We start from the raw sequence: 64132 nt of genomic DNA on the forward strand, positions 1-64132 counted from the left end.
TTACAGAAAAGAAAATTTCTACAATTAAAGAATATGATCTAACTGCATAATTGAGCAAATTACTCATCGATCCTTAATATTACTCCTCCCGTCCCATAAAATAGTATTCTTTTCCATTTTGATTCATGACAAAATTCATCTACTTCATTTTGACAAGATTTTCTCTCTCATGAGATAGATCTTATCTTTTACGTACTTTACTACTTGCATGTTAAAATTTGTGTCGTGCGCAGTCGCTGAGGGAGTATTATGTTTCAATAATAAAGGGATTACCATATGCACTAATATAAACATCAGATGTGCATTTTAATTTTTAAGATGAGTTGTATATAATTAATATAATAATAGTACAATATTATTTAGTTTGATGCTCTGTCTATATGCATAAATAATATACTTTATTCCATTATGCGTAAACATCTCCCATGTCCATTTTGTTGATACTAGATGCTATAAAGCACCTTTACAACACCACAAAAGTTAGAAAAAATAAATACATTTCTCTCCCACCAATGCACAAACTTTATAAATAGTGGTAACTTCAATATTGCCACTTACATTTCCTAATACAATCAACCAAACCAAACCAAACCAAACCAACCTAAATAAACTAGTCTTAAAAAAAATGAATTTCTCATCCTACCCTCCCTTGTTCCGCCCACACCACAACGGCCAATCACACTCGGTCGAGCAGAACTCTTTCGAATTCGATCTGGCTCCATCCGCACGGCTTCCAGTGATCGATTTCGAGGCCCTCGACCGTGCACATCTGAGCGAGGTGTGTCGCGAGTGGGGCATGTTAAGGCTGACCAACCACGGCGTGCCCGCGGAGCTGCTGAGCCAGCTCCATGACCACGCCAGCGAGCTATTCTCGTGTGACTTCGAGTCGAAAGAGGGGATTGTTCCCACCGCCCCTATGCTCTACTTTTGGGGCAACCCTGCTCTCACCATGTCTGCAAATGCTCACCACAAAGCCCCTCCTTCTAACAACCACCACAACTGGCTTGAAGGCCTCAATGTTTCACTCAACAACATTTCTCATTCCCATTATCAAGATCCACTCCTTGAATCTTTCAGGTTGGTTCGCACGTGTTTTTGTTTTTGTCTTTGTCTTTGGTTTGCTTCTTTTCCGATTTGATGTTTTGGTCCATCCTGCACTGCAGCCCCGTCACACATCTCTCCACGTGTTATTATACTATTCGCCGATTAGTAGGTATTTTTGTTGATTAATTTCTGTGAATTCGCGATGGCATATAAAAAAAGTAAATGGTTTGTTATTTTGCTGATGTGTGAATTTGTCCACCTGTGATTATATGATTTGGCAGCTATTTGGAATCCAAACAACCAATTAGTAGCTACTCCTCTCGTCCCAGTTTAAGAGTCATATTTTGTCATTTACATCCGTCCCAATTTAAGAGTCTCATTAAAAATTTACCATATTTGGATATAAAATGTAACATCATTGTTCATGAAATTTACACTCAAATGTCATTACTTTCATAAAAATAAAACAAAACAAAATCCTAAATATACGAAAAGTCGAAATGGTCTCGCTTTCCACTACCTCACTTCAATTATTAGACACTTGGCGAGGTTTTATGAACGACAAGCGCGAATTCGGATCAAGTTATATGGACAGATAACTGAACCGATTGGATCAGTTAGCAAATGTCGTTGCCACTTGATCAAGTCGATCTCTCTTTTGCTCGTTTACACACCAAAGTAATTTATAACTCCCAATTTTGCACTACTTTAACAGTAAAGCGGCAAGTTCGGGGTCGATCCCACAGAGAAGTTGGTGTATCAAGTGTGTGAATAGTGAACCGGGGGTTGGCTGCTGCCACGCTTCGACTTGGGAGTTTTTAACTACTGATTTTGCTCTAGACAAAATTAAACTGGCTAATTTGAACAAGGTAAATTTAACTACTGGATCAAGTGCATCATAACTGGATCAAGTGCATCATAACAAAACTGAAACTAAAGCAGTAAACGCGAGGATGAAAACGAAAACAACTTCGATTAAACTAGAACAGTACAGCGTGAATTTTAAACTAAGCTAACACTCTAGAAATTACGAAAGCAAGTAAAACCGAGAAGAGCCTCGGCGGGAAACTTAAGACTACGCCGACAGATAACAAGTATTCTGCAGCGCTTCTTCAGTCGCCCTTTCTAACTAAACATTACTTTATCTAAGCTAAGCTAAGCTATTCTAGAGAACTGAACTAAGCTAGAGAACTAAGCTAAACTAGGCGGAAAGTAAAGGATCAGATCCCTTTCATGTGGTGGCACATTCTCTATTTATAGGCTCGGCACGAACTCCAGCTGGATAATGATCTTGGCAGGGAATATTCGCTCATGCTGAGAGTGAGCGACTCATTGATTGCTACGTGCTCTTCTTCTAGAACGACGACGCTTTTCAGTAACAAATTCGTGACTCAGCTCCGTCCTTGCGTCTCATATATCAGCACGTGTCCCCTTCTAGAACGTTGTCCTTGATAACAGAATACTGCGCACCATCCAGCTCATAGCCTCGCGTGTCCTTCTTCTGACATCCAGTGGTCCCCTCCTTAACTGCTTGATTACTCCCCTTGATCAACTTCCCCCGAAATCTGGTTTTTTCGCCTATTGTACTCGCTTGATCAGTTTGGTCTTGTTGCTTTGGTCAAGCAGCATTCCTGCACATTTAACACTTGCTTTGCACGATAAACCGATCAAGTAGAGTACATTTTACCCTTAAACCGATACATGAAATGAGTTTTATCAACACTCCAACAACCACTACCACACTTCAATTATTAAACACTCTAACAATTTTTGCCCTGGCTAAATTGCTCTCCTAAATTGGGACGGAGGGAGTATTATTTAAATAGCATATCAAAAAAGTAAATGTTTCTTTAAATCGTGAACAATCTAAAATAGCAAAATGGTCAGGTGTTTACTAGAGGAATACGGGAGGCATCAAACAAGGCTGGCAAAGGCCATATTCGGCGCCATGGCCGAAGACCTCGGCTTCTCGCAGCCCAAATCAATATCGTATCTATCTCCGGCCACCGGAATCATACGCGTGTATCGCTATCTGCGCTGCCCGGGCCAAAGATGGGGCATCCCTGACCACACAGACAGCTCTGTGCTGTCCATCATCCACCAGGATCAAGTGGGGGGGCTTCAAGTTTTGAAGAACAATCAGTGGCTGGATGTGGGCCCCATCCATGACACACTCATTGTCAATCTTGGGGACATGATGCAGGTGTCTTTTTAAGATTGGCTTTCCAATTTTTTTGCTTTTTTGTCTTACTCTTTTGTGTTTTAACTTTTAGGCGATGAGTGATGACAAATATGTAAGCGTGAGGCACAGGGTGAAGGTGAACAGGGCGAGGGAGAGGGTGTCGATAGGGTATTTCGTGTTCCCGGCTGAGGATGGGGTGATAGAGGCCTCCAACTACGAGCCTTTCACTTATGCAGACTTCAAAGCTAGGAATGAACTTGACCTCAAGATCCATGGTGCCAAGATTGGGCTTCCTAGATTCAGGAAGGAACAATCTATTTGACCACCATTGGTCAATTGGGGACAGGTCCTAGTACTCACACCATGGCTGTCTGTGTCTGTGTCATTGCACCTTTTACATTTTATTACATAAAGAAGGGGAAGGAGACGAAAGAGAGGAGGGAGAATTAGAAAGACTGCTGTGTGGGGTCCTCTATTGATTTACATTTTAATTTCTATTGTCATATAAGACGTTATATACTCCTACTAATATAATTTCTAGTTTGTTTCGAGATTTGGGAATAGTGGATATAAATCTATAATGAATAATCAAATTTGCATTTTTTTAATTTGTGGAATTATACTACTTCATATGCTAATTTTCTTGCATTTATAGGATAATAGTATTAAGTTTATAGGATAAATTTATGTGTTACTGTGTTAATGTATATATTTTCTTTTATTTTTGTTTTCTCATTTTAATAAAAGACTATCATTTTAATCATTTTCAAAAGACAATTTTTTTTTAAGTAATTGTGAAAAGTTGAAAGTTTATAATTTAATATTCTAATTCCAAACATAATGATATTGAGCAAAACTTTCCTAAATTTATTAATTTGAATGAATATTATAGTATCTCATATAAAAAATATATATTTTGTATTTGTAATTCAATAATGTAATTGGGTTTTCATCATTTTATAAATTTTTAAAATAAATAAAGGAGGTAAGAATAATAAAAATATTACTGTTATAGATATATATACTATTATTTTTTATTGTATAATTTTAGCACCGACTTATTCAAAGTTCTAGTTCCGTCCCCGATTGGGTTATATCATAGAATCATAGAATATTCTAAAGCAGTGGAACAATAACTCGGCTTCTCCTCTTTTAGTAGTGCAATGTAAGTTGGTATCACAAACTAATATAGTTGATTGGATTAAATGAACCTAAATTATGATTCTGACTTTTCCCAAATTGAAAGGTGTATAATTTGTTCTGAATCTTATTCGAGACTAGAGGCTGCAATTTATAGGAGTTAAGTCAAATTGCAAACACGTGATTTGCGATAAGAGTGCAATTGATGATTTTTCATTTTTTGCTAACATTTTGTTTGTTTTAAAAATCAAAGCTCTTGATGAAATCATGAAATAAGAACCCAATAGTATCTCATTTTAGATGGCGTTCAGTTAATTGGATAAAGATGGGTTTTGTGATTTAATTAGTACTTCTGAATTTTCTCTTATTTCTTTATTATTTAGTAGTTTCTCACTTAGTGAGGGACAAAGAGAGGGAGTACCATAAAATTCAAAATAGGATTAATTATATTTATAGCGATTTATTAGCAAAGTAAAAATAATTAAATTTGATGAATCTTAATGTAACGACCCGTTAAATCGTTACCTACACGAAAGAATAAACCACGTATCAAATACACTTTCGACAACAAATCGAGACGAAAAGTTGGATAAGAACCGCATCACATCAGGCACGTTTTCCAAGTGGATAAGAACCACGTCACATCAGGCACGTTTTTCAACGCCGCATTAATTACGCGTCACATCGAAACGAAAAGACGTGAATTTTTGTCTTTTATGAAAATATTTTCTATAAATACAACCTCCTTTCATTTCATTTCATTTCTTTCGCAATCGAGAATCCGAGAGAGAGAAGAGAGAGGAGGAGCCGATGGCGGCGGATCCGCGACGGCGGATTCGTGGCAGCGGCGACAGCAGTGAAGGGAGAGGGACGAATCGTGTCAACGTTTATTTCTACCGTTCGTTTTCTTGATTCAAGAAGGTATAACTAAGATTTCCTTCTCATCTCCTTCATTGAAACTTTATTCTTGAATCCTACATGCATATAGAGGGTGCAGGAATCATAGATCGCAAAGTTAATCGGTGGGAAAGTGAGTTTGCTTGAGAACTTTGATAGTTATGCTATTGTTGATTAAGTTGTGTGAAGTTTGATTTGAATCCTTGGTAAATGATCTAAGTTTATGTGCAAACATGTTAAGAGAGTCTTATCAAGCATGATTGTGTGTTATAAGCATGAGAAAATTTTATTTGGATGATTGTGGAAGAAACTCAAATTTCGAAATTTTGAGTATGAAATTTGTGGTGTTCGGACAGTGGATTCCGACGTGTATTTGACTGACCAAACGGTCGAATTTTAATACGAAAATTTTACTGAGTAAACTTCAAGGTGATTTCTGTGTCTCGTATAAATTTCAGCCCTTTTTGTCCAAAAATGAATTTTTGAAAAATGTTTGAAGTCGACTGCGCAATTCTGCCAGTAACATGTGTTCTCGGCCAGAATGTTTCGAAATCTGTTTGACCGACCAAATGACCTCCGATCGATTTGATTCTTGAACTAGATGAAAATTTGGAGTGTCTTCTGAGTCTTGTGAAAATTTCAGCCTTATTGGACATCGTATGAATTTACGGTGAATTTTTTAAATGAACTGCGCAGTGCTGCTAGAATTTTATGTTCCGATCAGAGAGTTGCATAAATGTTTTGACTGACCAAATGACACGATTTTGATGTGAAATTTTAACTGGGTGAACTTGAATGTGTCTAATGTGTTGTGACCAAAGTTTAGCATCATATGAGGAAGGATGAATTTTTGGTGAATTTTTGAAGTTTACTGTGCAATACTGTCAGAAATTATATGTTCTGACCAGAGAGTTCAATATGTGAAATGACTGACTAAATGGCGTGATTTCGATATGAAAATTTTCATGGATGAACTTGAATGTGTCCTCTGTATTGTGACCAAAATTTAGCATCTTTTGATATTGGGTGATTTTATAGTAATTTTTACAAAACGGTCGCGCAATTCTGCCGGTTTTCTGTCTTATTAAAATGACACTTATTTCCAAGTTTAAAAGTATTATATGATGCATGTATGTCCAAGGAACGTGTTTAACAATGCGATCACGTGTGATACGTTGAAATATATTATGGTTTATTTTTCCACCTTTGTGACGAACGTTGGGTTGGGTAAATGGAGAATAACGATGAGAGAGAAACAATAGGACATGCATGATAATATAAGTTTACGAAAGGCTGATTTGTGTTGTCGTTGGCAAGGGTGATTGAGTATACGTGAGCTCGAGGAATGAGGGTTGCCTTAAATGGATGTTGAATGGTTTAAGCAAACGAGGTGGGCTCTCTTTTACTAAACTCTTTTACGCTTTCAAAAGTATGATTATGGTGTAATAAGGGTGGTTTAAAAGTGTTATGTCATGCCATGGATTGTTTTGATTGAGATTATGTGCCTGATGCCTAGTTCGTATGAGTTTACTCCGTTAGGCTATATGGCTATGAATGAAACGAATTCGGGTCTGAATAGGGCCGCAAACCCTATCAGGCTGTGTACACAAGTGGGATCGTGAGCCGTCCTTGCTAGTCGGCCGGTCTCGTGGGCGAATAGTGTGGCCACACTTTCGTCGCACTATGGAAAGAGAATGTGATTGAATGATTGATGAGAAAGTGGGGAGATTGATTGTCTGGCCAGACTTTGAAATATTTTTGTGTTCTCGTGATATTTCTTAACTACACATAAAACTCGAGATCACTGATATGGATGACATAACTGTTTTTATGAAAAAAAAAATTCGGCATGAGCCCATTGAGTACATCAAGTACTCAGCCCTGCATGTGTTTTCCCTATGTGCAGGTTGAGCGGGATGTTGCGGTGGATGTTGAGTCGGCATAGGGAATATGGATGCGTTGTGTCTTCATACATAGGCGTCATCCTTGACTCTCTTTAAAACCTTATTTCCGCTGCTATATTTTTGAACTAAAATACTATTCTTTCAAGCTACTTGAGTCTTTCTTATGAACTAAAATCCTTAAATGATATTCTTAAATGTTTGTCCCTTGGTCACGATCGACTCGTTTGTAACACCCCTGGGGTGGGCGGTCGTGACAGAGTGGTATCAGAGCTTCGTTCTTTCGCTCTGGTCCGAGAGTCTTCTTTCACCTTAAGTCTAGAATGGTAAACCTTAAACTGGAAGTGTCACGAAGTCTCAACATCCAAAGCATCACGCTCAACTAAAGAAAGTGGGGTATGTTTTAAGTTGTTGAAAGAATGTGAGATCGATGTATGAAATTGATGATGATATGATGAGGATGTTTTGGCAAGTGTACGCATGTGAATGAATGTTATACGTGAAGCTAAATTTTGATGATATGATTATGTGGAATATGAGTACGATTGACATGAAAATTTAAGCACGTGTTATAAATGTGAACACGATGTTGTGATAGTATGATTATGTGAAGTATGCACATGATTGGCAAGATGATCTAAGCATGTGTGGTATGTTGATCATGATATTGTTATGATGTGATTATATGGAGCATGAGCAAGACTAGTATGATGACTAAGTATGTTTTATATGTGTGAAAGTACTACAACGTGAGCATGTCAACATAGGATGATGGAGTGTTTTACATGAAGGACGAAAGTTGATGAGTTGTTTTGAGAATGTTAAAATTTTTAGAAAATAAATGAGTAATCTAAGAATGTTGTTTCAAACATATATGTGAAGTGCATGAGTGTTTTGTTTGGAATACAAATGTGTTATGAGTTTTGAAAGATTTGCATGGTTTGATATGTAGAAAAAAAATGGAAAAAGGATTTTGTGGTTGATGTTTTGTAATATTAATGAATCGTTGTCTAGTGGAGTTTGATTGAGGAAAAAAATGTTTATGTTGTGGAAAGTTGTTAAAAAAAATTGAAAAAAAAAATTTTGAAAAAAAAAAAATTGAAAAAAAAAATTTTAAAAAAAAATTAAAAAAAAAATTTCCTTTTCGATTGGAAAATTTAGCTATGGAGTGTGATGTTATATATGTTATGAGGTGCGAAGTATGAAGCGTTACTCTATGGAGTGTTTTATACGAGTGATGAAAGTTGATGTGAAAGTATGTTTTGAGTTTTGAGTCAAAACTTTTACTCTAAAGTTGAAATTGAAATGTGAAAATTTTGAGGAAAGTGTGAGAGTCTGAAGAAAATTTTATTTCAAAAGTTTTGAATGATAATGTGAAGTGAGAAAGTGTTTTGCTTTGATATGTGAAAATGTTGTGTGTTATAGTACTTGTTGTGATATTTTGTTCTCTACGAGATGATGAAATGTGTCGTGAACTTAGAGTGCCGAAGATGTAGACCTAGTTGACCACGCGGACCGTAGTTCTAATTTGAAAACTCACCTATTGCTTTCCCGAGCAATGAAAACGAACGAGAATGAAAAGTGGGGCGAAATTTCCAAATTATCGAGATATGAGACTAGAGTATCGAGATAGAGGATGGAGACCAGTGGACCATGAAATTTTTCTATTTCTTGGAATGACGCTATGAACCTTGCATGCGAACATAGAGTGCCTAAGAAGTATGTTAGATTGAATGATATCGAAGTTAGTTGGTGACAACTGCAATATCACTTTTCCGAGTGATAGGACAAATGGAAATATGTGGTGTGAACTCGAACTTTATCGAATGATTACAAATTCAGAATTGTTTTTTTTTTTCCTGAATGACGAGAACAAGGAGAATGCGAAAAGACGTAGCATATGATAAAGAGTTTAAGAAAAGAAGAAGTGCAAACTGAAGAGATGTTCCAAACGAGAAATGTTCGAGGCAAGAAGAGATGCGAAATGATGTAATCCTACAACGGATGTAGAGATCATACCTGCGATCTAGTAGATAAATCCGATCTTCGGTCAAAAGTGGCGATGCGGCGAAAACGACCGTTATATCATGTTGAGAGCGCGAGTATAACTACAACGCTTTAAGAAAATGACGATTATCACGTGCAAGGAATATATGAAGATATGTCTTTCGAATACTGTTATTAGTTGTAACGACACGATGAATCTTAACTTGGAATCAACAGTTTCGTAGAACGATGTTACCATGTTCGGCCTCAGAAAGATGAACGTGAGAGTGTGACCCTCGTAGCTAGAATGAATGATTTTAATCAACAGTACTTACTTGGATTATAAGAAATTCTTTTTGGAATCTTTCAATTAACGGTGAGCCTTTGTCTAATTACGACCTTGTTTGACTCACAATTCGCAATTATTGCACGTTATTTCTTTTCCTATATCGAGTCATGACTCACTTTCAGTTCTTGAAAATTTGTGGTTGCCTTCGTCATTTTTGGACATCTTGATTAGTAGTCTTCTTTGATTCATCTTTTGTAAGGACAATATTTTGACTTTATGAACTTCCGCCTTTGAGCTTCATTTCTAAAGTTGTTTGCAGTTATGACTTTCAGTACGATCCCATTCCCAAACATGTTTCTTCAAAGGATGGAATATTCTTCTTGGAACTTTTGTACACCTTTTTATTTCGTAACTATGCATGCGGCAAGTTCTTCCTTGCAGAAGTGAAATTTTTTTTAGCTCAGTTTCACTACACATATTGTTTCATGCTCAATGATTTTCTTTCTGCAACACCAAGTTAAGGCTATTGTGTCTCTTTTTCCTTAACGTGGTTGATCTAGCCGATCTTCCTAAAAAAAAAGTTCACTTCACGTTGGTTGCAACCCTGTGAATCCATTAATGTGACATCATTATTCAATAACATGATGTCGTCGAACCATGATCAGTGCTACCTCATGACATTTGTCTATGCTTCTAAATCCTCCCACGATTGACCATCTCGTGTCATGACATGTGTGAACCATCATTCATTGATTTTGCAAATTTGATTTGACAATTGAAATATCTTATTTGGCAGCCTACTATGTAATTTGAGACCTGATTCAGTTTCATCCTGTTTTCAAGGCCTATCTCATATTCTTTCGAGCTCTCGTCAGAAGTAAAGTTTCAACCTTTATGAGTTTATTTGAAACCTTAATTTCCAGAATGAACATGATCAAGATCAATGAAACTTAGACCCTGCCTTATTTTTTCAAACCAATTTCTGCAAGTTGGTGATGAGATCTAAAAGAGTCGAACTAGAAGTGTTGTTCTTGTTTTCTTGATTAATTCTACAACCTTTCTGATTAAGACACCTTCAGCAGTGTTGCTACAATTTTGAATTCAGTTCATATCCAAGTAAGACTGCATGATCAATTTTCGAGTTCTTGATACTAGACTTGGAGAAAAGGGAGGGGTTGAGCTTTTCGAATGCACACGGGGGAATAAGTTTCTATACTCAGACATGCGTAAAAGTGATGCACCAGCTAGAGGCAAATTTCTTTTCAAACCCCTGGCGACGAGCCGACTATTTTTGTAAGGGATTTCTTTAAATCGACAAACCTCTATAATCTCCGCATTGCAAGCAACCATGATGATAAGGAAAAGGCGTCCGGCGTATCTTGTGTACTTGAACGGAAAGGAAAGGAAGGAATTAAGAGTGGAAGAAGTGGCAGTAGTACTAGATTTTTTTTCTCGATGTGTTTTACAGAAGCTTTGTCTGAACCGCCAACCGACAGACAATTAGAGTTCACTATTGATTTGGAACCAGGGCCTGCGCCAGTATCGAAGGCGCCATACCGAATGGCCCCTAAAGAGTTGGCAGAGTTGAATATTCAGTTGCAAGAATTGTTAGACTTGGGTTTTATCCGACCTAGTGTGACACCGTGGGGAGCGCCGATGTTGTTCGTAAAGAAAAAGGATGAAACAGTGAGAATGTGCATCGATTACCGTGAGCTCGACAAGATGACCTGAAGAATAAGTACCCACTGCCGAGGATTGATGATTTGTTTGACCAACTTCGAGGAGCGTGCATATTTTCAAAAAAAATGGACTTGAGGTCGGGATATCATCAACTAAAGGTCCGACGAGAGGATGTACTTAAGACTGCTTTTCGCACTCGTTATGGCCATTATGAATTCGTAGTGATGCCATTTAGGCTGACCAACGCCCCGGCCGTCTTCATGGACTTGATGAACCGAGTTTTCCATGAGTATCTTTACAAGTTCGTGTTAGTGTTCATCGATGATGTTTTAGTATACTCAAAGAACGAGGAGGAACATGGAAGGCATCTGCAAACTGTGTTGGAAACGTTACGAAGGGAGAAGCTTTATGCCAAGTTTAGTAAGTGTAAATTTTAGTTGACTCGAGTGAACTTTCTTGGTCATATCGTGACGGCAAATGAGATTCAAGTAGACCCCGCAAAGGCTGAGACTGTGCAAAATTGGAAATCGCAGAAAACGCCGAGTGAAATCCGCAGTTTTTTTTGGGATTGGCGGGATACTACCGATGCTTCATCGAGGGATTCTCTAAAATCGCGAGACCAATGACTCAATTGTTGAAGAAATGAATCAAAGCGGTTTGGACACCGGAATGCGAGGCGAGTTTCCAACGGTTGAAAGAAAAGTTGACAACATCACCTGTTCTAGCGGTGCCGGCAGCCGACAAGGACTTCGCCGTCTCTACTGATACATCAAAAGTAGCACTTGGATGCGTGTTAATGCAAGATGGGAAGGTGATAGCATATGCTTCCCGACAGTTGAGACCGAATGAGCTGAATTTTCCGACTCATGATTTGGAACTAGCAGCAGTAGTGCACACACTGAAAATTTGGAGACACCATCTCTATGGAGTCTGATGTGAGATTTCTACGGATCATAAGAGTCTCAAGTACTCGAGCAGAAGGAGCTAAACATGCGACAATGACGTTGGTTAGAAGTCGTGAAAGACTATGACTGTGGTATTCACTATCATCCGGGCAAGGCGAACGCAGTAGCCGATGCTTTGAGTAGGAAGAACCAACCACAATTAGCTTATTTCCTAACGCAAGAGGAAGCGTTGATTCGCGAATTCGATAGAATGAGATTGGAAATAGTAAAAGAGCCCGAGACAGTAGGAGGAAGAATAACGACGCTAGTGATCGAGCCAGACTTGATAACCAAGCTCATAGAAGCCCAACGACGTGATGAGAAGTTGGAAGAATTACGTGTAAAGGTGAGAGCCGAGAAGCTCGATCATTATCGTGAGGAGGCGGATAATGTTTTGACGTACGATGGACGATTGTGTGTGCCGAGCGATGAGACGCTAAAAGATGAGATTATAAGTGAAGCGCACGACACGCCTTATACTGCTCACCCCGGAAGTACGAAGATGTATCGAGATTTGAAGCAACGTTTTTGGTGGAATGGGATGAAAGGAGACGTAGCGTCACATGTGGAATGATGTCTAGCGTGCCAACAAGTGAATGCCTTACACCAGCGGCCATATGGGAAGTTGCAACCACTCGAAATTCCCGAATGGAAGTGGGAGCATATAGCCATGGACTTCGTGATGAGTTTGCCAAAGTCACATAAGGGGCAACACTGCGATTTTGGTGATTATCGATCGACTGACTAAAAGCGCGCACTTCTTACCGATTAAAGATTTCCTATGGATCGGACAAATTAGCTAAGATCTACGTGAGTGAGATTGTACGTGTGCATGGAGTGCCAAAGACTTTTGTGTCCGACCGCGATACGAAGTTCACGTCAAAGTTTTGGATGAGTTTGCAACGAGATTTGGGCACGCAATTGAACTTCAGAACTGCTTATCACCCGCAATCGGATGGACAGTCAGAGAGGACGATTCAAAAACTTAAAGACATGCTACGAGCCAATGTCTTAGATTGAGGGGAAAGTTGGGAAACTGTTCTGCCGTTGGTTGAATTCGCCTACGACAATAACTACCAAGCGACGATCGATATGGCTCCGTATGAAGCTTTATATGGCAGGAAGTGTCAATCCCCACTATATTGGGATGAAGTTGGCGAGAGGAGGATGTTAAGACCCAACGCTATAAAGGAAATGACCGAAATTGTGGATCAAATCCGCGCAAGGATCAAGGAAGCTCAAGATAGGCAAAAGTCGTATGTTGACGTGCGTCGAACGGAAATCAAATTCGACGTTGGTAATAAAGTGTTCTTGAAAGTATCCCCGACGAAAGAAGTTGTGAAGTTTGGAATGAAGGGCAAGTTGAAATCGCGCTTTGTAGGACCATACGAGTTTATCGATGAAGTAGGTCCTGTAGAGTATCGTTTGACGTTACCTCCCAGTTTTGGGAATGTGCACAACGTGTTCCATGTGTCGCAGTTGCGCAAGTACGTGTTTGACCCCAAGCATGTGATTCGTCAAGAAAAAGTGATCCTAAACCCCGACATGAGCTACGAGGAAAGGCCAGAGGCAATTCTAGATCGGAAGATACAAGAGTTGCGAAACAAGTCGATAGCATTCGTGAAAGTGTTGGAAACACCATGGTTCCAAAGAAGCCACGTGGGAGTTAGAAGATGGAATTAAAGAAAAGTACCCCGAGTTGTTTATGTAAGACGATCAAATTTCGGGATGAAATTTCTGTTAAGGTGGGTAGAATGTAACGACCCGTTAAATCGTTACCTACACGAAAGAATAAACCACGTATCAAATACACTTTCGACAACAAATCGAGACGAAAAGTTGGATAAGAACCGCGTCACATCAGGCACGTTTTCCAAGTGGATAAGAACCACGTCACATCAGGCACGTTTTTCAACACCGCATTAATTACGCGTCACATCGAAACGAAAAGACGTGAATTTTTGTCTTTTATGAAAATATTTTCTATAAATACAACCTCCTTTCATTTCATTTCATTTCATTTCATTTCTTTCGCAATCGAGAATCCGAGAGAGAGAAGAGAGAGGAGGAGCCGATGGCGGCGGATCCGCGACGGCGGATTCGTGGCAGCGGCGACAGCAGTGAAGGGAGAGGGACGAATCGTGTCAACGTTTGTTTCTACCGTTCGTTTTCTTGATTCAAGAAGGTATAACTAAGATTTCCTTCTCATCTCCTTCATTGAAACTTTATTCTTGAATCCTACATGCATATAGAGGGTGTAGGAATCATAGATCGCAAAGTTAATCGGTGGGAAAGTGAGTTTGCTTGAGAACTTTGATAGTTATGCTATTGTTGATTAAGTTGTGTGAAGTTTGATTTGAATCCTTGGTAAATGATCTAAGTTTATGTGCAAACATGTTAAGAGAGTCTTATCAAGCATGATTGTGTGTTATAAGCATGAGAAAATTTTATTTGGATGATTGTGGAAGAAACTCAAATTTCGAAATTTTGAGTATGAAATTTGTGGTGTTCGGACAGTGGATTCCGACGTGTATTTGACTGACCAAACGGTCGAATTTTAATACGAAAATTTTACTGAGTAAATTTCAAGGTGATTTCTGTGTCTCGTATAAATTTCAGCCCTTTTTGTCCAAAAATGAATTTTTGAAAAATGTTTGAAGTCGACTGCGCAATTCTGCCAGTAACATGTGTTCTCGGCCAGAATGTTTCGAAATCTGTTTGACCGACCAAATGAACTCCGATCGATTTGATTCTTGAACTAGATGAAAATTTGGAGTGTCTTCTGAGTCTTGTGAAAATTTCAGCCTTATTGGACATCGTATGAATTTACGGTGAATTTTTTAAATGAACTGCGCAGTGCTGCTAGAATTTTATGTTCCGATCAGAGAGTTGCATAAATGTTTTGACTGACCAAATGACACGATTTTGATGTGAAATTTTAACTGGGTGAACTTGAATGTGTCTAATGTGTTGTGACCAAAGTTTAGCATCATATGAGGAAGGATGAATTTTTGGTGAATTTTTGAAGTTTACTGTGCAATACTGTCAGAAATTATATGTTCTGACCAGAGAGTTCAATATGTGAAATGACTGACTAAATGGCGTGATTTCGATATGAAAATTTTCATGGATGAACTTGAATGTGTCCTCTGTATTGTGACCAAAATTTAGCATCTTTTAATATTGGGTGATTTTATAGTAATTTTTACAAAACGGTCGCGCAATTCTGCCGGTTTTCTGTCTTATTAAAATGACACTTATTTCCAAGTTTAAAAGTATTATATGATGCATGTATGTCCAAGGAACGTGTTTAACAATGCGATCACGTGTGATACGTTGAAATATATTATGGTTTATTTTTCCACCTTTGTGACGAACGTTGGGTTGGGTAAATGGAGAATAACGATGAGAGAGAAACAATAGGACATGCATGATAATATAAGTTTACGAAAGGCTGATTTGTGTTGTCGTTGGCAAGGGTGATTGAGTATACGTGAGCTCGAGGAATGAGGGTTGCCTTAAATGGATGTTGAATGGTTTAAGCAAACGAGGTGGGCTCTCTTTTACTAAACTCTTTTACGCTTTCAAAAGTATGATTATGGTGTAATAAGGGTGGTTTAAAAGTGTTATGTCATGCCATGGATTGTTTTGATTGAGATTATGTGCCTGATGCCTAGTTCGTATGAGTTTACTCCGTTAGGCTATATGGCTATGAATGAAACGAATTCGGGTCTGAATAGGGCCGCAAACCCTATCAGGCTGTGTACACAAGTGGGATCGTGAGCCGTCCTTGCTAGTCGGCCGGTCTCGTGGGCGAATAGTGTGGCCACACTTTCGTCGCACTATGGAAAGAGAATGTGATTGAATGATTGATGAGAAAGTGGGGAGATTGATTGTCTGGCCAGACTTTGAAATATTTTTGTGTTCTCGTGATATTTCTTAACTACACATAAAACTCGAGATCACTGATATGGATGACATAACTGTTTTTATGAAAAAAAAATTTCGGCATGAGCCCATTGAGTACATCAAGTACTCAGCCCTGCATGTGTTTTCCCTATGTGCAGGTTGAGCGGGATGTTGCGGTGGATGTTGAGTCGGCATAGGGAATATGGATGCGTTGTGTCTTCATACATAGGCGTCATCCTTGACTCTCTTTAAAACCTTATTTCCGCTGCTATATTTTTGAACTAAAATACTATTCTTTCAAGCTACTTGAGTCTTTCTTATGAACTAAAATCCTTAAATGATATTCTTAAATGTTTGTCCCTTGGTCACGATCGACTCGTTTGTAACACCCCTGGGGTGGGCGGTCGTGACACTTAATTTGTGCTTTTTTGATATATTATAAATTATGAATCAAGTCAAATGTGAAAATTAATTAATTATTAGATAAATAGTACTCCCTCCGTCCCCTAATAGGAGCCGCTCTTTGACCGGGCACGAGTTTTAAGAAATGTAGAGAAAAGTTGGTTAAAAAGTTAGTGGAATGTGGGACCCACATTTTTATATTGGTTTTATAATAAAATGTGAGTGGAGTGAGTTAGTGGAATGTGGGGCCTACTACCATTTATGGTAAAAATGAAGAGTGACTCTTAATGGGGGACGACCCAAAATGGAAATTAGCGACTCTTATTCGGGGACGGAGGGAGTATAAAATTAGTTATTAATAAATACTTATTTCAGCAAATCAAATACAGTATTTTTCTTCTTTGTTTTTTTATAAAATTATACATGAAGACAAAAAAGTGACTTTTCCAATTCATGAAGAAATTAGAAACACAACCCATACCCCTATTTTATGAGCCTACGCCCATGACATCGGATGCTTATATGATTTTGGGAGTATTTAAAAATGTGAGGATCAGATTATATGTATGGATACGACTCTGCTGCATCTCTAACAAAATGGACCATTATGAAATTTGTTTCTCCAATTGAATCCAAATTCCTCAAAATCAAACTATGCACCTTCCAATTTATTGTCTGAATATAACAAAACAGCGATTACGATGGCCTTTTGCATCTTCAAATTTATAACTCTATTTCTGAAGCTAAGTTTCATTTCACCACAATATATACATGTAAAGTAAACATACAAATACAATTTTGGCTGCAACTTAATTTTATCATTAATCATTTTTTTTACTATTCCCTAATTTTATATAAAATTGAAATAATTAATTATGAAATAAAAAATTACATTAATAAAATATATAGAAAATAACATGATTTGAATATCATAAATCACATAATTTAAACTCCTAATACTATTACTTAGTTAAATAAACTTTAGTGGTTGCGAGTCCAAATTTTTCTGATTAGATTTTTGCTGCCGATGCATTGACATTAATAAACATAAAAAATAAAAAAAATAAAATAAAATAAACATATAAATAAATACTATAAAATAGGATGCAAACTTGCTGACGCCTAGCTTTCAATGACCACCCAAACTTTTGCGGGTAGGTATTACTCATTTAATCGGAAAAACCACAAATAACAAAACAGTTATTATCTATCTAATTATGCATTCCCTCCACAATAGGTAAAAGTAAAAATATCTGAAACCTAACAAGCACTCAGTTATTGATATTGCTAATTTCAATAAGTAAAACTCTAGTATTTATACTTAATTAATTGGAAGTAGATGAGATTATGCGCATCAAAGTCTCCTACATATTTATTGACTAGGGTAGGTGAACTGTATGTCCATAGACCATAGATCAATTTTCAACATAATCAAATTTATAAGTATTATAAATATATAATTAAATATAAGTTTGGGTCCAAACTCATAACTAGAATTTTTGTGATGGAGTTGGAGGATTGAGATGTGATAGAAAATATCTATATCGGGAGCACCAGTATCCATACATCTTTAGAGTCATAACATATTTTCAACCATGTGCTGTCACGTGGCATGTATGATGCAAAATAATCATGCAATAATGCAAATAAATATTAATGAACACTATAATGAATTTACGCAGATTGCATTCAGACTATTTTATTTTGTATTATAGACAGTTCATGTTGTATTATAGACATTGACTTAAATAATGCAACAAAAACAGTCTATAATGCAATTTATCTATATATATTTTGCATTATAGACAACATATGTTTATAATGCAAAAAAATAACTATCTATAATGCAAAATTGAGAGTGTATAATGCAATCTATTTATAATGTTTATAATGCAAAAATAACTATCTGGAAAGCAAAATTGAAAGTGTATAGAGCAATTTGTGAAAATCAATCTACAAAGTTTACTAACGTTTTTTTGCATTATAATGCTATTATTTTGCATCATATGTGTCACGTATCAGTACCAAGTTAGATGCATGTTATAACTTCAAGTTTAGTTATTTTTGAAGTGTTCCCCTATCCTATATAGATAGGATAGTGACTAAAATTAAATTAAAATACATATTAAATATTAAATTTAAATTATAAGATTTTGTAATGTAATGGTGAGTAACTTTTCAAATAATATGAGATATTTTTATAAAATAAGATTGAAAATTCACAAATAAATATATAGATAATAGTATTTGATTAGTTTTGATAAGTCCTATTATAGTAATAATTTGTGATGTATATATTCAATGATGCAATGATTTAATGTTGTATTGATGAATATTTTTGAATATTTTCAATTCTATATATCTTTCTAGATTGAAATTATGTTTTCACATCTCATAAGTGGCGAAGCTATATGAGGCCGGGGGGCCATGGTCCCCCCTCCAAATTTCAGTGCTTACTATATTATACATACTGTTGGAAAAGAAGACCACATTAATATGCCGCCCACATTCATTATGGAGAGTTCCTAAGCAGTGTAGAATTCCTAAGTATTGTAGAGTTCCAATCTCTTTTATTGATGTACTAGAACTTTCTCATTCACCCTATAAATACTAGGGTAATGAACCGTTGGAGAAAAACAACAAAAAATAAACATTGGAATATTTCTCTATACACTTTATCCTTTCAAATGTCTATCCAATCTTTTTCTACCTCTCTCGATTACCATCTTTAAGATGGTATCAGAGCAGGAAACTAAAAAACAACCTCCAATGGAGGTCAGCCAAATACACACTCTCAAATTATTGATCGAGACAATCGCAAATCTAATTGATTTGTACAAATCCAACACAAACCAAAGCCAAAATTCATACCCGTTGAAGAATCTCGGCGTAGGGTCCAAGCGCACAGCAGCCACATCGACTCAGGCAAACAACCGAAGTAGAAACATATCCCTGCCTCCTAACGGAAACCATATCGAATCTGCCCACAAGGACAAACTTCCTAAACCGAAGAAGACGTACGCCAATGCCCTTGTTGACGGCGGAAGCAGCAACACCGGTCGACAATTGCATCCGTCAAATTCAGAAGCGGCGGCGGCGGCTGAAGGAGCGACGGCTGCTGAAGGAGCTGCGTCGGCAGCGGAGGCTGCTGAAGGAGCTGCGGCGGCGGCGGCTGAAGGAGCGACGGCTGCTGAAGGAGCTGCGGCGGTGGCGGAGGCTGCTGAAGGAGCTGCATCGGTGGGGGAGGCTGCTGAAGGAGCAGCATCAGCGGCGGAAGCTTTGCAGCGGAGAAGAAGAAAGAAACAGGGGATGTGCCGGATTTTGGCAGGCGGTGAGGACCGAACAACCGCCTCAGGAGAAGATTCTGAAATTGGAAAAGGGGAAATGGCTGAGAAGGAGGGGCCGAAAATAGGGTGTTCTAAAGTCTCCACCACCATTTTGCAATTAAGCCCCTCAAATTTGAGAAAATCCCAAAATAAACCCCACCATAAAAATCCCTACCAAAATCCCCCCAAGTCAATTCTGATATTAACAAATCCCCCCCAGTTGACCAAACAATTGCAGAAAAAACCCCCTTTTGTCCGAATTTTTGAAAATACACCCCGACATTTTGAATTTCAGCCTTCCATTATGTGTACAAACAAATTCCAAGCTTTAGCATACTCATCTTCCTCAAACATAGGACCTAAAGACTATCATTGGATTTTTGACTGTGGGGCAACCGATACCATGTCCTTTGATGCATCGGACTTCCTCGATATTTCTCAATCCACAAAAACATTTGTCCAAACGGCCAGTGGGGAATTAGCTCATGTTGAAGGGGCGGGAACTATAGCTATATCACCAACCCTTCGCCTCTCAAATTGTCTTTATGTTCCCTCTTTGTCCCACAAATTGTTGTCAGTGAGTCACGTCACGAAAGAACTTAATTGCAAACTCCTAATGCAGCCTCGTTTTTGCATGTTGCAGGATATCAAGACGGGAACGATAGGTGGGCGTGGCACTGAGCGACATGGTCTGTACTACGTAGATGAGATTGCCCAACACAGTAATGCGCTGCTAACTCATGGACTGAATGAAAGACAGATATGGCTCTTACACCGTCGGTTAGGGCACCCATCTATAGGTTATCTCCGTCTACTCTTTCCTAAATTAGTTTCTTCTTCACTTGTTTTGAATTGTGAAACGTGTGTTTTGGCTAAAAGTCATAGACATTCCTTCAAGTTGAACAAAACTAGAGAAAAATCTTCGTTTGCTTTAGTTCACTCTGATGTTTGGGGCCCTGCTCCGGTTATCGGGGGTCAAGGATTTCGGTATTTTTTGCTATTTGTTGATGATTTTTCTCGTATGACTTGGATTTATTTTTTAAAATCAAAATCAGAAGTCTTTGAAAAATTCACCGAGTTCTATAGCCTTGTCCAAACCCAGTACAACACCAAAATCCAAGTCCTTAGATCTGATAATGGGAGAGAATATGTGAACTCTAGAATGAAAACCTTCTTCACCGAAAAAGGTCTCCTTCACCAAACGACATGTGCATACACACCTGAACAAAACGGGGTGGCTGAGCGAAAAAAACCGGTATATCCTTGAGATCACCCGTGCACTTCTAATAGAATCCCACATCCCTAAATCTTTCTGGCCTGAAGCCATAGCCACATCTGTTTACCTTCTAAATCGTCTTCCCACAGGAATCCTAAACTTCAAAACCCCTTTAGAAATATTCTCTTCTAAACACTCAATTCCCTCTTCTCTCAGTCTTGAACCCAAAGTTTTTGGTTGCACTGTCTTTGCTCACATACCCAAACATGATCGCGATAAATTCTCACCATGTGCAGTCAAATGTGTTTTCTTGGGGTACGGGAAAGGTCAGAAAGGGTATAGATGTTATGACCCGTCAACAGATCGCATGTATGTCACTATGAACTGTAACTTTGTTGAAAGTGAATATTTCTATAGCCAATCTAGTGGTCAGAGGGAGAGTGAGACGGGTAATGCGAATAGTGATGCACTTAATTGGCTACCTCTATGGGGAGAAACCATTCAGGGGGAGAGAAATCTGAGGGAAACCGACCAAAATCTAAGGGAAACCATTCAGGGGGAGAGAAATTTGAGGGAAACCGACCAAAATCCTATCACAAGTGTGAGTCAAACAGCGCCAATTCCCCAGGAACAGAACATGTCGCCTCAGGACACTGCCGAGCTATCTGACCAGTCTTTGACTCCTGAGGTAAAAACTTTTGATTCCAATATTCCTATCCTACCCGAAACTGCTGACAGTGACAGGGAAAATATAAGTGATACAGAAGAGCCACCTACAGAACAAGAGACTGGGCATGGCAAATTACCCCACAGGAGTACGAGGGGTGTTCCTCCTCGACGATATTCTCCAAACTGGAAAGGACGGAAATCAAGGTACTCAGTTGCAAACTTCACACAGGGACACCTTACTGAAATGGCTAGAGCATTCGAAGCTGCTCTTTATGAAGAAGAAGAGATTCCGCAATCATTCGAGATGGCAATAAAACACAAGCACTGGAGGGAAGCCATGAAGAAGGAGATTGATGCCCTGAGAAAAAATGAAACATGGGAGAAGTGTACTCTACCTCCGGGAAAGAAACCAGTAGCGTGTCGTTGGATCTTCACCATAAAACGACGAGCAGATGGTTCAATCGAGAGATATAAGGCAAGATTGGTTGCTAAGGGATACACTCAAGTGTATGGAGTTGACTATGAGGAAACTTTCTCCCCGGTGGCCAAACTAAATACAGTAAGAACCCTTCTGTCTGTAGCTGCGTGTAAAGAGTGGCCATTATACCAGTTGGATGTTACAAATGCCTTTCTTCATGGTGAACTTGAGAAAAACAAGGAAGTCTATATGGAGGTCCCACCAGGCCTAGACGAAGAATTTGGAAAAGGGCAAGTATGCAGATTGAGGAAGACCCTCTATGGGTTAAAGCAATCACCAAGAGTATGGTTTGGAAGATTCTGTCAGACAATGTTCAAACATGGCTTCAAACAGAGCCATTCAGATCACACACTATTTCTGAAAGAAAGGAATGGAAAAATGACATGCTTGATTATTTATGTTGATGACATGATCATAACAGGAGATGATGTTGAAGAAATCCAAAATCTGAAGAAGAATCTTTTCAAAGAATTTGAAATGAAGGACTTAGGAGCTTTGAAGTACTTCCTAGGGATTGAAGTGTTGAGATCCAAGCACGGAATCTTTTTAAGGCAGAAGAAGTATATACTTGATATGCTCGCCGAGACGGGCATGCTTGACTGCAAGCCGGCTGAAACTCCAATGATACCCAACCATGGGTTGAAAATTGTGGATGGAGCTAAACCTACTGATCGTGAAAGATACCAACGACTAGTAGGAAAGCTTATCTACCTTTCTCATACGAGGCCCGACATCGCATATGCCGTTGGAGTGGTTAGTCAATTCATGCATCAGCCTCAAGAAGATCACATGGATGCTGTCATGAGAATTGTAAGATATTTAAAAGGAACCTCCAGTTATGGGATATTCCTAGAGAAAAGAGAAGATTTGGAAATTGATGGGTACACCGATGCAGATTGGGCAAGCAATCCAGTTGATAGAAAATCAACTGGAGGATATTTTACCTTTGTTGGGGGTAATTTAGTCACTTGGAGGAGCAAGAAGCAGAAAGTGGTTGCCTTGTCAAGTGCGGAAGCTGAATTCCGAGGGATCAGAAGCGGTCTTATGGAGATACTCTGGCTTCGAAGATTATTAACAGAAATTGGATTTCCACCGACAAGGAGAAGTCGGCTTTTCTGTGACAATAAAGCTGCAATTAGCATTTCAGAAAATCCGGTACAGCATGATAGGACCAAACATGTTGAAGTCGATCGTCACTTTATCAAAGAAAAACTTGAAAGCGGGATTATCGAGTTCCCATTTGTCCGATCCGAGGAACAACTGGCAGACATTCTCACCAAGGCGTTGAGTCCTACAAAATTCAAAGAATTCCTTGGCAAGTTGAGTATCGGAGATACCGTTACTCAACTTGAGGGGGAGTGTTGGAAAAGAAGACCACATTAATATGCCGCCCACATTCATTATGGAGAGTTCCTAAGCAGTGTAGAATTCCTAAGTATTGTAGAGTTCCAATCTCTTTTATTGATGTACTAGAACTTTCTCATTCACCCTATAAATACTAGGGTAATGAACCTTTGGAGAAAAACAACAAAAAATAAACATTGGAATATTTCTCTATACACTTTATCCTTTCAAATGTCTATCCAATCTTTTTCTACCTCTCTCGATTACCATCTTTAAGACATACATATATGCACAAGATTATTGCGAATATCTAGCGCGGGGTTGATGACCTAATCTTATAGTTATTTTTTCTAGTTTCACAACGTTCAGTTTTTCTATATTTTATGTCTGTTTTAGCTTCATAAAGTTCCTTTATTTTAATTTTATCGTTAGTTTTGTTACATAAAATTCTAAGAGATCCATAAATGTATCTTATAAATATTATATTAGTAAATTCAATTTTAAAGTTATGTCAAACATGTGGGGTGGTAAATCGTGCGTGTTGTGTCATTATCGTGTCGACACGATAACAACAAACATGAACACGACCCGTTAAGAAAACTTCAAACACGAACACGACCCGCTACCCTCAGACACGAACACGACACGAACCACTTCGGGTCAACACGACACGATAACAACACATATATGACACGACACAATAACGATACTATAATAACAATTATAATATATTAATATTATTTCTAATATTAAATTTTAAATTTTAATTTTAAAATTAAAAAAAATTTAAATAAATAAAAATAATAATAATATTATAATATATTAATATTATTTATTAACGTGTAACACGAACACGACACGATAAGGACACGAACCCAATAAGCTTTGACATATACCCATTAATTTCGTGCGGTTTCGTGTCGTGTTATCGCGTCATGCCAAAAATTGTCAGCCCTACATGTTATCCATCTTTCTCGCAGTCCCCACTTAGGTGGTATCAGTTTTTTTGGAGCTGATCACCTATTTCCTTTCCTAAAACATTTCCTAAAACACACTCACAAAGATGTGTGATGGACCCCACCCTATTTGAAATGTTTTAGGAAATGTTTTAGGAAAGGGCATAGGTGATCCGCTCCGGAGTTTTTGGCGACGACGAAACAAAAAATATCTCACAACTAGGCATGCACAAACCGAACCGGACCGCCGGTTAACCGCCGGTTCATATATCGGAACCGGCGCGGCGGTTCTGAACCGCTGGACGGTTCGGCGGTTCACATGGTCCGGTTCAGGTTCAACAAAATATGAAACCAGAACCGCCGGTTCAACAGTTGAACCGGCGGTTCAATTAAAATTTAAAAAATATATTTTTTATTTATAAAATTTGATTTTATATTTAAAAATTAATTTTTATAAATAAATGAATACAAGAAATTCATAATAGCCCATATATATTTGATGGGCTTATGAATACTATGAAACCATTCTTGGTTATTTTCTCTTTTATAAAGTCATCCTTGAATGTTTTATTTTTCACTTTCATTGTGGGACAAACTACAATGAAGTATTTTCTTTTATAACTACATGTTTAGATCATTCATTCATCTTTTTCTAATGAGGGATACAAAAATTTCTTTTGTCTTCTACTTTTCTTCATCTTTTGTATAATATACATAAACAAAATTATTATTTGAATATATTCTTGATAGATAAAAATAAATAAATAAATATTGAGAAATATGATTTGTATATAGAAAAATAATTATTTGTATAATAGTTATCGTTAAATTAATACAATTTGTATAATAATTATTTTTTTAATGTGTATAATAGTAGTATATATTAGTTAACATATACGTAAATTTATAAACATAAGCAAATCGATAATGATAAAGAACTAATGAATTATAGTTCAGGTAATAATATTTGTTGTTAAATTATAATAATAGAAGATAGAGTACTAATATAGACAAATAATGATGAGAGATCTATCATATAGTTATAAATAAGGACTTTTATTGAAAGAAAGAGTACAACATCCAAGAATATGTAACTATAAAATAGAATAATCCAATACACTCTCTTTCAAATCAAATGCACAAATCCAACATTAAGTATTGGCATTTTAAAAATCAAAAGGTCTAACTTTAAGTATTGCTTATTGATTTTTATATGTAAATTGTAGTAATTGTTATAACTTAAAAGCTGTAACTTTTAGTCTTGTTCATATTTATTATCAATAAAATTGCAATTTTCACCTTATTATTTGAATTTTATTTGTGCACATTTTATAGATAATAAAGACTAAAAAGACATAAAAATAAATAAATTGCTCATACTTTAAAGTTAAACCTTTTGATTTTTAAAATGTCAACACTTAATGTTGGACTTGAGCCTTTAAATTGAAAGAGAGTGTATTGGGTTATTCTCTTTTATAGTTACACATTCTTGGATGTGTTACTCTTTTTTTCAATGTGGAATAAAAGTCATTATTTATAACTACATGATAGATCTCTCATCATTCTTTGTCTGTATTAGTACTCTATATTCTATTATTATAATTTAACAACAAATATTATTACATGGATTGTTATTCATTAGTTCTTTATCATTATCGATTTGCTTATGTGTATAAATTTATGTATATGTTAACTAATAAATATTATTATACACATTAAGAGAATAACTATTATACAAATAATTATTTTTCTATCTACAAATCATGTTTCTCAGTAATTGTATATTTTTTTCTATCAATAATATATTCAAATAATAAGTGTATTAATATATACTACATCCGTCCCATAAAAGATGTCTCACTTTCCTTTTTAGTTTGTCTCATTAAAGATGTCACATTTCTATTTTTTACAAAAAGTTCTCTCTCACAATAATATAAATATTATATTTTCTCTTTCCACCTAACACACAAAACAAAACTTCCTAAAATCGTGTGTCATTCCACAAGTGTGACATTTTTTGTGGGATGGAAGAGGGAGTATTATACAAAAAAAAAAAAATAGAAGACAAAAAAAAGTTTTGTATCCCGCATTGGAAAAAGATGAATGGATGATCTAAACATGTAGTTATAAAAGAAAACACTTTAAGATATTTTTGTCCCACATTGAAAGGGAAACAGAGAAACATAAAATATTCAATGATATCCCTATAAATGAGTAAAAACCCAAGAATGGTTTCATAGAATTTATAAGCCCAAAAAAAAAATTAAGTGAACTGCTGAACGGCCCGGAACCACCGGTTTTGGCCCAAAAACAGGAGGTTCGGAACCGCCGCCTGAACCGACGGTTTCGGGCCGTGAACCGGAACCGCCAACTACCAATCTGGGCCGGTTCAGATTCAATGGTTTCATGAACCGTGAACCGCCGGAACCGACGGTTTTTGAACTTGTGCACACCTACTCACAACCATAAAAGTAAGTTGGCCCCCCAAATTTAAAACTCTAGCTTCGCCGCTACATCTCATATACCACATTAAAGATATCTATAAAGATTCTAACGAAATCCTCATTTGCATAGTATCACATAAAAAATTTGCATGAAGTGGGTATCTTTGTACGCTATTAGTATATTAAAATAAATTGAATGTTATAACTTTGAAGTGTTTCATCAAATTTTGCAATGTTGCAAATGATAACCTCTATTGATTGTTAGTGTGATAATGTACATTTAACATTACGATAAAGTAATTTGATATCTTTTATATATATATGGGATGTATTTTAAAATGACTAAGACAAAAAAATGAACAGTTTTAAAGAAAATATATTTAATCCCAATAATCATCCCTTATTTTTGGATTTCGTACATATATACATATTTATGAAAATCGTAATTGATAGGGCTTGTTTCAAGCATGGTTTATTGGTAGTTATTTCACTAATCGGGGTTCTAAGGATGGGAAAAAGTGGTTGTTTGAGTGTGCAGGAACCAAAAATTGCTGAAGCGGCCAAGTATAGAAGCGACTTGCTCAACTCGAGAAAGAAGCGAAAACTGGCCAGAATTAGAGGCAAACTAATCAAGTTGAGATAAGCTGAGCAAGCAAACCTAGAGGAGTTAACCAAATGAAGACATGGGATGATGAGTCAGAAAAGAGAGAAAAAAAAGGTGCTCTTTTTAGCAAGGGGCATTAACGCCAAATCAGGACAATTCTTACCCTAGGGATTGGTGCCCATGCCGTCCTATAAATAAGAGAGGAATTGAAGCAAAGAGCATCACGGATCACTACTCACTAAACACTCTCGTAGACACTGAGCTGTAGATAGTATGAAGCTAGGAAGCTAGGAGCTGCTGGAGTCAAAGTTCTACCACCCAATCCCTCTCTTCTTCCTCATCTAGGAAGAAGAGAGCTGAATCATCGAAGAATCATCCTCTATTCGTGTTTTTCTTAGACCCCGAGGGGCCAAACAATTTGCTACTCTATTTTTAGTTTTACTTTTCCGGATTACTGTTAAATCTTAGTTAGTTGTTTGATGTTTCCTTCATAGTTAACTCTTGTCATTTCCTGTTTTGTTCTTCGATCTTGGATCTGAGTTGGAGTTCTGAGGTTTAAGTTGAGATTTGTGAAGATCGCTTATGAAATGAAGTATTCGTTTGAAGTTGGTGTGAATCTGATGTTTTCTGAGTTGATGGTTGTTATTTCTGCGTTTGATTTCGCTTGATTTCTAATTATTAGTCTAGATTTGTTTGTTAACGTTTGGATTTTATTTATTCTCTTTATATACGTCGGATCTGAGTTTTGAGATATTGGTTGCATGGAGTTTGAGTCGTTTCATGTTGATCTGCTCTCTGCATGTTCGAATTGCATGGATCTGTCTTGAATTTGTTTTCTAGTCTGCTTTAGATGAATGCTCTGTTTAGATCTGCCATGGATGTTTCGCTGCTCTGCTTTTGTTAATCGTAGAAGAAGGTCGTAGGTAGTTAGACAAGCGTCTATGTCAACTTTTCATCGTATCAGCTTTTTGGTAGTTGAAGGGGTACAAGAAGGTGCTGACTGTTATGATTCTTTTGATGGTGAATTCCTAGGTTCAGAAGATTCACTAGAGCACAGGGTCTAGGAGATCATGAACTTTCAGAATACAGTCGTTGTCACAGCAATCCCCCGCTTTAAAATCTCAACCCTCTACACTATTGGCTAGTATAGGGAAGTCGGGATCGAATCCACGAGGACGGAAGGGTTAGAATGCATTGAGGGGACTTTTGGATGGTTCGGCTGCTGCCACGCAACATGAGGGCTGAGTTTTAACTACGTCGATATCTCCCATCGCCATAACTTTGCGGATCGTGAGCGACTAACTTAAGGTTTCCCATAACGATTTCTATGTTCGAGCATGTTCGAGAGATTCCTATTGTCCCACCCACTAGTGAAGACACTACCATCTTATGTTCAGATTTGCTAACAGGCAAGCTCAAAGTATACATACACAAATCAGATACGAATGAATGTGATGCGCCCTTATCAAACAACACAACGACAGGAGTGTCGAAAATTTCGCCCATACTTGTCAGGTTTCCTTTTTCACGATCACCTCGCTCCATCTTCGGTTGTTTTTGTTCCAACGCGTACGCTCTAGCTTGAGTCGGAAGTCTTGGGCGGTGGGGTTGTTGTTGCCGTGACTGCTGGTCGCGATTTCCTCTCGATTCACCCCGCGGTGCCCTTGGTTGCTGACGGGATCCTTGATCGTTCTGCCTCGATCCTGATCCTTCCTTCTTGCTCGGACACTCCCTAAAGAAGTGACCATTCCCTCCGCAATTGTAACATTGGTAACGTTTTGATGTCGACATTCTCCGAAGTGATACTTAGAGCACACGTTGCACTGTGGTGCCCTGGATCAGTAGTCTCCTCTCTGACTAGAAGTATGTTGTCCTCCTCCGTGTTGAGATCGATGCTGACTCAACTGGTACCGTTTTCCGTCGTATGGAGTCCGAGAATCATCCCACTTCCTTTTCTCCCGGGAGTGGTGTGTCATTTTTGAGCATGTCTGACTATAGAAACTTATTCCTTGTGTATATCCGAGTCGACTACTGCATTTCCCTACCGTCTAGTATCAAGGATTCGAAATTTGACCCAACAGTCTTACTTGGATATGAACAGATTTCAAATTGTTGCAACATTGCTAAGGATGTCTTTAGTCGGGAAGGCTCCAAAATTAATCAAGGAAACAAGAACAACAATGCAATGATTGAATTTCATTGGACTTAACCCGTCCATTCTGAGAATTAAATGGTTTAGAGGTATCAAATAAAACCCATAGAGCTTTGAGAATTTACTTCTGATGAGAGCTCAGAAGAACATGAGATAGGTCATGGAAACAGGATGAAACTGCAAAAATTCTCAAATTCCATAGCCGAATGCTAGATCACAATTTACAAAATTCCGGGCAGCAATGAAGGATATCGTTCAAACATATCAAGGCCTAAAATAATTAGTCGCGGCAGGATTTAAAAACATGGACAAATGTCATGAAGTAGTACAAATGATGGTTCAACAACATCAGGTTATTAGAAAAGATGAAATCGCGGGTTTGTTAAAGACAACTCAGAGTGAATGGAACTTTTCAGAAATTTAACACGATCAACCCGTTAAGGAAGAAGAGAACAGGATAGCCTTAACTTGGTGTTGCAGAAAGAAAAATCATTGAGTATGAAACAATATATGTAGTGAAACCGAGCTAGAAAGAATTTCACTTCTGCAAAAAAGAACTTGTCACATACATGGTTACAAAATAAAGAGGTGAACCAGTAGTTCCAACGATAATATTCCATTCTTTGAAGAAAACATGTCTGGAGGTGTGATCATACTGAAGGTCATAACTGCAAACAACCTTAGGAATGTTCAATGACGAAAGTTCATAAGGTCAAAATATTGTCCTTATGAATGATGAATCAAAGGAGACTACTCAATCAAGCTATCCAACGTTACAAAGGCAAACACAAACTTTCGAGACAAGTGAGTCATGACTCGATATAGGGAAGGAAAAAAATAATGGACATTACTTGCAAATTGGGAGTCAACCAAGGTGTTTAAATAGACAAGGGCTCACGTTTATTCAAAACGTCCTGAAAGGAACTTAGAATCCAAGTAAGTACTGTTGAAAGTAAAACGTTCATTCTAGCTACGAGGGTTGCACTCCCTCGCACATTTTCGCGAGCCTGAACATGGTAACATCGTTCTATGAAATCGTGGATTCCAAGTTAAGATTTAGCGTATCGTCGAAATTAATAACTATTTTTGATGGTCGCATCTTCAAAGTCTTCTTGCCATGCCACGTACTTTTCGAAATGCATTGCCATTGCACACGTGGTTTTAAAGTGTCGTAAACGTCGTCGTACTTGTGTCGCATCGCCACTTTGGCATGGTATGCAAGACTGCATAGTTTTATTAGATCTTAGGTATGATCTCGCCATTGTGAGGATACACCAAAGCTCGAAATATATACTTTCGTTGGTTTTATCACTCAGGAAAGTGATATTGCAGTTGTCAACTTACAACTAAGTTCTAGCACGTTCAGCCTGGCCTACCTCGTAGGCACTCTATAATTTCAAGTATAGCTTGAAGTCTCGTACTTCAACGTATAGTTGATCATTACCTCACTCAAGCTTCATATGGCTCCTACGTCCGCAACGAAGTTCAAAAGTTCCACATTTCACTTTGATAGTGGTTCTCCACAATACCTCATACTTCATCGGTCATAAATTTTCACCACATAAACGTCATCCATATATTGCACAATCAACACATTTATTCGTATAAATCATTTGGTGTTCCATAGCATAACAAACATCGTACATTAATATATGTGAATAGCAACACTCAGTCAATCAATCATCCATGGAATCGCATTTCATAAATCATGCAGTTCATGCTTATCTGTATCACAATCACAACTCGCAACTATACGCGTATCATGCTTTGCATTTCACAGTTTCATAGTCATGAGATTTTAACCGCTAGGCATAAAATTTTGTCGTTCCTGAAAGCAACATGTATTTTCTTCAAGTAAATTTTGCAGTTTCGTGGACGTAATAGCAAATCTCAACATCAATCAATACAAGTTCACAATCATACTTCAATATCTAGCACATTCAACGCCATCATGCCTCACTGTTAAACAAAAGCAATTGTATAATCTCATAGTGTCTCCCGGTTCATATCTTCATAACATTTTCCAAAAGCCATAGTATTTACTTATCTCTCACAGGTGTTGTTTCATAGTATAATCAAGTAATCACACTCATACTTCACGTTTCACAAATCATGAAATTTTCAATCATTTAGAATTTCATCTATCCAAACTCATAGAAGTCCAATCACATATTCGCCGATTTTCCTTATCGGGGTGTGCACAACAGTATTCATCATTTTTGGCATAGTCGTATTAAGCAATTTCATCTCCATGTATTTTCATCATCCCACACTTCCAAACAACATTTTCAAAGACGTAATATTATCTTCGATTCCTATCGAAATAATTTCATTTTCCACCAGAGGAATATCCCCATCACACTTTCAAACATTTCACATGTTCAGATCAAACTTATCGAAACGCTTGTTACATCATTCTTCGTGGTTAGGCGGAGACGAGTCGTGGTGTTGAGCCTTAGACGGTTATCAATTAGTAATTTACACATGAATAAACTTTGGCTCAACAAGGCTCTTGGGTCCAGAGCGGAAAGAACTGAGGCTCTGATACCAAACTGTCACTACCGCCCTTCTAGGGTATAATAAATGCGGCGATCGCGACTTAACAGGACTTAAATGCAATCAAGAAAAGGGCTAGGGTTTTATAAAAAGGGGTTTGACCAAGGAAATAAATGAACAATAAATCAAGAGAAAAGGGTGACACTTTGACAGATAGACCAAAAGGAGAAAACAATTATTATCATTGGTATTCAAAATAATACGGGTTCAACGTACTCCAAAACTTATCATGTCTTTAGATTCTAAAACGGAACTCAAAATAGTGTCAAGATTAAACAATAAGTAAAACATTTTTCAGCGGAAGCATCCAAGAGAAGAGTGAAGTTATGTATGAAGACACAACGACACTCACAGATCAAAGATAAACAATTCATTCTTCAATTAACTTGCTCAACACCACCATACTCTCGTCGCCCCCCAACCTGCACATAGGAAAACACATGCATGGCTGAGTACTATAAAAATACTCAGTGAGCTCAACACCATCAGTCATTTTCCCTTTAGACGTTAACCATATCTGCCAATACATAACTTGGAATGTGGCCACAAACCAAGTCACTAGACCGGCAAGCCCGTACACTAGCACACAGTCTACCATAGGTGTACACTAATCCAAGTAGGGTTTGCGGCCCTACGAGGACCCGAATTCGATTTAGATAATAGTGGCAAAAACCACATCAGATAGGCATGTTAAAATCAAAATACCGCATGATAAATATAGTTGCATTCCCATCGATAAGATATTTAGGACATGATCCTTATTTAAAAGAAAGCCCAACTCGACGGCTTAGATCTCAAGTACTTTCTTCCCCTTGCTATCATGCTGAGAGCGCGAGTTATCACCTTTAAAATTTATGTGTATCATAAATCAGTCTCAATTATCGACTTAAAATCATGCATGTCCCCAACGTTTCCATTTTCCCATCAATTCATTTTATCAACATAAGGAAACACACCATAGCATACATCAACGTACAACACATCACTACATCATAGAATGGGTTCCTTAACACATATGCATCATGTATATCATTCAAAGCTTAACAACATAGATTATCTTTGCATGACTTAAATCTGGCAGAAAAGCGCAGTCGTTTTGTAAAACTCATTAAATATCCATCCGACCTCCGTTGGGGCTGAAATTTTACCACAATACAGTAGATATATCAAAGATCATCCAGTTAAAATTTCACATCAAAATCACATGTTTAGGTCGGTCAAATCAAAAATGAAACTCACTGGTCGAGAATACAAATTCAAACAGAACTGCGCAGTCGACTTCAAAAATTCATTAAAATTTCATCTTTCGACCAAAAAGGCTGATTTTCACACAGAACATAGAAGACACCTTGAAGTTTACTCAGTTAAAATATCGCAGTAAAATAAGATCGTTTGGTCAGTCAACCACACGTTAGAATCTACTGTCTGAATACCACAGTTGTCATGCTTCCAAATTTCGAATTAGGGTTTATCAAATATTCATTCCAACGTATATATTCATACTTCCAACACATAATCACGCTTCAAAAAGATCTCACCATCATGTTCTCATATATTCACATATCATTCTCCACAAATCATCCACAGGTTCATTCTTAGACAACCTAAATGCATATACATATCCCTTTTTTAATGCAACCATCAATCCCACCCGATTAAATATTAGATCTACGATCTCTACACTTATTATATGCATGATGGAATCAAAATCGAGGTTTCAATGGAGAGGATGAGGAAAAGAAGTTTAATTATACCTCTCTTGATTGAAACGATCAGTAGAACAACGTATAATCTTGATTCTTCAACAATTCTTGGCAAAGAATGAAGAGATCTTGAGGGAAAAAGAAAAAAACAAGTGGAAGAGGAGTGGAGAGGAGAAGAGTGGCGTGTAGTTGGCTAGGGTTAGGATTTTCTTTCCTCTTTTATTTATAGAGTTAGAATATAATCCCCAATTAATTACATGAAGATTTGGGGAAGATTTGGTGGGGAAGAATCGACGTGATTTTTGGGGAGGAATAAGGGGGATTTCGAAATTATAGGCTATTTAATTAGCCTATGATTTAATTTGGTATTTCAAGGAGTAGAATAGAATAATACGGAGTAGAATAAAAATAATAAATCCTCCCAATAAATAGTGAGTAGGCGATTTTTATATATATTCTCCTACAAGGAATTAAATTCAAATCCTAATTTAAATAGGATATGACAAGATTTCCTTAGATATGGTAATATTTGCTAGGATGTTTATATTTATTCATGGAATGGAATAAATAAGGGATCAAAATATATAATGAATAATTTCCTCCTCCCATAAATAGGAGAATTTCAAAATCTCCATGGTGTAAGGCATAAGTGTCGTTTTTCTCATGGAGAGAATAAGAAATAATCGGACTTTGGATTTAATTTGGATAAATATCCCAAGCAATTAATTAAATCCAAGGAAAAATAGGATTTCTTCTCCAATAATAACAGAGGTCGAAAATACCAAATGAATACTAATGCTCCTATTTAATCTCACTCATCCCTTAAGAAATAATTCGCCACAATATATTTCACCCCGCATAGATTATTCACACAGCCACGTCACAATTTCAACCATTTTCACCTCCACCACATATTCTCAACACTTTGACCTTTCAATGGCCACGTCATATGTTCCACATCTTTGACTATTCAACAGCCACGTCATATGCTCAACGGATTTGACTAATCAAATCAAATCTAAATTCCAAAACGCAATTAGGTCACATAGAAAACATGCAATTAATTCACTCATCATTTAATTCACATATTTCACGGCATTAAAAGCATTAAATGCAAAAATTTTATGCTTCGCAAATTAGGGTTCCGAAAGTGGGGCGTTACATGATCAGTGGCCCATGACTTAGATGGATCAAGTGAACCGTCAAGACATTTGGAACTGTGTAAATATGTATGTACATATCTTTTTAAATCCCCTTTGAAAATTTTTTCAAAAATATTTTCGGGAGTGTAGAAATGATTGGATCAGGTCGTTGAAAAAAAAGATAAAATCTAAAGAGCTCCGTTTGATGGAACACACTTGATTCAGTTAAATCGAAACTCCTACATTTTAATTTTTGTAAGAGTGAAATTGAGGGTAACCGCCACACGTCAGTGAATGAAAAAACTGGGGGAATGAGTTTTTGGAGGGAAATAATTGAGAAGTCACTAATCGAGTAGTGTCTATTTAAACCGTCCACGTACTCCACCCCAACAACTACCCCCAAATTCTAATCGCCATTCTCTCTCTGCAGGTTCCGGTGAAACTCAAACCCTAGCGCCGAAATCAACCACAATCCGCCGAGAGAAATGGAAGGAAAGTCACCAAAAGCTTCACGAAGTACTCCCGCCACTAAGGCCATCGGTAGTTCGAGACCTCTGCAGCGGGAAGTTGGAAGGTCAGGAGCGATTCCGACCATTACCACACCCCCCGCCTCTGAGAGCAACCACCCTTCCACCCTCACATTGACCAGAGAACGACTTGTGGAGATGATTCAGTCGTTAAACACGAACTTGGATCCCGCCGTGTTTTAGGCCCAACTCGAAGCGACCCCAACACCTCCTGCTGCCACACAGCAGAACTCGCAAACCCTTCAACTGGAAACCGGTGATGCAAATGTGGAGAAGGAGCATAGTGATGGGACCGATGTAATTGAAGACGAAGACAACGTAGTGGACGAGATGAGAGGACCACTAGAAGGTGGGGAAGAGGTGGAGCAACCGTTGTCGACATTGTCCATCATGACTTTAATGTTTGATACTATTCTCTTGCGTTCCTTATTAAATAATTGACACTGTTTAATTTCGCACAAATATTAAGAAATTAATATATAATGGAAAATAAGTGAAAAAGTTAATAGAACGTGGATCCTATTTTTAGATATTAATTTTATAATAAGATGAGTAAAATGAGTTAGTGGAATACGAGAATTCTGACTAAAAGTAGTAAAAAAAAATTAAAGTGTAAATTAATTAGGACCGACAAAAACAAAGTTAGCATCAAATAAGGGGGATGGAGGAAGTATTATTATTCGACTCAAACAGATTTAGTATAAGAAATTTATATATTGCATTAGCATGAATTTGATCTGACAAGATTTAGTATAAGAAATTTATATATTGTATTAGCATGAATTTGATCTGACAAAAATACAGTTTGATGGCACACGAATTTATAAATATTGTGCCGTCAACTTCCTATATAGTATTGTTTCATCATCAGTTGCCCAACATCCAATATCATGACATAACAAATATACAAAGATATCTATGGAGTATTTAGGAAACGCGTTATAATAAGATCATTAGTTCAGTCAGTCAATGATGTATCGTATTTTATTTTACTTTATTCTAAAGCAGAATGTTTAATTAAACATTAATAATAGATCGAAACAGCGCGGCGCCGAATTGCCTACCAATCCTTGCTTTTCTTCTCACGTTCGGGTGCCATTTTGTCTTAATTTCGTCTGAATCTTCTTCCTTGCATCATCTTTCTCAATATGTAACTAAACAAACAGAAATTACTAGAATCCATTGGGGCTCCAACTTTTATAGAAGTATTAATAGTTTCAATCGGTAAAGGGGAGAAAATAAGTAAAATTACATAGAAATAGAATGTACAATGTAATGAAATTTGTTTATATCAGAGGAAATATGAGAAAAGGAAATTGCAATCTTTTTCCAAAACACATTTATTCACCCTTTATTTTTTTTATCAATAAATGTGGGAGAATTCTACACACTTACATTTTGACAACTCTACTGAGGGAGAATTCTAAATTTTCTTTTGTCTCATGAAATCGAATTATTCTTCTACTCTCTTATCCGTAGCCGAAATTTTATCCCCTTCCTAGCCAATTCCTATATCACTCCGCTCTCGTGTGCACGAAATATTATCTAAGTTTGATTCGGCATAGATTTTAAGAAATATTAAAAAAAATAAGTTAAGAAATTAGTGAAATATAGAGTTCACTTTATTATATTAATTTTATAATAGAATAGGAGTGAAATGAGTTGGTGGAACATGAAACCTATTTAATAATTATCATAAAAGTGAAATATGACTCTTATTAAATAATAAAAAATAATAAAAAATTATGATAAAATAAAATATAACTCTTATTGCAAGACCAAATAGCAAAATATAATGTACGAGACAAAGGAAGTATTTTGGATTGAGTTGGGCGTAGAATGGCACGTTGAAGACTTCTTCTCCTCACCATTTTATCATCTGAAAAAAATAAAAGGGTGAAAGGTTAATAGGGGCAAAGTGGCGGGAGAAGATCTGAAAAAAAGGTGATGGAATGAATGCGACGTGTAAAGCAGTTAAAGACACAAATTTTCCGTAGAAGTCCCTCATCAATCTATTATTTACGTTTCAAACTAAAAAAGTAAAACGCGAAAATAGGTCTGTTTTGGTGAGTGAAGACCGCCACAGTCATCCCATAATAGCCCACCACTTGCCTTCTTCTGCACTACCCTCCTTTTACCATTACTTCTCATCTCCTCCTCCATTAATTTATTTTCTTCTTCACAAAATTATATCATCATGCAAAATTACAACCACCATTATTGTAATAACATATAAATCCTATTAACTGACACAAAAATAGGGAAGATTGAGCTCAATTGAGATCTCTAGACTCTATATCTGTGTTCATATTTTACCCCCCTTGTATCTCTGAAAGTGTGAGTTCCAAAGAAAACACTCTGATCAACATCATCTCTAAATTTTCGATAATGGATATGGATTCTTCTTCCCATCCCAACTGGCTCGTCTTCTCGCTTTCCAACAACACTCTTTTCCAACACCCCTTCAACTCCAATCCTAGTAATCCTCTCCCTCTCTCTATCTCCTCTTTTTCCTCACCTCCCTAATCCTTTTCTTTTTCAATTAAATAGTAACACATTCATACAATTATTACCGTTTGTCAGCATATGCATACACCACTATATCATCCAATTTTGTGTAATTTCACCTTTCATTTTTTCCGTGGTTTTTAGGTAGCAGCAGTGCTAGTGCAGTCGTTGGTAATGGAAGCGCCGGCGGCCCCAAGCTGGAGGATTTCTTGGGTGGCTCCGCCGCCGGAGCTGCGGTGGCTCAGTTCGACGGCATGCCGGAGATGGAGATGTACGATGACTCTGAGCTCAAGACAATAGCTTCTAGCTTCTTGCGAGGATTTTCCGATGAACAAACCGATAATAGCCCCCGGAAACAGATTGCGGCTGCTCCGCCGGCCAAGAAAGCCGTCGAATCTTTCGGCCAGCGCACCTCAATCTTTAGAGGAGTCACCAGGTACTCTCTCTTTCTCATTAAAAATGAAACATTTCCTAAAAATAGAAATAATACTGCATAAAATCTCGTTCCGGAAACTAACTAAATGTTTGTATTTATTGGGACAAAAACAGTATTTAATACACTATCTTTATCACAATAAAAATATTTCATTTTACCATTTTGGATCTTCTTCCAAAATTTGTTAGCTTTCACTTTTAGTAAGTTTTCGGGATAATTACACGTATATAAAATGTTTTACTAATATTTCAAATTTTTACAAAAAGTTTTAAGTTAATATAGCATACACAAAGTTTAATTAGTAGTTCAAGTTATGTTAAATTATTGTAACACCGTTACATTTTTCTTCTCAATTTCATAACAAAAAAGTTTAATTAGTATTTCATGTTATGTAATTTTCTTTTTTTATGGGATGGAATGAGCATATGATAAAAGGTTGAATTTGAATTATGTTTTGTGTGAATGTAATTTAGACATAGATGGACTGGAAGGTATGAAGCTCACTTATGGGATAATAGTTGCAGAAGAGAAGGGCAAAGTCGGAAAGGAAGGCAAGGTTTGTATATATATCTACTTTTTCAGTTATTAGGTTTTTTTAAAAAAAATTTGATGAATGGATCAATAATCAATATTTCTATTTTGGTTAATTTTTCTGCAATGTATATTCGACTGATATTGTTTCTCTTTATGGAATGTGGACGTGTTGAATGATTGTTCAAATGGACGAATTTATTGCAAATATGCCAGTTTATTTGGGTAAGTACTGAAACCACATTTCTGTCTCACTTTTTATCCACTTTGGTGTAACGAAATATTTTGTTTTCTTTATATTCATATATTCATGTGAAATCTTTCAAGATTGGTTTTGATAAAATGATGTTTAATTAATCTGTTAATCATTTTGTGAAAAAGGTGGATATGATAAAGAAGAGAAAGCAGCTCGTGCTTATGATCTCGCCGCCCTCAAATACTGGGGTCCGACCACCACGACTAATTTTCCGGTCACCGTTACTATACTTCACTTGCTATTTTTATGCAAACAATTATTTGATCTTAAAGTTTAATTTTTAAAATTGTGGTTTATTTTTTTTATTTAACTATAGGTATCCGATTATGAGAGGGAAATGGAGGAAATGAAGCACATGACAAGGCAGGAATTCGTTGCTTCACTTAGAAGGTCTTGATTTTTTATATTTCCTTGGAAATCAAACATTTCAATTATTTTTGGTTCAATTTTAAAGTTTTTGTTTCTCTCATTGCAGAAGAAGTAGTGGGTTTTCTCGAGGGGCCTCCATTTATAGAGGAGTAACAAGGTGTGTTGCCCCTATTTTCTTTGGGCATATCAAGTTCTAATCAATTTTGCAACATTAAAAATTGCAGATTATATTATAATGTTGATATTTTTCTGGGTTATTCCTTAATAGGTAAAATATGAACTATATTAAAATTTTATCAAACTTAGATGATTTTGTTTTTATATTTTGCCTCTTTTTTCTTTTCACAAATTAAGAATTTATTTTTGTATATTTTTGTGAAGAACGAACCTACGGTTGTGATGATCGAAATGCAAAATTAATGAAATGACAACATGCAAGGAAGAACACAGGCGAATTACGTGGTTCGGCGTAAGCCTACATCCACGGGCAGAATCTGGTGTGTTTCTTTATTGATCACTCGAGAAATTACAAACATAAGAGCACTCAAAACTCTCAAGAATTTACAAGATGGAAAACCCTCAACTCGCCCGAAAACTTCTTGCTTCGAGAGCTAAAAACGCACAGCTGAAAGATAACACTTCCTCTCTTGAATTCTCTCTCTATCACTTTTGATTTCTGTTGTTGTTGTTCCGGAATGAATCGCAACTCCCTTAAGAAGTATCGATCAAGAAAACCGCCGAACAGCTTCCTTTGCCGAACAGCTTCCAATTGCCGAACAGCTTCCAATTGCTGAACAGCTTCCTTTTGCCGAACAGCTTCCAATTGCCGAACAGCTTCCAATTGCTGAGCAGCTTCCTTTTGCCGACCAGCTTCCAATTGCTGAACAGCTTCCTTTTGCCGAACACGGTTATAACCGTTTCCAACGGCTAGTTCCTGTTTTGGTTCCCAACGGCTATTTCCTGACTTGATTCTTCCACCAGCTCAATCCGATCTTGATGAGCTCAAACACTAACAAATCCTCCACCTTTGAGCAATCTAAGATCCATCACCACCAGTTCCACCTTCCTTCCCATACTTACAAATTTCGGACCACCCCAACCAAATCCAAGCAATGTCGGAACTTGGATCTTGGTAGGGCTTTAGTAAGTGCATCAGCCGCATTGTGCTCGGTGCTGACCTTCTCAATCTTCACCGCACCCTTCTCAACCTCATCTCGAATGAAATGCAGCCTCACGTCTATATGTTTGCTGCGTTCATGATATGTCTGATGTTTCGAGAGACAAATCGCGCTATTGCTGTCGCACTTGATCACAACATTCTCTTGCTTCACCCCAAAATCACCAACTATACCCCTAAGCCAGAAGCTTTCCTTTACTGCCTCAGCAAGAGCTATATACTCTGCCTCCGTCGTCGATAGAGCCACCACGGATTGGAGATTAGACTTCCAGCTCACCGCGGAGCCGAACAAGGTAAATATGTACCCAGATTGTGAGCGCCTATTATCAAGGTTAGCTGCATAATCTGAATCGCAAAACCCAATAATGCTATCCTTATCTCCTTCATTCTCTGATTTGAACATTATTCCCAGATCACTACTTCCTTTGAGATACTTGAGAATCCCTTTCAAAGCCAACCAGTGCTCTCTTCCCGGACAGGACATGTATCTGCTCACCACGCTTACCGCATGATAAATATCAGGCCTTGTGCATATCATCATATACATCACACTCCCAACTATGTTGGAATAAGGTATCTGGCTCATCTCTCTTTCTTCTTGCTGATTTCTGGGACATTGTGATTTGGACAGCTTAGTCTGTTGTGATAGTGGCACTGAGGTTGTTCTACTCTTGTCAATCTGATATTTGCGCAGTACTTTCTGAATGTAGCCTTCTTGGGACAACCACAACACCCTCTTATCTGCATTTCTGAATATATCCATTCCCAAAATCTTGCTAGCACTCCCCAGATCCTTGATTTCAAATCCCTTTTTCAATAAGGTTTTCACCCTATCTAGCTCCTGTCTATCTGGTCCAGCAAGCAAGATGTCGTCTACATATAATAGCAAATACACAGCAGGTCCCTCAGACTTTGATTTGAAGTAGACACAACTATCATATCTGGAATTTATAAATCCCATACTCTGCATATGTTCATCAAACTTGATATGCCATTGTCTACTTGCTTGCTTCAAACCGTATAGACTTTTCTTTAGTAGACAAACCTTATCTTCACTCCCATGTATCACAAATCCCTCTGGCTGATTCATGTATATAGTTTCCTCAAGCTCTCCATGAAGAAAGGCTGTCTTCACATCAAGTTGGTCCAAAAACCAACTTCTTTGAGCAACTATAGCTAGCAAAATTCTGATTGAGGCATGCTTTACCACTGGAGAAAATACTTCATTATAGTCTATTCCCTCCTCTTGTGTGAACCCCCGAGCTACAAGCCTAGCCTTGAACCTAATCTTGTTCCCAACCTCCAACTTTTTCTTGTATATCCACTTACAACTCACTGGTTTTTGTGTGGAAGGTCTCTTCACAAGCACCCATGTCTTGTTCTTGATCAGGGACTGTATTTCATCTATCATAGCCTCCATCCACTGCTTGCTCTCCTTAGAACTCATAGCTTCCTTGAAGCTTGAAGGCTCTGCATACTCTATGTTTTCTGCAACACATAGTGCATATAGCAAGTATTCTTCTTCACTGTATCTTGTAGATGGTTTAGGGATTCTTCTGACCCTATCTCTGGCTAGAACATAGTCACCCAAATCCTGCTGCTCTTCTTCAGGGTTCAAGACATCAGCATCTGCTTCTTCTTGTTCACTATGATTTCCCATCTGCTGTTCAGGCTCAGCAATTCTATCTGCTCCAGAAACCTCCACCTGAACTGATTCCTCAGCCTCCTCAGGTTCTGGAACACCCATCTCCACCATCCTCTCAGGCTCTGGTTCTTTCTCAGAATGAGATGGCCTCTGGCTCTCTTGAGCCTTTTCTAGAAATGGCATCCTACTTTCTTCAAATTGCACATCTCTAGAGATAATAACTTTCTGATTTCCTGGCTCTATGCACCACAGTCTGTAGCCCTTCACTCCCTTTTGGTATCCAATCATCACACATCTCAAGGCCCTTGGCTCCAACTTACTTTGCTTGATGTGTGCATAAGCCATACAACCAAAAATCTTCATATTCGAATAATCCATGGCCTTTCCATACCATCTCTGATCAGGAGTGTCAAAAGCTATAGCTGAAGAAGGACTTCTATTGATGAGAACTGCTGCCATACTCACAGCCTCACCCCAGAATCTCTTAGCCATTCCAGAGCCAAAGAGCATACATCTAACTCGCTCTAGGATGGTTCTATTCATGCGCTCAGCAACTCCATTCTGTTGGGGATTAGATGGAGATGTCCTATGCCTCTTCATACCTTTCTGCTTGCAGAAAGAATCAAACTCCCCACTCAGAAATTCCAGCCCATTATCAGTTCTTAAACACTTCAAAGAACACCCTTTCTCCACCTCCACTTCCCTACACCACTCCTTGAATTTCATGAATGTCTCTGATTTTTCCTTCAAGATAAACACCCATAATTTTCTAGAAAAATCATCAATAATGGATAGAAAGTATCTACCTCCACCCAATGAAGCTGGTGTAGCTGGGCCCCACAAGTCACTGTGGGCATAGTCTAGTGGTGACTTTGAGCTGTGAATTCCTCTTCCATAGGGCAGTTTCTTACTCTTTCCGAGCACACATTGCTCACACAAACCCAACTGCTCATTGGGATTTTCCAGCTTAATCAACTCCTTCTTGGCCAATTCTTTAATTCCAGTTTCTCCCAAGTGTCCGAGTCTGAGATGCCACATTCTTAAGTCTAATACCTGCACCAGATTCATAGATCCAGTAACCACACTTGCCTTTAGATAGTATAGGCTTCTCTTTCTCTCAGCCATCATAACAACATCACCATTCTTGACGATGTTCATAATCCCATCAGATAATATGCAATTATATCCTGCTGCATCCAACACTCCAATAGAGATCAAATTCCTCTTAATCTCTGGAATAAACCTCACACCAGTGAGTAACCTGATGGAGCCATTATGAAGTCTAAGCCTGATGGACCCAATTCCTCTGATTCTGCATATCTGGTCATTTCCTAACAAAACTGATCCAGCTGCATTCTTGATTTCCTCAAAATGACTTCTAGTTGGACACATGTGGAAGCTACATCCAGAATCCATGATCCATGGAAGTTCTTCCATGTCCTCAGTCACACACAGAGCCTCCGGGACCACCAACTCTTCTGCAATATCAGCATTGTTCTTGCCATTCTCTTCCTCGGCCTGCTTCTTCTTCCAAACCCAACAATTCTTCTTTATGTGGCCTGGTTTCTTGCAGTGATGGCATGATCTGGTCTCTTTCCAGTCAGCTGTCTTGTTTTTCCATGGCTTCTTCTGTGACTTTCTTTTCACATTCTTCTTGTGATCAGCAACACTCAGACTCTCAGACACCATTTCAGTGGACTTTGGATTAGATTTCTGGATTTCCTTGAGCTTTAGAGCAGAGTACACCTCTTCATATCCAATCTTGGACTCTCTACCAAGAAGTATAGCATCCTTGAAATGCTCATAACTTGGTGGCAAGGAATTCAACAACATCAGAGCCTTGTCCTCATCTTTAATCTCTTCATCAATGTTCTCAAGATCATCGATGCATTTCCCAAATTCTTCGAGCTGTTCCAACACACCTTTTCCATCAGCAATCTTGAAAGTGAGAAGTTTCTGCTTCAGGTGCAGCCGATTTGCCAAGGATTTGGCCATGTATAATGACTCCAACTTGGACCAAACTCCAGCCGCTGTCTCCTCCTTTGAAACTTCTCTGAGGACTCTGTCATTGAGGTTGAGTATCAAGGTACTATATGCCTTGTACTCTCTGTCTTGAGCCTTTGCCTTCTCCTTTTCATCAGGCTCGGGCTTCTTCTCCTCATTACTGCCTCCACCATTTAGGGTTTCCCATAAACCCTGTTGCATCAAGATTGCTTTCATCTTCAGCCTCCATAGGCCAAAATCATTTCGGCCTGTGAACTTTTCAACATCAAACCTTGCTGCAGCCATTATTCAAACAGGTTGAGCGCCTTCTTGAGGAAACAAAGAAAGAACTCCCAAAACTTTATGCCTTCTCGATCAATTCAGTGGACGAATTTCCCACAGACGGCGCCACGTTGTGAAGAACGAACCTACGGTTGTGATGATCGAAATGCAAAATTAATGAAATGACAACATGCAAGGAAGAACACAGGCGAATTACGTGGTTCGGCGTAAGCCTACATCCACGGGCAGAATCTGGTGTGTTTCTTTATTGATCACTCGAGAAATTACAAACATAAGAGCACTCAAAACTCTCAAGAATTTACAAGATGGAAAACCCTCAACTCGCCCGAAAACTTCTTGCTTCGAGAGCTAAAAACGCACAGCTGAAAGATAACACTTCCTCTCTTGAATTCTCTCTCTATCACTTTTGATTTCTGTTGTTGTTGTTCCGGAATGAATCGCAACTCCCTTAAGAAGTATCGATCAAGAAAACCGCCGAACAGCTTCCATTGCCGAACAGCTTCCTTTTGCCGAACAGCTTCCAATTGCCGAACAGCTTCCAATTGCTGAACAGCTTCCTTTTGCCGACCAGCTTCCAATTGCTGAACAGCTTCCTTTTGCCGAACACGGTTATAACCGTTTCCAACGGCTAGTTCCTGTTTTGGTTCCCAACGGCTATTTCCTGACTTGATTCTTCCACCAGCTCAATCCGATCTTGATGAGCTCAAACACTAACAATTTTCATCTTTTTTCTCTATGGAAAAATAATGTTTCAGGCATCACCAGCACGGTCGGTGGCAAGCAAGGATAGGAAGAGTCGCCGGAAACAAAGATCTCTATCTTGGCACTTTCAGTGAGTTTTCATTGTATTCGTTTTCCATTTTTTTATGATTTTCGGAAACATTTTTTGAGTTAAATAAATAAGAAAGTGATAAACGACAAATTTGGACGTCACTGTTTAATGCTTACTATGTTTCTATTGGTCCGCTGCGGCGGTGGCTGTCCTAAAACTAAAAAATATCTTCCAAAAACAAAGAACATAAATAAAAAGCCAATAAATCTGCTACGTCGCGTTTCACATCTGGTCCAGAAAACGGTGTCAGGAATAAATAAAACAATTATTTCGTCTATTATTGTTTGCATATACTCTCTTCGTGCACCAAAATGTTATTCACTTTTGCTAGTTCGGTTCGGTTCGGTTCATAAAATGTTGTTCAATTTTTTTTAGTAAGTGGATTTTATTTTATATTAATTTATTACACTCATATTCTATTATAAAATTAATATATAAAAATGGGATTCAGCTTCCACTGATTTTCTAAATCTTGTTTTCGCATTTTTTAAAACTCGTGATTGAATTAACTAAAAACTAAATGTAGGCACTCAAGAAGAAGCAGCGGAGGCATATGACATCGCTGCGATCAAATTCCGTGGCCTAAACGCCGTGACCAACTTCGACATGAGCCGTTACGACATCAGGAGCATCGCCAGCAGTAATCTACCGATTGGCGGGGCTAACACCAAGCCCAAAACGACGACAGAATCAACACCCGACCACAAACCCTCACAAGGCAAAAGCAAAGAAGAGCTCTCATTTCCAACGTCCACCATAAATTTCGCGCTTCCCGTGAAGCACGATCACTCGGCCAGCTTGTGGGCCGCATTAGGGTACCAAAATTCAGCCGATTTGAGAAACCCTAATCACGGCATTTTTCAAGACTCGAGCAGCAGCGGTACAGCCCAGTTTGGCGTGGACTTTCAACCCAACGATAACGAGGGTTTGTACAAGTACCAACAGCATGGTAGTGTCGTCGACGTCGCGTTGCAGAATCGTACGAGTCATGAAGCGGTGGTTATGAGCAACGGTGGAAACTGGATTCTGCCGGCGAAGAGTAATCTGCCATCGTTTCAGACACCTATATTTGGGGTGGAGTAAAAGGACAAAAAAAGGGGATGGTGATGTTAGATGGAAACAAAGGGAGGTGGGTTGGTCAAAAAAGGAGCCTTTGCTTTTTTGCATGGGATTGAAAATGCAATGGGATTCACAATCATTTCACTCATACTATTACCCCAATTTTAGTGGACATGTTTGTGGAAGAATTTGAATCATTATGTAGAATGGATAAATAATCATGTGCTAGTTGATGAGTTCACAAAAAAAGTAGAATTAGTATGTATTTTATTGGTAAGGTTTATATGAATGACATTAGAAAGCTTCAAATTTTAGTTCCAATTGTCGCCAATAAAATAAATCTCAATAAATTAAATTGCGACCAAAGCTTGTCTGAACAATTTGACTGCCTATATTACTTAAAAACAATTAGATACAGCGCAGAATAGTTCTTTGAATGGAGAAAATTAACAAATGTTCACAAAGTATAGCTAAATTTTGAGAAAAAGTAAGAGCATAAATGTTATTTTATGTGAAATCTATTTAAATTTATGGTATGTATGGTAAATTTGGAAATGAATATCAAATTTGAAATAGTTTGATTTGTATGGTTGAATTAATACTAGAGGGGAAATTTGATGTGTCGGTGTAGATTTGATCATTCATATCATGTATATAAAATTTAGCCATAAGTATGTTGTTATAAATTCGGCCAATTGATATTGGGCTTACCAAATTGGGTCCCACCCAGGTTTGGTATGTTTGTATAAATTCAGTCAATTCTTCTTACGCATACAAACCAATAGTCACATAAAAAATCATAAGACGAGCATCATTCAATGGATTTTTACCAAAGATAGGAATACTCAATTTTAGTGGGTCAAACAACAAATCCTTGTGGACCATAAGAAGAATGGGAGTTCGGCTATTTAGCGCCCACTCAAAGTTGGTCCAAGTAGCTACCAACAATAGAATTAAAATTCTAGTCAATGCAATCTCTTTTCTATATCAAAGTCTTGATCCATGTTTAACATGGTATCAGAGCACTGTTGATCCCGTGGATTGATCACAAGCTCGATAACTTCTGCAAATACTCTTATAAATACCAAAATCATGAGTACAATCTAAATACCTCAAATTCTTAATCACGATTCGCTTCTTGAATGTATATCAAAATTGATTGGTCAATACAAAGAATCAACCTACCAACAGTGCAATGAAAAACAGGTCGCTGATATTGCTGGGAGAGAACTGATGTGAATCAAATTGTAGTCCTTTATTGCATTATTTTAGCACACCTTTTTAGGTGAAAAAATAAACTCATTTTAGTGCACCATACCAAAATCTAGTATATGGTACTTTGTGATTACAAATTTTGGTACTCCCTCCGTCCCAAAAAATTTGAGTTGTATTCATTTTTAGTCTGTCCCAATAAAGTTGAGTCATTTTCTTTTTTAACAAAAGACAAAACATCTAATCACTCTTACTTTATTCCATAATTTATTTTACTCTCTCTTATCTTTCCTACTTTTTTCATCTCTCCTATTTATTTAATATAAATTCTTAATATCCGTGTCTAAGAGTTTTGTCTCAACTTTCTTAGGACAGGGGAGTACAAAATACCGAAATACATTATATTGTACCATTTCATTTATTTATATATCAAAAAAATAGTGCTCCTATATGCATACTGAAATACTGTTATATCTTACCCTTCCATTTAGATTATTATTCGGTATGTACTACCATATATCCAAAAAGTGCGGTATATACGATATGTTCAGTATACCGCAGTACTATACAAGTGTATATGAAAATTTATATTGTTACAGGTACCAAATCATATTGTACCGAAAATTTGGTATATTTTTATATTTTCTCAGTCTCATGTTACTCACACTTTTCTATTTTGGCTCGTCTAAAACTACTTACACTATTTTTATTTTAAGCAAGAATCGGGATATTAATTAATACTCCATCCGTCCCATAGATATAGGTCATATTTCCTTTTTCATCTGTCTCATACAAATAGTCCATATCTATTTATGGCAACATTTTTCTCCTTTTTTACTTTATCATTTATGGTCCCACTATTCACTACACAATTTCACCTATTTTCCCCCCTCTCTTACTTTACCAATTATGCATTAAAACCCGTACTGATCCAATATGGCCTATTTCTATGGGACGGGAGGAGTATATTAGAGTTAATTAAGTGTTCCCTTATTAAATGATTTCTCATTACACTTAAAATACTAATTTAATTACACTAAACAATCAATCCCAAATTTACGACTTAAAATTAAAAAGTGCGAGTAACATGGGATGGAATGAGTATTTTTTTCGATACGATAAGTGCGGTATACCCATATTTCCACCTACCTACGGATGGAAAAATACTGAAATTTGTTAATTAATTGCGGTATTAAATATACCCATAATTTGTTAAAATAAACAATGTTAATTAATTCAATTATTTTCATTTTAAATATAAATGAGATAATATATAATTTTTCATAAGGACAAAAAATGTCATTTTTCATTTATATCTCTATCTTAAATATAAATGAGATAATATATAACACCCTACTAAAATTATCAAAATTTTAATTTTATATACTAAGAAATACTTAAAAACAGTAGTAATTGAAAATTTTATTTTATTTTTATTTGTTGGATCTGTTCTAATTAAAATATGACTATATATCTTACTATAATCTTGTGTAACAAACCGATACATGAAGTGTAGCTAGATTATGTGTGACTATTCAACCAGTCTAAAGAAATAAATGAATGGAGACTTTACAACTTGATCAAAAATAGACCATTCGTGAAAATGGGTTATTAGCACTGATAACTGAAGGACATTGTTTAGAAAAAAATTATGAAAATAAAAAGTGAGATGCAGTGCCATAGGTGTCATAGTCCTTTAATAATATGTACAACTAATGCCAATGATTTCTGGACTCCTGTCAAAACTATGAAGCCTATTCCACCAATAACCAGCCCAAACACACAGAAAAAAAAAAGGATTGCATATTTCATTTTGTTGCTTGAAAATGTTGTAATACAATGAATTCTGATGGGGCAGTAAAAATTGAGTAATTTGCTATGGGGAAATTTTATACATTGACTTATAAAATATTAATGGTTTGAATGGATTAAATTTTTTTAATACTCCATGACTAATGTTCAAAACAATATTTTAAAAATCAGACCAATGAAGGAACCGACTAAGATATCGGTTCACGGAATACTCCATGACTAAGTACATTTTTTAGTAGAAAAATTTTCAAATATAACAATTAATGTTAAATAATGTGAAAATAACGAAATACTTATAATACATACTGTATAAAATTAAAGGGTTATAGGTAGCATTATTCATAAATTATTAAATGTATGGTACTAGTAATACATAAGGTTTGATGAATGATTAATATAATAATATGTATATTATACGCACATTATTAAAATTAATTAATTTAATTATAGTATGATATAATTTTAAGTGCAAATTATTAGATATCATGGATATAAAAAATCAAATGTTATAGTTATAATGTATTTAAAGAACATCCTATGACACAAAATGTATTTTTGTGGAGTGGTAATACACTTCATAAGTGTGTTATATATTCAGGGTTCGAGAACTTTCTAAGTGCGAGATTTTATATTTTCCCTTAAATTATCCAAATATTGAGAGAATCAGTTCAACTGGTTTTATAGTGCGAATCGGGCCACCGAATTGTATGTAGTGTTGTTTTGTGAGTTAATGAAGAGAAAATAAAGTAAGAGGGATGAGAAAGTAGAGATGGTATTGTTTCCATTTTAGGAAATGTTTCAATTTTAATGGGACAAAGGGAGTACTTCACAAGTATTGTAACATACATTTTAAAAATTTTACTTTTTAATATAGTCATTTAGACTAAAAATATAGAGAGATATAATAGGTGAGAAAATAGTTGAGATAAGTTGTGTTGGAAGAAGTTTTTTTTCCACAGTGATGTATTAGCAAATATTATAGGTAGGGATGTCAATTTAGCCCAAAACCCGCGGATCAACACGAATAACTTGGTAAAATCATAGGGTTAGGCCTAAAAATCGGAACCCAAATGTAGAATAGGGCTACATGGGCTAGCCCGTTCGGTCAACGGGTTATGTGGGCTTGCCCGGGTGGGTTGCGGGTTAGCCCATGGGTTGAGAATTTAAAATAAAAATATAGTTAGAATTTTAGGTTATATATCTATATTAAGTATATATGGTAATATCGATATTAAACGCAAAATTAATATGAAGTATATATATGATAATTATGTCTTCTCTATCAAATTAAAAGTTAGGGTTAGATGGAATATGGTTGATATGAAGTATTCCCTCCGTCCCATAGAAATATGTCATATTTCATTTTTCGTCCGTCCCATAGAAGTAGCTCATATCCATTTACGGTAACCTTTTTTCTTCTTCTCTTTTACTTTATTATTTATGGTCCCACCACCCACTACACAAATTCAATTATTTTTTCTCCTTCTCTCTTACTTTACCAATTACACATTAAAACTCGTGTCAATCCTAAAGGGCCTATTTCTATGGGACGGCAGGAGTACTATTTTTTTGACATACTACTATCTATACTATTCAACTCCATTGAAATCCATGATTTTCATTTAATTCTAGTCATATTCAAGTGTGCTACTAATTAAGCGATATGTTTATATATTGTGTTTCAATTTTCAAATGTTATAATTTTCTTTCTCTTGATCACTTTGGTAATACTCCCTCCGTCTGCCATTAGGAGTCACATTCCTTAGCGGTACGAGTTTTAAGAAATGTTAAGAAAAATAGGTGGAAAAGAGTTAGTGGAATAGGGTTCCCACTTGTATATATTAGTTTTAAATGAAATGTGAGTGGAATGAGTTAGTGGAAGGAGATACCCTATTACCATTTATGGTAAAAGTGAACCGAGACTCCTATTCGCGGAGGGACTAAAATGGAAAAACGGGACTCTTATTCACGGACGGAGGGAGTACTTTACTATTTGCGACAATCTGTTTTTTTATAAGTTAGAATATTGGCCTGTGGGTTAGCTCGAAACCCGAAGATTTAGGGTTAAGGTCGAAAATTTATAACCCGAAAAATTTACAACCCGAATAACTCGCACCCATATAGCCCGAAAGCCCGAGTGGATTGGTCTTAACCCGGGTGGGTTAACCCAATTGACATCCCTAGTTATAGGTTAATTGGGTCAAAAGAGGATGAATGTTAATTTTTGACAACTTTGTTAAAATCTGGCAAAAATTGGACCAAATTGATAAGGTAAGAATATGAAAGTACCAAACTTAACTTTTTTAACTAAAATTGTAGTATAATTGACATGTTTAGGGACAAAAATGGAATTTAATTTTGAAAGAAATATACCCCCAAAGGCCAAAACACTCCTTCAACAAACATCCAGTGCAGCTATAGTAAATTGGCCTCTCCACGCCGTCGGGCAATTCTTCCACTCTCAGTGCATACAATCGATGTTCCCTAGCATTCCAGGAAAGCCGTGCGTCGTCTCGTGCATCTTCATCATGGCCTGGCAATCCTCAGCAGTCGGCTTTCGCAAATATGTGTTGCTATAAGCCTCCAAACTCCCCTACAAAAATTCTTCAGGCACTCGCGACCAGTTGTCTCCCCGATGTGAAGGTACTTGTTGCATCGTCTGCGGTATCGTCCGCGTGACCCGCAGTGGGGAGGACGATACCGCGGACGATGCGTGTTCCGACGCCATGCATCGTCCGCATGGCTACAGTGGCGGATAGCCCGCCCGATGCATCGGGCGGACTATCGTCCGCCCCACTGTGGATGCTCTTAGAGACCCGAAGTGATGCCATATTTTTATTCCCCACTTTGTCCATCAATAAACGTCTCATTTTATCATTTTCATCCGTCCATCAATAAATATCTTATTTATTTTTTTCACTAATATTGATAATGGTTCCTACATTCATCAATTTTATCTCGCTCGCATTTCATTATAAAATTAATACTAGCACTATATAAAAGTATAACAATTGTTCACTAACTTTTTCAACTCACTTTCTACTACATTTCTTAAAATTCATGTCAGGAATAGTAACTTGGTTAATGAGATTGGGGTATAAATGGTACTCAATTATTAAAACCCAAAACACTTTTATCTCTTACTTGATTCACTTTTTTACTTTACTCCTTTTACTTAACACAAAAATTAAAACTAAATTAATTCTCATACCGCTCAAGAAATAAGTCATCTCCTTTAGGACGGAACTAAATTAATTCTCATAGTGCTGAAGAATACAAGAAGATGCAACATTGGATAGCTGGGCGGGGGGAGAAAGGTAAAAAAGGGCTTCTATATTCAGCCGCTCTTTTTTCGTCTACTAAAACCACACACCATCTCATAGTACATTATTCGTTTTTACTCTAATATACTTTTCCTGATCTCTTCTTCAACTGCCCATCCCTCCTCTTTCCTCCCTCCCACCTCTCCCTTCCCCTCTCTCCCTCTCTCTATTTTATTTAGATTATAAAATTGCTAATCAGTTTGTGAATATAGCACATGTTTGTGTGTGTTTAGGCTCTAAAATACAAAAAGGGAAGTTTTTAATTTTTTGGGTTATGATTGTGTTATCTGTGGAGATGAAAGCTTTGTTTTTCAGGTAAAGGAATAATGTGGGCATACTCTATTACAACCAAACACTAGCTATGGACGGTAAAGATTCTTGCTTTTCCCTTTTCTCTTTACGATCGCTTTGTTTTTATTTTCTTCTCAACTTTGCTATGGAAAAAGATTAAATCTTTTCTATTTCAATGATATTTTGGGATCGATGGGATGTTGGGTTCGTATTCGATCTGTTTGATGCTGCGATTTCTTGAATTGATCTTCATTTTTTTGTGGGGTGGGGGGGGGGGGGGGGTCGATGAAATTGAATGCACGCATACTCACACACTCACGCACAGACTCCATTGCTGCTACTTTTCCTATTCTGTTTCCCTTTTTACGATTCTGTAAAATATGTCTGTTTATGTGCTTTCCAAATTATGAAGAAAAAGAGGCGATGGTGGATTCTGAAAATGATGCGGTTGTGTTTACTTTTTCTTGTATTTTGATTTCTATTTATTGTCTTAATTTTCAAAGATGGTTGTGTGGTCATTTAGCTACTGTGCTATGACAAGTTCCATGGTGATTTTAGTGCTAATAACATTGAACATTTGCAGTGGTTATCTAGTTTTTGAAATAGAACTTTGCAAAATAGATGGCAATCTGTTTCTTTGATGCTTCGATTGATCTGATTATTATGTGTTGTTCTTGGGGTGTTCCGCGTTCGTCTTCTATATGCTTTTTTCAATGCCTTTTAGGCCTCGATCCTGTGTTATGCGTTTGAAGTTTCCATTTTTTGTATGAGTTACTCGTACTTATTGTGTAGTTTAACTATGCTATCTATATGTGCATGATCTCACCGGTTTATTTTCATTAATTGAATTTGTCGTGATCGTGAGAGGTTGAAGATACTAAAATTGAATTTTGTCCTTTGCTTCAACATGGTTTCTTTTCTGCTCTACTGAGTACTCCTATCTCTTCTTATTTGTGTAATACTTATACCCGGTTCAGCTTATTGTGATTAGTATACAATCTTGATGACCTTGTTTTGAACTCAGAGTTGGTGTTTGATCCATCAAAATGCAGTAAGTTGAGTATGGAACAGAAGAGGGAACTTGTGTATGAAGTGTCTGAGTGGTCAGATGGTGCCACAGAAGTGCTGCACACCTGGAGTCGCCAGGAGATATTGCAGGTCCTCTGTGCCGAGCTGGGGAAGGAAAGGAAGTACACCGGCTTAACCAAGTCGAAAATAATAGAAAATCTTCTAAAGATTGTGTATGATAAGAAAGCTATGGAACGCGGGGCTGCAAGCGTTTCAGAATCACATCCTACCTCAGAAAACGGTGAGAGGACTCCAAAAAGGCTAAGGAAATCGGATCACCCAAACCGTCTGCCTATCAAAGCAGGTTCCCTTGTTACTAGCGTGCCAGATGCCGAGAAAGGTAATACAGTGTATTGCAAAAACTCAGCTTGCAAGGCTAAAATGAATCGTGAGGATGTATTCTGCAAAAGGTGCTCGTGCTGCATTTGTCGACAATATGATGATAATAAGGACCCTAGCCTATGGTTGAATTGCAGTTCGGACCCTCCCTTTCCTGGTATGTCATGTGGCATGTCGTGCCACCTCGAGTGTGCCTTACGTAATGAAAATTCCAGCATATCAAAAGACGGGCAGGATAAAGGGCTCGATGGGAGTTTCTCTTGTGTGTCTTGTGGAAAAGTGAATGATTTACTAAGGTACTGCCTATTTTGCTCATCGATTTAATTTCATACACTTCATATCTGAAAGTGATAAACTAAGCCTACGTTATGCGAAATACCGACTTATTCATGATGTTCTCTTGAGGTGCTTAATTTATTATGGATATTCATGGTAATTAGCTCGAATTTTCTGTTGAATTATACAGCTCGTGGAGGAAGCAACTGGTTGTCGCAAGGGACACCAGGCGGGTCGATATACTATGCTATAGGCTATCGTTATGCCAAAAGATTCTTTCCGGTACCAAGCTTTACCATAATCTTTGTGCATACATAGATGAGGCAGTGTCTAAGCTTGAAGAGGACGTTGGCCCTCTCACGGGTTTACCTGTAAAGAAGGCTAGAGGTATTGTTAACAGGCTCTCTTCCGGCCTTGAAATTCAGAAACTTTGTGCCTCAGCTGTGGAGTCTCTCGATATAATGCTTTCCGAAAGAGCATCTGTTACACCTTCTAGTACGCTCTCTCTCTATGCTCGTTTTAAATTACTCTAACTGACATTTATGTTGGCCTTATTAAGGTGATCTGAATCGCCTAGATTGCGTTGCACTTGCTGGGAACATGTTGCAGTTTCAAGAAACACGCTCGTCGTCTGTTGCGTTGATACTGAATTCTGATGATTCCAGCATGGGAAACGTAGTTGGTTATATGCTGTGGCATCGGAAAGCAGAAGATAAGGACTATCCATCGGAGCCTACCTGCAGGCTGTTCGCACCTGATACACAGCTGTTGCTTTCCAATCTAATTCCGGCTACAGAGTATTTCCTCAAGGTTGCTGTGCTCGAGAAAGAAAGAGAAATCGGGTCCCTTGAGTTTCAATTCAGAACAGAGAGCTCCGAAGATGAGATGCAGAATTTGAATGCCAAGAGTTTAGAAGAAGAAAGAAGTCAAAGTCCGGCCACCAACTGCAGCAGTCTCTCAAATCCTTCGTCAGTTGAGGACGAGAACAACGCAGTCTTGCCCTGCAGTAATGAGGATAGCAACCGAAGAGATAATTATCTTCGTTTTACCAGGAATGCTGATAAGCTTGCTGCTTCGAAATTGTTTGGTAAGGATAACGACAATGATTTCTTGGATCCGTGCCAGGAGGGCAATGGAGATGTTATTTCGTTGTTGGATGAAGAACATAATGCGGTGAATTTCAGAAATAAGGTGAAGGAGTCCTCAACCAGTCAGATGGTTGAGGAAACGAGCACTGACAACCGTACAGGCTTGGAGTGTGTCCCCTACGTCGACAGCTTAGAAGCCCGCTTGCAGGTGGACAGCATGAAGGACGGAGGTGGAAGGAAGAAGAGGTGCAAAATCAACGGGAAGGGTATCGACGTTGTGTCCAAGAGAGACGAGGAGCCTCAAGCAGGCAGCTCATCGAAGAAGAGGAGCGGAGAGAGGCACGATGAGGAATGCCCTGGCATCGGGGACAAGGATTTTGAGTACTATGTGAAGGTGGTGCGGTGGTTGGAATGCGATGGTCACATCGACACTACGTTTAGGCAGAAATTCTTGACGTGGTACAGCTTGAGGGCCAGTCCTCAAGAGGTGCGGGTCGTGAAGGTATTCATCGATACGTTCATTGAAGAGCCGGCGTCGCTTGCAGGGCAGCTTGTCGACACCTTCACGGACGTTATATCAAACAAGCGATGCTCGACGGTGCGTTCAGGGTTTTGTTTGAAGCTCTGGCACTAAGAGGTTGGAGGTTTATTATTATGGGATTGAATTGAATTCATGCAGATCTTCAAGAGATTTGCCTGCTATATTCTTAGAATTTGAAATGTGATTGATTTTTGATTGATCAATCTCCATTGAAATAGCTTATTAATCATTTATGAAGAAAATATGTTGACAGTTGGGATTTGGTACATTTTAGTAGCGCAGTTAAGCATTGCAATGGACAAATAGGCATTTGTTATGTTTACATTTGGGTGGTAATTGGAGTGGGGAGCGTCTGCTACGGTTGCGGTCGTCACGGATTCTTTTCCGATCACCATCTCTGTCCCTGTCCCGATCGCGGCGATCACTCATGGCGGACGGCTGAGATTCAGGATTTATGAAAGGTTTTGGGTTTTACAGTTGGAGTATTATTTAACTATCTTATCTCTTACTTTACTAATTGTGTATTAAACTCATGTCATTCCCACCAATTAGCCTATTTGTATTCTATGGGAAATTAATGGAACCGAGGGAGTACATATTTTTTACACTATTTTTTTTTTCATTCATTATTTAAGAAATAGTATTCAAAATCCAGCGTTACGTTATTTTCTCTACATATTATATTTAATTTATTTATTATATACTATAATCAAATTATTTTTTCAATTTAACTAGAATATCAGATTTTATTAAAATTAAAATATTCACATAAAAATCAAATTTAATTGTTATTTTAATTTAATATATAAATTAAATTCAGATTAAATCACATACTCCTTGTGTCCCATTATAAATATGCGAATAGGACTCCCGTTTTTCCAGGTAAAAACCCGAGATGTTCCACGTAGTTGGACCCTATCGGGTGAGGTAAGCTCGACAAACCACTCGTTCGGGTGAAAAGTGGTTGGCAATCCAGAGGACTAGACTTGACCGGGTGAAATAAGCGGCACAAAACCATCTAACCGTGTGAATCACGAGCAGGGGTCAGTACCCAGCCGCGTAGAGTTGTGTTGTTTTGGCAACCGGCCGCCAGGTAAAAATTTGCGCAAGATGGCCAAGACATGTAACTTTAACCCTTATGGCTACTCGGGAATCGCATGAGGAAATAAAAACAAAATAAAACATGTTCATCTAACAAAAACTATAAAAATATAAAGGAAATAATATTGTTTAATCTCCCTTAAATTCTTTGCTCATTGGTCTACTTCTCCCAAAGTCGAAATATGAAATACACCTTTCGTCCCACTCTTAAGGAGCATTTCTTATTCGATACAAGATTTTATATAGTGTTATTTTGTGAGTCAAGTGAAGAGAAAATAAAGTAATAGAGACAAAAATAGAAAGAGTGATACTCCCTCCGTCCGCGAATAGGAGTCTCGTTTTTCTATTTTAGTCCGTCCGTGAATAGGAGTCCCGGTTCACTTTTACCATAAATGGTATTCGGGTCTCACATTCCACTAACTCATTTCACTCACATTTCATTTTAAAACCAATAGATACAAGTGGGGCCCATATTTCACTAATTATTTTCCCCCACTTTTCTTGATATTTTTAAAAATCTGTGCCGCCAAGAAATGAGACTCCTAATGGTGGACGGAAGGAATATTTTTATTTTAAGAAATGTGACATCCAAAAAGGAAAATATGTCACCTATAGTGGAATAAAAGGAGTATATACCTAATTTATGTGTGTCAAAACTACGTAAAAATTGGACCAAATGTGTATACATAGTGATGACGAAGCTGAATGCAATTAGGGCTACATTACATTAAAAATCGGAACTTTCCACCTCCAAGAACAAGTCGTGTGTCTTCTGGCCTTCAAGCGGGTCGTGCCACACTTTTGGCCAAGGCCCTTCTTTCCTGCATCGACACATGGACCGTGTTTGTTCATGCGCTCCAGCACGGGTCTTGTGACCTTCTCGACATGTCTATTGTCCATGCATCGGTGCACAACTCATGAGGGAAGATTTCGGCCACGACTACTGATACAGCCTAGGCCGCACGGGTCGTGGATTTAAATTATATTTTCACGATAAATACATCAAATAAAATATTCATTTCGTCCACAAAAAATAGACAAGTTTTACCATTTTGGGTCATCCACCAAAATTAGACTAAGTCTAGTATTGGAAAGTTATAAACCAATACAAACTCTACACATCATTTGAAATGTGGACTCCACAATCAACTAACACTACTATCATTTATAACTTTGTCTATTTTTCTCTCCCTCTCTCTTTCTTTATCAATTATGCATTAAAACTCCTATCATTAACAACTTTGTTTATTTTTTCCCTCCCTCTCTTTCTTTACAAATTATGCATTAGGTCACCCGCAACGCGTCACGCGGGTGGCTCGTAACCCGTCACGCCGGGACGAGACGGCGGCGAGACGCGTTGCAGCGTCCCGTCCCGCCGAGACGAGTGGCGAGCCGTCTCGCCACGCGCCCGCGCGACGTGGTGCGCTCCGGCGCCATGCGTGACGCCCACTCGCCGGCCCGCGAGTGGGCATCGTCACGCAAACGCAATAAATCATTTTTTTTAAATTCAAATTTAAAAAAATCGAAATATTACCGTTTTTTAAATTTCAAATTTAAAAAAAATCGAGTGACGCCCACTCGCCGGCCCGCGAGTGTGCATCGTCACGCCCACTCGCCGGCCCGCGTAATATTACCGTTTTTTCTACCGTTTTTTTCTTTATATATATATATATATATATATATATAGGGGAGCATTATTCTCCTTTTCAATTCTAACATCCTTTGTTCTTCTCATTGCTAGGCGTTAGATCAACTGCATCAACGGTCTAGATTGACAATTTAAATATGACTCCGTGTTGCATTATGGAACCTGTGTGTCTGCATTATAAGGCTAAAATAGTCATTTTACATAAATAAAACTGCCAGAATTTGGAAAGGGCGAAATTGTTGGGATTTGAAACGTCCGAATCTTCATTCTCGCTCATTAAACGTTGTACACCCAATCTACACTCTCTAAACCCTATCTCCGTTCGCAGCGCTCAATTCTTTGAAGTAATCGACAGCAATTGTCCAATATTTCAGCACACATCCTCCGCCGTTGCTAACACCGAAACGCTACCGGCGACATGGTACGTGACTGTACTTCAAATATTGTGTAGGCACGAAAACTATAAATTGTAACAGCGACAATTCTCGCGGAACAATAAATTCACACCGATTTTTGTTGTTTTGTGTATAAAAGCATGCATTTTGATGGCCGACTGGGTTTTATTGTGTGTTCTGATATTTCTCTGTATTCGACGGGGTTTTATGTATTCTGGTTCTCAGAGCATTGTTTGATTTGGTTATTTACAGACAGATATAATATGCCTAAGCGAGGACGTCCACGCTCACAACCATCCCAAGTTGCAGGTAAATTTGCGGCGCTGCTGGTGGAATTCAATATCATATCTGTCGATTTTGTGGAAGGATAATTGCATGTTTGATTAATGCATTATGTATATATGTAAGTGACATTATGTGCAGTATATGATGGGGTAATGTAGGGTGCTGTGATTTTAACTTACTAGACTCAGCAAAATTATGTTTATGCATTATTTATGTTGTACTATGCATTATGTGAAATAATATTTGCATTATGCTGGCTACATTATGCATTAATACGGGTACTGACTCCGAGTGTTAAGCAACTCTGTCAAAGTTTAAATATGGTTATTGTTTGGTGTGGAAAGTGCATTATGAATCTGTAATTATGCATTTGTTGGAGTGTATGGGCTCCGCATGAGTTGTATTCTTGATATTGTATACTAGTCTTTGTGTGTAATACATGTGCATTTTTTGGGTGTAGACAATGCATTATGTATATATGTAAATGTCATTATGTGCAATAAATGATGCATTATGTAGGGTGTTGTTTTTTGTTAAACACTACACTCAGACACAATTATTTTTATGCATTATTTATTTTGGACTATGCAGTATGTAACATGATATGTGCATTATGTTGGCTATATTATGCAACTCCGTCAAAGTTTAAATGTGGTTATTGTTTGGTGTGGGAAGTGCATTATGAATATGTAATTATGCATATGTTGGAGTGCATGGTTGAGCCTGAGTTGCATTCTTGATATTGTATACTAGTCTTTAGGAGTAATACATGTGCATTTTTTTGTTTGAGACAATGCAATATGTTCTATTTTTTCTGAATAAACTCAGGCAATATTGTATACTTGCATTATTTATTTTGGACTGTGCATTATGTAACATGATTTATGCATTATTCTGTCTATATTAGGCATTAATACTGGAATTGTCTGTGATGGTTAAGCAACTCAGTCAAGATTCATATGGTTATTATCTGGTGTGGAAGTGCAATATAAATCTGTAATTATGCATTTGTTGTAGTTTTTGGTTCAGACTGAGTTGTATTCTTGATATTGGTTACTAGTCTTTGTGTGTAATACATGTGCATTTTTGGGTTTAGACAATGCATTATGTCCTATGTTTTTACTAAATAAAATCAGGCAAAATTGTAAATGTGGATTGTTTATTTTGGATTGTGCATTATGAACCATGATTTTTGCATTATGTTGTCTATATTAGGCATTAATACGGGTATTGTCTATGATGTTTAAGCAACTCAGTCAAGATTCAATATAGTTATTATTTGGTGTGGGAAGTGCATTATGAATCTGTAAGTATGCATATGTTGGATTTTATGGTTCATTATGAGTTGTATTCTTGATATTTGTTACTAGTATTTGGGTGTAATACATGTGCATTTTTTTAAGACAATGCATTATGTCCTATGAAATTTACATTATGTGAAGTGTATTATGCATTATCAAACGGTATTATAAGTATCTGTCATACAATTGTGCAGCCGGTTTAGGTAAATATTAGGAGTATAGTAAGCATATCATAGGTATTGATTGTATTTGTTAATGGCCTCAGATTAGAAACTAAGTTTCAACTTGTTGATTAAATTGACAAATACTTTATGTGATGGTAATAAGTGCATTACTTACTTTGTCCAATGCATTATGGGTAGAGTTTTATGCATTATTTGTTCTGACTGAAGCATTATTTATTGTGATAATTTTCTGATGTGTTGTGTTGTTTGGTCCATATCAGAGAAACAGCTTAGAGACGATATAGACGACAGCGGACGACAGTATACCAGTTGCGTTGGATAAAAAATTCAGAGCCATGTTGGTTGATGTAGGCCCGAGTACTTCTAGAAGTGAGGGTGAGCCGAAGCAACCTACTAGTCGAAAATGTGAACGACTCTATTGTCGGCGAACTGCTTAGGTATTGGAGGGAGAGACCTGCCAAGTTCAACTTTGAACTGTGGGTCGAGAATTATGGTCTGTAGCGAGTGATGGTTTCGACTATAGGTTGATGGAGGTTAATGAATTCCTTGATTGCTTGGTTGACTTTTCGCTTTGAAACTAAAAGTTTTCACAACTCTTTAGTAGATTGTTGATATTGGACAATATTTTTGGGAATATGAATTATGAATGGAGTACATTCCAATATTCAGCCATATACTTTGTGTCTTACGTTTATGATGTTGTGCATTTATTTAAAAAGATGTTGACATTATTATGCTATAATGCTTATCATATTCCACATAATGTAAATGACACATTAAATAATGCAATGTGTAAACCAAATAATGCACTTATTCAGAAACGTGTTATGTGCATTACGTTTATTTACTGCAGCTTGTGTATTTGAACAACGTTTGTTAGACTTAGAACATACTACACCCTAGCCCCTAGGCTTGTTAAACCCTTAGGGAAAACAAGAAACGTGCGCCAAACATCGAAACACGGCACGACTTAAATTAAACGGGGCAGGATAAATGTTCATTACATATCACAAAAAATGCATTACACAAACTAAAGTACGCAGTATACTATACAAAAATGTACATTGTGTATATCTATTTTAAAAAATACCTACGCGCTATGCATCTGCAACCCGAGATGAATTGCTGCAGCTCGTGTATTTGACAACGTTTTTTAGACTTAGAACATACTACACCCTAGCCCCTGGGCTTGACGTGCGCCAAACATCGAAACACGACACAACATAAATTAAACGGGTCAGGATAAATGTTCATTACATAACACAAATAATGCTTTACAGAAACTAAAACTACGCATTATATTACACAATATGTACATTATGTATATCTGTTTTTAAAAATGCCTACGCACCATGCATGTGCAACCCCAGACGAATTACTGCAGCTCGTGTATTTGGACAACGTTTGTTAGACTTAGAACATACTACACCCTAGCCACTAGGCTTGTTAAACCCTTCGGGACAACAAGAAACGTGAACCAAACATCGAAACCCGGCACAACTTAAATTAAACGGGTCAGGATAAATGTTCATTACATATCACAAATAATGCATTACATAAACTAAACTGCGCATTATACTATATAATATGTACATTATGTATATCAGTAAAAAAAACCTACGCGCTATGAATGTGCAACCCAGATGAATTACTACAGCTCGTGTATTTGGACAACATTATTTAGACTTAGCACATACTACACCCTTACCCCTAGGCTTGTTAAACCCTTATGGAAAACAAGAACCGTGCGCCAAACATCGAAACACGGCATAAATTAAACGGGTCAAGAGTAATGTTCATTACATATCACATATAATGCATTACAGAAACTAAACTACGCATTATACTATACAATATGCAGATTATGTATATCAGTTAAAAAACTCCAACGCAATTAAACTCCAACGCGATTGACGATCTCCACTAAGTCGTTCATAATTACTCCTCGTCGATTGGCCACTACAATCCGGCTAATGCGCCGAATCTGGTCGCTCGAGGACTCCGATTTCATATTCCTAAACAATGAATGAACTAGATTCAGAATAAAGAATACTTCTTCACATTCTAATTCTCACTAAGTTCGAAACAAAGCATCACCAAACTAGTATTAAATCACCACAGCAAACTCAAAAGCAGTATAATAAGCTACGATTAAGCAATAAACTCGGTAAGTGAATGCTGAATATATCAGCACTGACAATAACTAGTAATTGCAAATCTAAAACTGCTCTGATTTGAAAAGTAGAACCTGATTAGGTTTTTGGAGTTAATGCGGGAAGATTTGATGGCAGCACCAATCAAACTACTTCCAGTTATATATATTCCCCTAAATCCGCAGTTAAGCAAAATCAGACGAAAAATTCACAAGCAAGAGACGCAGAGGGGTATATCACAATGTGCGAGAAATACCAGGCGGCGCCGAGAACCGAAACGCCGATGGATATGGCGATTCCGATTGCAGAGAATGTGTACGGAGAGATCTGAAGCAAAGCTCGCACCCATGAACTTGATGAAGTCACCATCTCTCCTTCCGAGAACTGGAAAAATCAGTTATGTGTTTAATAAAAATCAATCATGGGAATATCTTCATAAGCGTAAATTAAGAATTTTCCATAACCAACCAACATATTGCTTTCCAAATTAGCCCTTTTCGGGTTTTTAAACATTAAATTTAATG

General features: G+C 37.5%; 4 protein-coding genes across 8 annotated transcripts; all 4 read left to right on the forward strand.

The window, feature by feature from the left end:
* The first annotated feature begins 625 nt into the window (after nt 1-625).
* LOC121800964 (gibberellin 2-beta-dioxygenase 6-like) lies at nt 626-3548 on the forward strand. The gene is made up of 3 exons (XM_042200450.1): nt 626-1077; nt 2932-3247; nt 3318-3548. The coding sequence occupies exons 1-3, from the start codon at nt 626-628 to the stop codon at nt 3546-3548; spliced, it is 999 nt and encodes a 332-aa protein (XP_042056384.1).
* A 15465-nt stretch (nt 3549-19013) lies between these two features.
* LOC121799047 (trithorax group protein osa-like) lies at nt 19014-20420 on the forward strand. The gene is made up of 2 exons (XM_042198367.1): nt 19014-19705; nt 20344-20420. Exons 1-2 carry the CDS (start codon nt 19108-19110, stop codon nt 20379-20381), a joined length of 636 nt encoding a protein of 211 aa, XP_042054301.1. The 5' UTR covers nt 19014-19107; the 3' UTR covers nt 20382-20420.
* A 17141-nt stretch (nt 20421-37561) lies between these two features.
* LOC121800403 (AP2-like ethylene-responsive transcription factor AIL5) lies at nt 37562-46913 on the forward strand. 2 transcript variants are annotated; one of them, XM_042199976.1, is made up of 9 exons: nt 37562-37970; nt 38144-38435; nt 38909-38991; nt 39183-39191; nt 39348-39436; nt 39539-39612; nt 39698-39748; nt 45455-45531; nt 46058-46913. In XM_042199976.1, the coding sequence occupies exons 1-9, from the start codon at nt 37880-37882 to the stop codon at nt 46612-46614; spliced, it is 1323 nt and encodes a 440-aa protein (XP_042055910.1). In that variant the 5' UTR covers nt 37562-37879; the 3' UTR covers nt 46615-46913. The 2 variants fall into 2 exon arrangements, with proteins under 2 accessions (XP_042055910.1, XP_042055911.1); XM_042199977.1 differs by having other exon boundaries at nt 37562-37828.
* Nucleotides 46914-52948: 6035 nt separating this feature from the next.
* LOC121799431 (VIN3-like protein 2) lies at nt 52949-57123 on the forward strand. 4 transcript variants are annotated; one of them, XM_042198791.1, is made up of 4 exons: nt 52949-53305; nt 54253-54931; nt 55102-55406; nt 55471-57123. In XM_042198791.1, exons 1-4 carry the CDS (start codon nt 53299-53301, stop codon nt 56631-56633), a joined length of 2154 nt encoding a protein of 717 aa, XP_042054725.1. In that variant the 5' UTR covers nt 52949-53298; the 3' UTR covers nt 56634-57123. The 4 variants fall into 4 exon arrangements, with proteins under 4 accessions (XP_042054725.1, XP_042054726.1, XP_042054727.1 ...); XM_042198792.1 differs by having other exon boundaries at nt 55489-57123; XM_042198793.1 differs by having other exon boundaries at nt 54281-54931.
* The last annotated feature ends 7009 nt before the right edge of the window (nt 57124-64132 follow it).

The sequence above is a fragment of the Salvia splendens genome, chromosome 4 (assembly GCF_004379255.2).
Source record: "Salvia splendens isolate huo1 chromosome 4, SspV2, whole genome shotgun sequence".
Taxonomy (NCBI): Eukaryota; Viridiplantae; Streptophyta; class Magnoliopsida; order Lamiales; family Lamiaceae; genus Salvia; species Salvia splendens.

Coding starts and splice junctions, on each gene's coding strand:
- LOC121800964 (XM_042200450.1), top strand. CDS start 626: ATGAATTTCTCATCCTACCCTCCCTTGTTCCGCCCACACCACAACGGC. Junction 1,078..2,931: donor CCACTCCTTGAATCTTTCAG/GTTGGTTCGCAC, acceptor CAAAATGGTCAG/GTGTTTACTAGAGGAATACG. Junction 3,248..3,317: donor ATCTTGGGGACATGATGCAG/GTGTCTTTTTAA, acceptor TTTAACTTTTAG/GCGATGAGTGATGACAAATA.
- LOC121799047 (XM_042198367.1), top strand. CDS start 19,108: ATGGTATCAGAGCAGGAAACTAAAAAACAACCTCCAATGGAGGTCAGC. Junction 19,706..20,343: donor GTGCCGGATTTTGGCAGGCG/GTGAGGACCGAA, acceptor TGCATGTTGCAG/GATATCAAGACGGGAACGAT.
- LOC121800403 (XM_042199976.1), top strand. CDS start 37,880: ATGGATATGGATTCTTCTTCCCATCCCAACTGGCTCGTCTTCTCGCTT. Junction 37,971..38,143: donor CCCCTTCAACTCCAATCCTA/GTAATCCTCTCC, acceptor CGTGGTTTTTAG/GTAGCAGCAGTGCTAGTGCA. Junction 38,436..38,908: donor ATCTTTAGAGGAGTCACCAG/GTACTCTCTCTT, acceptor AATGTAATTTAG/ACATAGATGGACTGGAAGGT.
- LOC121799431 (XM_042198791.1), top strand. Junction 54,932..55,101: donor AAAGTGAATGATTTACTAAG/GTACTGCCTATT, acceptor TGAATTATACAG/CTCGTGGAGGAAGCAACTGG. Junction 55,407..55,470: donor AGCATCTGTTACACCTTCTA/GTACGCTCTCTC, acceptor GGCCTTATTAAG/GTGATCTGAATCGCCTAGAT.